The 72,089-nt window shown below is 32.2% G+C and overlaps 3 protein-coding genes and 1 non-coding gene across 12 annotated transcripts; 3 read left to right on the plus strand and 1 right to left on the minus strand.

Annotated features, from left to right (window-relative positions):
• The first annotated feature begins 10,251 nt into the window (after nucleotides 1-10,251).
• Nucleotides 10,252-13,379, plus strand: LOC107893668 (uncharacterized). Of its 4 annotated transcripts, none has more exons than XM_016818723.2 (3): nucleotides 10,252-11,037; nucleotides 11,481-11,602; nucleotides 11,726-13,379. In XM_016818723.2, exons 2-3 carry the CDS (start codon nucleotides 11,488-11,490, stop codon nucleotides 13,138-13,140), a joined length of 1,530 nt encoding a protein of 509 aa, XP_016674212.1. In that variant the 5' UTR covers nucleotides 10,252-11,037; nucleotides 11,481-11,487; the 3' UTR covers nucleotides 13,141-13,379. The 4 variants fall into 4 exon arrangements, with proteins under 4 accessions (XP_016674212.1, XP_016674210.1, XP_016674211.1 ...); XM_016818721.2 differs by having other exon boundaries at nucleotides 10,308-11,037; nucleotides 11,723-13,317; XM_016818722.2 differs by having other exon boundaries at nucleotides 10,322-10,966; nucleotides 11,723-13,317.
• Nucleotides 13,380-21,356: 7,977 nt separating this feature from the next.
• On the plus strand, nucleotides 21,357-21,463 carry LOC121213323 (small nucleolar RNA R71). The gene has a single exon (XR_005908706.1). It is a non-coding gene; the product is annotated as a small nucleolar RNA R71 (small nucleolar RNA).
• A 3,072-nt stretch (nucleotides 21,464-24,535) lies between these two features.
• On the plus strand, nucleotides 24,536-26,787 carry LOC107893669 (uncharacterized). Its single transcript, XM_016818726.2, has one exon. The coding sequence runs from the start codon at nucleotides 25,073-25,075 to the stop codon at nucleotides 26,516-26,518; it is 1,446 nt and encodes a 481-aa protein (XP_016674215.1). The 5' UTR covers nucleotides 24,536-25,072; the 3' UTR covers nucleotides 26,519-26,787.
• Nucleotides 26,788-38,213: 11,426 nt separating this feature from the next.
• On the minus strand, nucleotides 38,214-45,737 carry LOC107893670 (probable WRKY transcription factor 57). Of its 6 annotated transcripts, none has more exons than XR_005908121.1 (5): nucleotides 44,857-45,725; nucleotides 43,575-43,718; nucleotides 42,532-42,911; nucleotides 40,275-40,389; nucleotides 38,214-38,922 (listed from the first exon to the last, which is right to left on the minus strand). XR_005908121.1 is itself a non-coding variant. In XM_041086178.1 (4 exons), the coding sequence occupies exons 1-3, from the start codon at nucleotides 45,276-45,278 to the stop codon at nucleotides 42,545-42,547; spliced, it is 933 nt and encodes a 310-aa protein (XP_040942112.1). In that variant the 5' UTR covers nucleotides 45,279-45,737; the 3' UTR covers nucleotides 40,062-40,376; nucleotides 42,532-42,544. The 6 variants fall into 6 exon arrangements, 2 of the variants coding, with proteins under 2 accessions (XP_040942112.1, XP_040942113.1); XR_005908120.1 differs by having other exon boundaries at nucleotides 38,221-38,922; nucleotides 40,275-40,376; XR_005908122.1 differs by lacking the exon at nucleotides 38,214-38,922 and adding an exon at nucleotides 40,062-40,089 and having other exon boundaries at nucleotides 40,275-40,376.
• Nucleotides 45,738-72,089: the final 26,352 nt, after the last annotated feature.

Below are 72,089 nucleotides of genomic sequence, written 5' to 3' on the forward strand. Positions count from 1 at the left end.
AGAGAATTTTGAAGCAATTAGAATGCACGCCCCAGGAAAGTTTGGTACGTGTTGTTTCTCTGTACAAAAGGAGGCTTATATATGGTGGGAATCAGTGATTCAGAATATACCAGAAGAACAGGTAAACTGGGAATTCTTTCAACGAAAATTTTAGAAGAAATATTTGGGAGAGACATATATAGAAGACCGGAAATAGGAGTTTTTGATGCTAAAACAAAGAGACATGTCCGTGTGGATTATGAACGGGAATTTCTAAGATTGAGCAGATATGCAACTAAATTTGTACCGACTAAAGCTGACAGATGTAAACGATTTCTAATAGAACTGCGAGATGAATTTCAACTGCAATTGATGCCTCTACGGATTACAAAATTTGCAGATTTAGTAGAAAGAGCTAAAATGATTGAGCAAGTACTGGGGAAGAGTAAAAAGTCCGAAACTGTCCGTTCAGCTGGAAAACGTCCTGAAACTGCTAGTTCAAGTTTGCAATTCAAACGATCGAGGGAATCTCGTGGTAGTGGAAGATTCAGTTCAAGATCAGAAAGAGGAGACAGAAGTCGAAAGAGACAAACTACTATATCTACTGGCAGTATCAGAAGCCCAACTCAGAACACTGAAATTCCAGAATGTGAGTATTGTGGAAACAGACATAGAGAAGAATGTAGAAAGTTAACTGGGGGTTGTTTCCGATATGGATCCACTAATCGTTTTGTTAAGGATTGTCCAAAGATTGGTAAGTCAGCACTAATGGTATCACAAAGATCTGAATCTACTTTTAGAGGTCGAGGATCAGGTCGAAGTGGTCCAATTGCTAGAGGAGGCACTAGAATAACTAGTGAAAATGCTACCCAACAATCTGAAGTAGGAGCTCCGACCCGAGCATATGTTGTAAGAACTCGAGACGAGGGGGATGCTCATGATGTAGTGATAGGTATATTCTTATTACATTCAGAACCCGTATATGCTTTAATAGATCCAGGATCGTCACATTCCTATGTTAATACAAAACTAGTTGAGACGGGAAATTTAAAATCTGAATTGTCTAGAATAACGATAGAAGTGTCTAGTCCATTGGGGAAAACTGTGTTAGTAAATCAAATATGTCGAAGATGTCCATTGATGATTCAGGATAGAATCTTTTCTGTTGATCTGTTGATTATGCCATTCGGCGATTTTGACATTATACTGGGTATGGACTGGTTGTCAGAACATGGAGTAATTTTGGACTGTTATAAAAAGAAATTTACTGTCCAAAATGAAGATGGTAAATGGATTGAAGTAAATGGTATAAGGGCTAGTAGTTCAGCTCGAATCATTTCTGCAGTTAAAGCTAGTAAGCTTATTTACCAAGGATGTGCTGCTTTCTTAGCATATGTTAGTAACTCCGATTCAGCTGAGAGTCAGTGCAATAAAATTTAGATTGTATGTAAATTTCTTGATGTGTTTCCTGAAGAATTACCTGGATTACCTCCTGATCAAGAAGTTGAATTTGCAATTGAAGTATACCTGGGTACTATTCTAGTGTCAATACCTCCATATCGAATATCACCTACTGAGTTGAAGGAGTTGAAGGTACAACTACAAGACTTATTGGACCGAGGGTTTATACGACCTAGTACGTCAGCGTGGGGAGCTCCAGTGTTATTCGTTAAAAAGAAAGATTTAAAAAGAAATATAGTTTGATGTGGTTGTGTATTGATTACTGACGGTTGAACAAGGTGACAATTAAGAATAAATACCCGTTACCTCGCATTGATGATTTATTTGATCAATTAAAAGGAGTTTCTATATTTCCAAAAATTGATTTGAGATCGGGATATTATCAACTGAAAATGAGAGTGATGTACCGAAGACAGCATTCCGTACACGGTATGGACATTATGAATTTTTGGTGATGCCATTTGGGTTAACAAATGCTCCAGCTGCTTTTATGGATCTTATGAATCAGATTTTCCAACCGTACTTGGATCAGTTTGTAGTAGTTTTTATTGATGATATTCTAGTATATTCGAAGTCTGAAATTGAACATGAGCAGCATCTACGAATTGTTTTGCAAATATTACAAGAGAAGCAATTATATGAGAAATTGAGTAAGTGTGAGTTTTGGTTAACGGAGGTTGTATTCCTTGGTCATGTAATATCAATAGACGGGATTAAAATAGATCCAAAGAAGATTGAAGCCATACTTCAGTGGAAAGTTCTCAGAAATATGTCAGAGGTACGTAGTTTACTTGGGTTGGCCGGATATTATCGAAGGTTTGTGAATGAATTTTCAAAAATAGCTTTACCAATGACAAAGTTACTACAAAAGAATGTTCTGTTTGTATGGAGTGGGCAGTGCCAGAAAAGTTTTGAAATGTTAAAGCAAATGTTGATAGAGGCACTAGTATTGACTTTGCCAGAGTCGGGAATAGATTTCGTTGTGTACAGTGATGCTTCTTTAAATGGTCTCGGGTGTGTACTGATGCAAAATGGAAAGGTAATTGCTTATGCTTCATGGCAATTAAAACCGCATGAACGCAATTATCCGACACATGATCTAAAATTAGCAACAGTGATATTTTCCTTGAAGATTTGGAGACATTATTTATACGGCAAAAAGTGTTATATTTACATTGATCATAAAAGTCTCAAGTACCTTCTATCACAGAAAGAGTTTGAATTTGAGACAGCGTCGGTGGATAGAACTTTTAAAAGATTATGATTGTGTTATTGACTATCATCCGGGTAAAGCTAACGTGCTAGCTGACGTGTTAAGTAGGAAGGCTACAATTGAGTTAAGAGCAATGTTTGCACAGCTCAGTATTGTTGATGATGGAAGTATTCTGGCTGAATTGAAAGTAAAATCAGTAATGTTTGATTAAATCAGAACAGTACAGTTAGAAGATGAAAAGTTAATGAAAAAGAGGAAGATGGTACAGAATGGTACAACAGGGAACTTTAGTATTGATGAAAATGATTGTATGAGATTTCAGAATCGACTTTGTATCCTAACTACTTCTGAAATTAAGGAATTGATTCTTCGATAAGCTCATAATAGTCAGTTTGCATTACGTCTCGGAGGAATGAAGATGTACCGTGATTTACGGGAACTGTATTGGTGGTCAGGTATGAAAAGAGATATAGTGGAATATGTGGCTAAATATTTAACATGTCAGCGAGTCAAAGATGAACATCAGGTTCCAACTGGTTTACTTCAGCCTATTAATATTCCTGAATGGAAATGGGACCGAATAACAATGGATTTTGTAACTGGGTTGCCACTGTCTACGAGTAAAAAGAATGCTATCTAGGTAATCGTTGATCGACTTACGAAATCAGCTCATTTTATAGCCGTCAGAACTGACTGGTCACTACAGAAACTTGCAGAGGTTTATATTTGAGAAATTGTAAGGTTACATAGTATTCCTGTATCAATAATTTCTGACTGGGATCCACGGTTTACATCAAGGTTCTGGAAACAGTTGCATGAGTCTCTCGGTACTCGACTTCATTTTAGTACAGCTTTTCATCCACAGACTGATGGACAGTCAGAATGAGTTATTCAAATTTTAGAAGACATGCTCCGAGCTTATATCATTGATTTTGAATCAGGTTGGGAACATTATCTATCATTGGCTGAGTTTGTGTATAACAATAGTTTCCAATCAAGTATTCAGATGGCACCGTATGAAGCTTTGTATAGTCGAAGATGCCGAGCACCAGTATGTTGGACAAAACTGAATCAAAGAAAAGTAGTTGGTCCAGAGTTAATTCAAGAAACAGAAAACACTGTTAGAAAGATTCGAGAACGATTGAAAGTAGCTTTCGATAGGCAGAAATCGTACGCAGATCTGAAACGACGGGACATTGAGTACTCAGTTAGAGACAAAGTATTTCTTAGAGTCTCTCCTTGGAAGAAAATTTTGAAATTCGGTCAGAAAGGTAAATTGAGTCCATGATACATTGGACCGTATGAGAATATAGAAAGAATTGGACCAGTGGCATATCGTTTAGCTCTATCTCCTGAATTACTAAAGATTCATCATGTTTTCCATGTTTCTATGTTAAGAAAATACCGATCACATCCTTCTCATGTGATTTCAACTGAAGATATAGAGACGACCAGATTTGTCATATGAAGAAGAACCGGTTAAAAAACTGGCATATGAGGTAAAGGAATTACGTAATAAACGAGTTCCTTTAGTAAAAGTGTTGTGGAGAAGTCACAATATTGAAGAAGCAACATGGGAACCGGAAGATACAATGAGATCACAGTACTCCCATCTTTTTTCAGGTAAATTTCGAGGACAAAATTTATTAAGGGGGAGAAATGTAATACCCAAATTTTAAGGTCATTGGAAAAATTAAAATTTTCAGGTCATTATTTTTGCAAAATGAATTCGTAAATATTTATTAGAAATATTTACGAAGCTAGTAATGTAGTTGATTAGACTTTGATTAAGTGAATTAGCTTGAATTAAGGCTAATTTAGTGAAAGGACTAGATTGAATAAATTGTGAAGATTTAATTATAAACTGTAGGAAAGCCAATGGACTAAATTAGCAATTAGGCCATAAGGTGACAAATGTATGGTAAAAATAAATAAAATGTGTAAAAATATAAATGGTAACATGTAATAAACATGTGTATTTACTTATTTTATAAGAAAATAATAATAATGATTAAAGTATATTCTAATAATATAATATAATAAAGTAATTAAATAAAACAAATAAAATAAAAGAAAGAATGAAAACGAAACAGAGCAGGGAAAGAAAGAAAGAAAAAGAAAAGGAAAATTTAGGGTTTTAGAGTTCCAAGCTTGATTGGTAAGTCAATTTGATCCCTTTTCTTGTAATTTTGATGTCTATGGAATCCTAGGAAAGAATACTACTTGAGTTATGTTGAAATTTAGAAAGTTATTGAATTTTTAGATGTTGATTAAGTTGAATAAATGGAAGAATTAAGTGTTAATTTGATGGAAATTCAAGTTAGAAGTGGGAGAAAGATTAAATTGTGAAAGAAAATATAGGTCTTGCAATAATAGGGATTGAATTGAGAAGATGTTATAATTAGTGTTTTATGCTGTAAATTTAAGAGTTGGAATAGTTTAAAATGATAATTGGATGAAAATATAGGATTTGTTTTGAAGAAAAAGAATGGTTATGGTGGAAGGACTAAATTGGAATTTAAGTAAAAGATACATGGAAATACAAGAGTGTGTTATTAAATAATATATATTGATAATTTTAAATGTTAAATTTTATGTAGCTAACATAGCACCGGAAACGTCATCGAAAAAGGGAAAGGAGAAAGTGAACGAGGATATCGAGTAAACTCGAGAATTTCGGTTTATATTTCTATAAACTATGATTAATGTTTTAATACAATGTAAATGATATTTTTAATAGTTAGAATGTATAATGAATGATATGATGGAAACTGTTATTGTTTTTGTATTATAATGATATGATTTGAATACCTTATTAACAGTGTCGGGCTAGTCGGATATAATTGGCATGCCATAGGATTGGAAGTGTTCAGAGATATTCCGACTGTGTGTCAATGAGACACTATATGTGTCGACTATTGTGATTATTCCGGATTCGTTCCGAAGAGGTACTGTGTACCTGACTATGATTGTACTGCTACTGTTACTGTTACCTTACGGCGTATTTCGGTTTCGGTCGATGAAACACTATACATTATCCCCGGTGTGTGGGTTGGATCCGTGTATCCGTCCAGGTCCGAGTTATGTTAATAGGGGTAATTGAAAGTACTAAAGACAAAGACTGTCTGCTATTGATTATGTGACTGTAACTGTTATACAAGTACTGACTGCTATTGGTTATGTGACTGTGACTGTTATACCAGTATTGAAAGATATTGAACGATATGAAAAGTATAAAAAGAATTGTTTAAACACATTTAAGAGCTATAAGTTAAAGGTAAGTGATGAAGCTAATAAGATTATGAAATAAAAAGTTATGTTACAATGTATATACATAGCTTATTATTGTTTTAAGTATTAGTTTATAGAAATACCACTGAGTGTATACTCAGCGTACAGTATGTTTCCGTGCGCAGGTCTAGGTACGAAAGAAAGTTGAGGACTCAGTATCCAAGCCAATCCCGGACTCAAAGTGGTGAATACTTTTCTTTGGGTAAAATGGCATGTACCTAGGTTGTTAAGGTGTTATTTTGTATATAATAGTGTATAAACATGAAAGTTGTTGAAGCATGGTATGAAATATGCATATTTTGGAAGTTAAACTTACATGAGTTTGACTAGTACGATAATGTTGTATAATTTTGATATGAATTGTGGCATATAATTCTTAAGAGATATTGAATTGAATGAATGAATATTTGCTAGGTTTGAATGGCATAATGAATTATATTTGATTTAAGAACTATTAGTAAATGTTTGGGCATGAAATAGATGTGTTTAGCATGTGAAAATAGCTTAAAAATGGTCAAAAATCATGTTTTCACACGGCCAAGTCACATGGGCGTGTGCCCAGGCCGTGTGAATAAGTCAGAATCTGCCCATGGCCTGGCCCTACGGCCATGTCCCAAGCCACACGGGCATGTCCCAGGCCACACGGGCGTGTGCCCCTATCTTCAAGGAAAAATTTTCAAAGTTGCCAGTTTAGTCTCGAATCGATTCTAAAACATATATTGGGCCCCGTAGGCCCATATTAGGGACTTTATGATGAAGTTTGATGAATATTGATCTGGAATGTAAAGTTTATGACTCGGTTTTATATAAATGTCAATGTATAAGTCCGGTAATACCTCGTAGCCCTATTCCGGTGACGGCTTAGGCTTAGGGGGTGTTACACGCAGAGCTGTAAAATAAATAAAAGGGGGAAATTTAGTTGATAAAAAATAAAATAAACAAATATAAAACAAAATAATAATAGAATTATAATTCCAAAATAAAATTAAGGTAATTAAATCAAATTGGTAAATCAATATGTGAATGCTTAGCCTCAGCCTTAGCCTCAGCCTCGATACACTCTGACATTGAATCGATCCTTGAAAGTAGATTTTCCTTTCCAAACGATAAGTAGGTTAAAGCGATCAAGGACGCCCCAATTGCCAACTTTTCCTTGTGTAGTTGGTTCTAGTATGACCTGCAAATTAACATTTACTGATTACCTAACCACATAAAACGCGTCCGCAATTTAAGATCTCGGTAGCCTTGCGATCTAGAAAAGCCTAACTCGAATTAACAGTCTCAACTACGTGGGTTGTTTAAATTTGATCACTATCTCCCTTGGCGAAATCCAACTAGCTTTTTCCAATTGAACATGCCAATTTATTTGTGGGAATTCGAACTCGACAGACGACCGTCTCGATTTTCCAACTGTACACCAAATAACTCCAACCCAGCGTGCATTTTTTGAATTGAAATTGAATTAACTTTAAGGGACGATTGCGACTATCTCATATACCGGAGAGATAGTGAATACCATATTGAAAGGTTTTTAATGCGGGTTCATATCTCACGATTTTTTTGTTGAAATAATAATCGAGCTAAAGCTAAAAGGAAATTAGTTGAACATGAAATTAATCATACTCAATTGGGACTTAAAAGTGAATTTAAATGAAATGGTGATAGGTGAAAAGGAGAAAGTGCTTACAAAATAGTTAAACCAAAAATAAGAAAAATAAATGAAATGGCAAAATGGTTTGCCTAATTCTGCATACGAATGGAAAAAGGTGTGAGAAAATAAGTTATATTTTATTCAATCTCCAGTGTATTTTCCAAAGCCATCATATAAGGTATTTATATACATTTCATATGCTAATTTTAGCCTGATTTATCTAATAACCAACAACATAAAATCATACCTTATATCATATTTTATATTAGGTTTTTTTTTCTAATTCTAGCTTTTATAAAGTCAAATAGAAAATTTGATTAGCCATAAATTTCTCAAAAATTTCAATCCGCCCCCTTATATTGCTTGTGCGCCAATATAGCCTGATTTACTTGTTAACTCGAATTTTGATACTCTAACTTCGTACTTGATAAAATTAACTAAAAATTACAGACTCAGTAGCAAAAATTATCGAAATTGGATGTGTTAAATATACAAATTCAGCTTGTTACCACGGGTATTTAGAGAGGGAAAAAAGAAAAAATTATATATTTTTAATGGGTGCTGCTTGTCTGTCAAGCGACACACGTTAATTTTTTTTTAAATATTTTTAGGTGTCATCATTGTATGAGTCAGCACCAGTGATATTAAAAATATATATATTGTAGAAAGAGTAGTTTGAAGCTTTGGTCATTATTTTAGAAAATTTGGATTCGGCTACTAGGAAATCTAAACCATTGAAGTCAACGAGAATGAAGAAATCTCTTATTTGGTGTCGAAATTGGCATGAAAAGCCACTGTAAATGGCGACACTGGTCGTTATTAAGTACGGCGACTAGGGTTTTCAATTGAGAAGAATAAGGAAAAGAACAGAAGTAAAATAAAATAAAATAAAAACAAAAAGGGCAACTGAGTACACGAGAGAAAGATAAAGGATGAGAGAGAAAGAAAGATAGAGAGAGGAAAAGTCAAATATGAGAAAGGAAAGATATTAAATTCCCTTTTGATTCTCTATTTTCCATAAAATATTAAATTCACTTTCATATATCTATTTTTCATATTTGTTAATATCTTTCATTTCCCTCTCTCGTCTCTTTTTCTCTCATATCTTTCTCTCGTCCCTCTATTTTTCTCTCACATTTGTTTCTTTCTCACTCTCATCTCATCTAAGACTATTTTTTTGAAATAATATTTCATCCACTAATGGTACCACTAACAAGCCAATAAGACAAGAACCACTAACGAAGCAAGCATGATCACAAGCTTCCCCTTAATTTTTTTTAAATATATATTTTTTAAAAATTTATTGACTAGTGTTGCCTGACAGACTGGCGACACCCATTAATTTTTTTTCTTTCCCTGAATACTTATATTTTGACGGGTATTTTGAAAAATACAGACTGATATTACCTAACACAATGGTGACACTCAATTTTTTTTTTTAAATTGATGATTGAAGGCAATTTCACCGATGTGTCATGCGGCACCGAAGGACACTATAGAGAACAGATCATTTTTATAAATAATTAATTATTTTAAATTAGTTGAATAAAAAACTTATAAATATAAATATTATTTGTTTGGACTTAATTTATATCTCTCATAATACAAACTTTCTAAGTGATTTTACAATAGAAATTTACTTAAAAACATGAAATTTGGAACATTGCAATAAATATTTCTTTATTATTATAAATACTACTATAAACTCTTAATCATAGTACTGTAATTATCAAACATTGCAAACTCTATAAAAAAAATCAACAATAAATATATCCTATTTTAATAAATGTATATGGTCAACTCATGCATTGTTTAAGGTAAGAAAAACTAGTTAATATATATTATCATATCGATCTAAAATACTATCTATATTAATATATATTTAATAGTTTGAAGTAATTTACATAAAATAAATAGTTAAAAAAATTATTTTACTTTAAATTTTGATAGTTAAAATATTTCATATTATTACATAGTTATAAATTTTATTGAGATTATATGTTTTTTTTTGCAAATTACATTTTATTAACATATTTTAAATATACTTTATGTTAATTTTAAGCTAGCATTTAAGTTTAAAATTAATAATTAGATTGACAAAAAGACCTAATTGATATAATATTGATATTTTAAAAATTCAATTAAAATAGTTTGAAGTTTAAAATAATTTAAAATTTGAATAACAATTTAGAGATATTTAATATAATTAACCTTAATATAAAATGTAGTCTAATATAAAAAAATAGGATAAAATATTTTATCAATTCTTGTACTTTGATCAAATTCAATAACAAGCCCTCTTACTTTTTTGTTTTTAAAATTTCAATTCAGTCATTAACTTTGTTAGTATTTTTTGTCAAAATTTGTTGACATATTAGTTAAGTTGTGTTCATATGACGTGATATATGTATAGTTGATGAAAAATAAGCATATTAAATTGAAAATTTATGATGGAAACTATCAGCAGCAATAATGATTGGATTAGGATTCTTAAATTGAAAAAGTAGGGATTGAATTTTTAACTTTTAAAGTATAAGGACTAATATAATTTTTTTTAAAAGTACAGGGACTAACAACATATTTTAACCAAATATATATTCTATGGCTAATAAGGAGCGGGTTCATCATTCATACTCAATTTTGAAATTAGGATCAAAAGTCAAAATGGTTTTTTTTTTTGTGCGTGTGTGTTTAATTAACCCAATCCGGTCCTGTTAGACCGCTTTGTATAAAGAAACGCCCTCGAACCGTGTCGTCTCTTCCCCCTATCTCCTATTTGCCGCCTCTTTCTCGATCCCCAAATTAACCTGAAAATCAATCTCCGATTTTCTCCCAATTTCTTCCTCTAATTTATAAATCACGTAAATATCTTTTCGATTGTTGTTCTTACCTTTCGATCGATCTCTCTTTCTATCCCAGCTGTTGATTTTACGCGTAACTAGGGTTAGGGCTCTTCAATCTCTTAGATCCCTTCGATCGAGCTTTTTTTTTTCCCTCGATCTCTCATGGGTTTTGGGTTTTTCTTCGATACGTGTTGATTTCCCTCCTTGATTTGGTTTAATTTTGTCCGATTGTTCGCGATTCGTTTTCCTTTTAGGGCTTAGATTTGTTCGGTACTTTAGGGTTCGTTTTTATATGGAATTCTTAGAGGGTTTTGGTGTTTTACGCCGCGGTGTTACCTTTTAGAGGGGTTTCTTGTCGTGATTTTGTTGTTTCCTTGGCGAATTCGTATTTTAGGGTTAGGGTTTTCTTGTCAATTTAGGGCTTGCCCCGGTAGTCAAAATTAATTGGGGGAAAACGCTTCTTCCCGTAGTGAAATCAAATTTTGTGCATAATTAAGGGCTGCCCACATCTCAATTGAGGATTCTGAGGTATTAATTGATCCCTGGCTTTTTAGTGCCCTTTCTAGCAGACTAAAGCTTCAATTTAAGAAAATTTAAAGGTAATTGACTTTAATTATTTAAATTTACTCAAGTTTCTGTGTTTAATGTGTTAATTCTTGCTTTCATAAGTGACATTGTCAGTATTTTACCCCTTTCAGCTCACCAAAGTAAGATTAATTATTTTATAAGAGGTAGAATATCTTTGTTTTTAGTTATGCTTCTAGACAGAAATGGCACGTGCATTATAATTAATATTAATAGCACAGTTCTTCCCAGTAAGGTTATATCAAAATTTCTTGGTTAAATGAGTTCCGGCAAATGTTTATTGTTTAAGTTTCCTTGGACATAAACTTATTCTTGAAGTTGAAAGTGTTATGTTATTGTCTTACTATGTTCCCCTGTGCATTGGCTGTTATGTTGCTGACTTGCATCTCTATCTTTATTCTTTGTTAAAACTATTACTATTATACCTTCTGTTTATAATTAATTGTTTGTCACGCAGGTGGTAAATGGGATTTAAGCGGCCTTTTGATGATGAGGACCTGCAGGAACTTCCTTTCAAGAATCGAAGACAGTTTGGCTATGATAACAAGCTGACTCGGTTTGCTGATACTACTCCCCATGGTAATAGTCCTCAAAAGCCTCATATTTCATGTAAAGGGTGACTGTTATTGTTTTTATGTGAATGATTCATTTTCTGCTGTATAGTTTTAATATTGATTTGATCTTTTCTGTTTGATACAGTAGAAGTTGAGGGTGGGTTTCATAAACACCAGTGGTATGAAGAATTTAAAAGTGATGCTCTTAATGATGTTGCTCATTTGGTTGACGAGGATTTTGAGACTAGTGCTCCGTTATCTTTGGTCACTAGCACTTCTAGTGAGGAAGATATAAGCACTGGTGTAACAGCAATTTCACCTGTTTCATCTGAATATTTTGACTTCGATTTCCCCCGAAGAACATTTTCTCCTGTTGAGGATGACTATTATTTACTCTTGGATCGGTCTCCTCGAAAACAAGTTCCACTTGGGCCAAATCATCAAGCCAATGTTCCATCATGGGGTAGGCACATAAAGAATATTAAGTTTGCACAGAATGAAGCATCTAAAGCTGCAGATATTGACAATGAAGATAATAAGATGGGGACATGTATCATTCCATTGCCAGATTTAGATTTGTCTGCTAACAGCAGTGATAAAGTTGGTGCTGGAAGATTCGACTGTAGTTGCCTGGATAGGGGCTCTTTAAGATGTGTGCAACAGCATGTTACGGAGGCACGAAAACTACTACGAAAATCCCTTGGGCATGAAAAATTCGTGAAACTGGGGTTTTATAACATGGGAGAGGATGTAGCATATAAATGGAGTGAAGAAGATGAAGAGATCTTTCGTGAGGTTGTTTACACTAATCCTGTGTCATTGGGTAAGAAGTTTTGGAAGCACTTGTCTGTGGTTTTCCCATCACGATCTAAGAGAGAGCTTGTCAGCTATTATTTCAATGTCTTCATCCTTCAGAGGCGAGCTGTTCAGAACAGATCCAGTAGTCTGGACATCGACAGTGATGATGATGAGTTGTGTGGAAATCAACCGTCTTATAAAGTTCAAGCTTTAGAGGAAGATGAAGACTCTGCGATTGAGTCTCTTGCTGATATGGAAGATCAGGCAAACGATGATGACGACAATGATGTGGATGATGATAGTGGTGACTCTGATGGTGATAATTATGTTGGATATTATAGCAGTGCTGCAACAAGGGAGGATTATGGTATCAACCTTCCGTATAAAGGACCTGTTACAAAGTCATTTGATAAGAGCTGGTTCGATCCTGTTTTTCAACCAATGGACAAGGTTTTTGGAACTGTGGAGGATTTCAATGTACAAGAAGACTCATGTATGTCTTTTGAGTTTCAGCCAAACATGGTTGACTCTCATTGTCTTGTTGACACAAAGGCCAATTTGCATGCTGGTGGAATGAAAACTGAGATTAGTCAGTCTTTGCAGGGTAAACTAGATGATTCTAGTGAGCTGGTGAGCAATGTGTATTTATTGGATAATTATGATGCAAAAATCTGGGACACTAGGTATTCAACGACTTCAACGAAGGGCATCGATCTCCAGCCAACGTGCAACATTATTGAAGAGATTTTTGGACAAGACACCTGAGATAAGTGCAGATAGTTGCTCTTGAAAAGTCCAGAATCTTCTCAGTCAAGAAGGCTATGATTTTGGTTATTTAATTATTTATTTTTCTTTTATTACTCCCTTGTAAATTCATCTACTAAATGTAATTTGCTTCAGCATGTTAAAAAGTGATCTTAATAAGATCTTTTTGCTTTTGTATATTGATAAAGTAGTGTTAAGTTTACTCTAAAAGGCTAGTGATATCTTATATGAATTACCTTGCTCTTGCATTGATGAACTCATAACCAAACTGTATATGTGTATGAGAGGCCTTGTCTGATCTGTTCTGTTCTTTTATCCTTATTTTCTATAAAAGAAAAGTAAAGGCTGAATTTGGTTCATGTATTCATTATGTTCCCATCATGTAGTTTTGGTGACAGCTGGGTTGGGGGGCAAAAGCCTAACTAGCTCTGGTTTCCAGGTCCCTGTAATAGCATTGCGTGCTAAATGAGATGTCATTATGTCAACTAAGGCCGTCAAAGTCATTAGTAGGAAAACAACAAATTTTGACATTTGCTAGTCTTTTGATAATCATCTGGCCAACCAATATAATTATATACTCGTTCTTTTCAACCTGACTTCACTTTATTTGGCCTCATTATCAGTGGAATCATATTTGTCAAATTAGAGTTCGAAATTTAACCTAGTTAATTCATATAATGATTATTAAGAGATGGTATTTATCCAATTCGGAATTCATATAATTTAATCTACAAAATTTGGTCTGTTTCTATAGGCACCAAAGAAAAGATCAGTCTACTCCAAGGAATAAAAACATAAAAGAACCCACTGTATTATGTCATCTTGGAATACAACCCCAACTATTATATCTAATGTCAAAAGAAAAAGCAACTCTTGATATACATATATGAAACTTCCATGACCCACTCTTGTTTTAGTTTCCACCTGTGGAATTCATGGGGCAGTAAATTGACGGATTGGTCTTAGGGTGACTTCTTCCTATCACCAAACTACATACTTGTAGACCTAGTCAAAGTAAATTGCATTGCATTTCACCAAAGGCATGGGGGAAAATAAATGCTAAATACTAAAAATCAAAAGATGAAACATCAGTATAAGAGAGGGCCCTGGACTGAGAAATTGCAGCCTGAATTTCAAGTGGAGACTAAAAATTGTGTTTTAGGGTTTGGTGAAATTTGGCACAGATTTGGATTCATCAATTTTCTTTTTTGGGTACATAGCTTAGATTATCATTTTGATGTCAAATTTTCCTTTTGTTGCAATTACTTTTTTGCTATGAATGGATTTCAGTTTTTGACATTTGGCTGATAATGGAAGCCAATCAGTAGTGGTAGCCATGATTTAATGTCTAATGGCTATCCCCATTATCAAAAAGATTCATCCATTGTTAATCCAAGATATGCCCCAAAATATATGTTAACCTTAAGCTGTTTGATTCTGTGAAAGGTACCATAAAACATAGATTAATATAATAAAAAGAAAGCACCAGGATGTTGTTAAACTATTGTTGAGGTGAGATTTGTCTCTAAACTTCAAAATTTTTTAATTGAATTTTTAAAGAATTGATCGTCTTCGGACGTATTAACATTTACAGTGTGAATACTGCAACTAAAGATGTGAAATTGAGGCGGTGTTCGCAAGTATATTGGTCAAGTTGTAATATAGTTTTACAACGAAGTAGCTGAGTTCTGAGGATCGTACACAAGGGAGGTGAGTACTAAATTAAAGTTAACCTAAACACAAGATAGAATTAGTTAGTAAAAATAAATAAATTATATTACGACAAATCATAAAAAAGAATTTTTTGGGGTTTTATAAATAAGAATCAAAATTACATAAATAAAATAAATTTCAGAAAAGTAATTTCTAAACTTAATCAAATGAAAACAGGGGTGATTAGCTTGCTTTAGTGATCATAACTAATTCCTATTTCAGGTTTTTATTCAATTAACTAGTTGTTACCTTAGCAGGATCTCTCAATCTTTCACTAACTACCGAGTTGACAAGAACTACTTATCTCTCGACTTCATAGTTTAGACTGGTTTGGGGTTAAGGTGTTCACAGATAGACAATGCCAATTTTGAGTTAGTTCCTACCTAAATGACTTCCCAGGGTCGTCAAACCTAAGGTTTAAGTTCTTCCTCTCCCAAACAGCTGATGCTTTAGGAAAATCCTACATAACAATTAGTCAACCACGCCTCCACTCGCTAATCCCCTATAAGAGGATTAGTTTCTCATGGAATCCATAAACATAATAAACTTAATAATCAAGAATAAATCAAGAGTAGATCAAGAATATAGTTTACAAAATCCTATTTATATTCCATTGATGAAGTGCAATAATCCTTAAACGTTTGGTCGCATTTACAAAACAAGTTCTCAAAATAACACTATAGAAAAAAAACTGAAAATAAACCTAAAGCCTAAAGGAAAGGAAAACTGAAATTAAAATTACAGAGAAAAACTTAGAATATGAAAAGTTGTCATCAATAAGTTGGCCGTTGTCCTCAAACCCTAAGTTAGTTGTTGTTTTTATGTTGATTTCCATTGTACAGACCAAAACACCCCTCACTTGTAATTGTTCTCGTACAGGGTCGATGTCGTGACACTAAAGGCAGTATGTCTTGTTCATGTTTGGCTTCAGGGGTATGTCACAAAATTCTATTGTTCTGTTGCGACATTAAAGGTAGACTCGGAATTCCTGTATTTTGCTCCCTATGTTGCGATGTTGAACTTCTCGAATTGCAACACAACGACTAGCCTTGAGTTCCTATGCCTTTGAACGGTACCCTACACATTCACTAAGTATGTTAGCTCACCCTTAGGCCTCATTTGGCCCCTAAGGTTATAAAAAGACTTAAAATACAATTTTTATTAAATTCAAAATAAATATGGAAAAATTAACTAAAACATAATAAAAATGCTTGTATTTGAGTTTCTTAAGTACGAGAACTAGTTTAATCTACTACATCGTATTATGGCAGATCAAACTCCCCCACACTTAAGTCATTGTTTGTCCTCAAGCAAGGAAAAATAGAAACAAAAAGTAGAAGATGACCTTTTAGCAAGTATAGTACAAAGATTGGTTCCGGAGCACATAACTAGGCATATTCATATCTACACATAATCCTGACATGATATATGAATGACTTACCACTTTCAATATCAAACACCTAAATTTAGTATATTACAAAGTATATAGACATTAAGGTTTTCAAATATATGAATCCATCAATAAACCATACAAGTAATTCGATTATCCTAGCAAAATACAAACAGTCATTATTGTGATTGCTCAAAATAATGTCAACTCATGAATAAGTTTACCTAGGCCACATAGAGCTTTTTGGCTTGTAATGTTTTGAGGCTTATGATAGGTATGAAATTCAAGAACATGAAGCATCAAAATAGTTTCAAGCACGAAAATAGTTTGGCACATCGTATTGTTCCCTAGTCCCCCCTCTTAATAGCCCTTATATGCTTATCGCCTTTTTTTTCCATATAGGAAGTCAAAGTATAATACAACAACTATGGCTAGCTTACGAGTTTTTGTGCACAAATGATTGAGTTTTTCTACGTTCATGACTTTGTCACATTTTTCTTTTTCACATATTTCACTCACAATGCTTTTGATTTTTACATACTTTTTCTACTCATTTTGACTTACTTTCTAAATTTTTTCTTTTGTTTTGCACATGTTAACTAAGATATCACACCGCTTATTCCTATTTCACTCTTATTTTTACAAAATCCATCGTGATGTATCTACTTAACCTTCAATACGTATGACCAGATGCCTATATTTGTGCAATTCGGGACCAAAGAAAAAGGGTAAGTACAAATTAATGTTTTGGCTTGGGTTTTGCATGAAGGTTCATCAAGAAGAGTTTTCTGGCTCAAAAATAGGTAATAGGGGTTGACAAATAGGGTTAGCTTCTTGGCTCTGGGTGTATACCAAACAACGCCTTAGGTCATCCTTAAATATCTCAATATTCACAAATTTAATCACTCAAGCAATCACAAATTCAACTATTCATCATACATACTAGCATGCTTGTTTCCCTATATTTTTTAGATCATTTGGTATATTCAATTACTCAATACCTATTTACAGTTTAATATATAGAACTTGGTAGTCTAATAGTTGAAAATTTAAAATCAATCACTATCATGCCAAATTTTCAGTAAACACAATCGACCTATATACATGCTCCTAACTAATCACTTGTATTTCTACAAGCTTAAGCATACATTTGACGATAAAAATTAAAGGAAGAACATAAAAATTAAAAAAAAATTCCTATGTTACCCCCTCCATACTTTAGGAAGTACATTATCCCTAATGTGTAGCCTTGAATAAATAATGAGAGAAGTTATTCGATTGATCGTGTTAGTACTATTTTCTAATGGTGGGTGCTTCCTTCCTCGTTCGTTATAAACTCAAAATTACTGCCTTTTTTCATGTGGGGTTCCTACACTGAAAACTTGAAACAGAAAACAAGTAAAAACCTACTGTTAATCGTACTCTTAAATCGATAAAAATTAAAATTATCCAAAATTAATTACAATCCAATAATAAAAATTAAAAATTTAGTTTAATCATCCTCCTCTTCCTCAAAATCCATGTCATCTCATTCTTTATCCTTGCTCCCTTACTCTTCTTCTCCATGATGGGTTTGTATCGACCCAAACATGTCTGGCAGATAATTAAGTACTCTCGTGTTGTTCCATCGTGCAAATTCTTGAAGGATTGAGCATGTTTCTTGCATAATCTTATCACTCCATCTATTTTTGTACTGCTACTCTCGCTCATTTCTTGTCTAAGTGTTGATTTTTCTTTATGTTTCAGTAAAGTCGGGACAGTCATCTTTTCTTTTCTCCTCTGGTTTCAATCTATAATCTACTTTTTCTGGAGTTCTATGTACTGAGTGTACATAGAGTCACCTATTAAGCTCTTTTTTGGATGCATAAACTGTTCGTTTTCTTCTATTGGAACCACTGCGCTCTTACAAAGTGCCATCACGAGGTAGGGAAATAAAATCCCGACCTTCTAGCCACTCACACAACACTTTATACTTTGATGGATCCATTCCCTAATTCATATTTGTTTCTTCTATAAAATTCTATATAACAAAGTAGATGTAATCCTAGTGCAAATAATTACTTCCACATTTTAGTGATCGGAAACATTATAGCTTGACTGAAATTAGTCGGACGTCTGGTATCTAGTCGGAGGTTGCATTCACCTCAATTTTTAATTAAATATTGGATGGTGCTTTCCATACCGATATCTTTAAATCTCGTTAAATCAATATTTTTTAAAAATAAAATTTATAGTATGGGGCATCTTAATATTTACGAATCTTTTTCAGGGAGAATAACACATCCTTACCTCGTACGGTTACCGTTTTCCACATGACATCATGTGGTCTTCCGGTTTTATCATCCCTAAGAATAGCGTCAAATTTTTTCACAAGTGGGATAACAACATTTTCTTTTGGGATTGTGTAGAAGCACTCCCATTTATGGTACCAGACTAAAGACCAAATTTCATTACACAGAACCATCGATGGTTCGATTCCTCTTTCCAGAATAAATGTTCTACCTTGAAGTTCGTGAAAATATTTTTTAGCATTAGGATTCAAAATTTTAAAGGATTTGAAATCGATTATGGTTCTTGTGTATTCGTTTTTCTAAAATTGGTGACATATTATGCTAGAAATAGAAAAAATATCAAGCAATGTATTCAATGGAACAGTAATAATGAGTTAAAAACCCTTAACCTAATATTAGATTTAGGACATCCTCATAGAGCTTTTGTTATGGTTACTTTGTTACTATATACTTCTAGTTCCTGCACCAAATGGAATAAAAAAGAAAGAAATTGTTGCACTAGAATAGGGAAAAGAGAGAAAAAGGATTTAGGATTTAAGGAAGGTTGGGGAAATATGAAGTTTAGAGGTGATTTAAAGTTATGTTGAAAGTGTTTTTAGGTTTAAAATTAGGGTGTTTTAAAGTTAAAACCAGGTTAAAACAAGTTTTTAGCTGGTAGGTTGCGCAACAGATCGAGTCGACCCTACAGAATATTTTAGTGATTTCGCGACACCCTAGCAGGATGCCAATGTCGTGACATCGGGGTTCAATGTCGCGACACGCCTTGAAATTTTTGAGTCTAGGGTATACTGGTGGCTGTGTTGCAACACCGAGGTGCTGTGTCATGACACCGAGATGGATTTCTTGAGTTTAGAAGCGGTGTAGCAACATAGAGGTTCGGTGCTACGACACCAACTTTGTTTTAGCCCCTTTTCTCATTTTTCAAAGTGTTCGGTAAAAATTTTTGATCATTTTGAGCAAAAATAAATTTTACGCTACTTGTTAGTATAGAACACACTAATCTACACAAAAATTTCAGTTTAGTTTAAAAAGGTTTGCTTTTGCTATCAGATTCATCCGTCAGCTTTGTTACAATAGACGTAGATGCTTTGCCAGTTCTGTTTCTATCAGTGTTCGTCCAGCATCTATTGTGCCACTCCACCTTCCTTCGCTTGTCTCGTTCTTTAAATTTGCTCTTTCGACCTGCACTGATAACAGAAAACACCTTTTCTGGCTCAAGGTAGTTAAGGATTTTTACAAATATCTCAAAACATTATTTTTCCTTATTTACCTCATACTGTTGGTAACCACATTTGAAAATTTTGATCTTACCATTAATCTTCATTGTTAACTCATTCTTTTCTAGGTCAATTGTGGACCTCGATGTCGCTAAAAATGGTCTACCCAGCAGAATGGATACTTCATGGTCTTCCTCAAAATCTAAAATTACAAAGTCGGCTAGGATGATAAATTTTCGCACATTAACCAACACATCTTCAAATACCCCTTTTAGTTGTACTGAATATCTGTTGGCTAATTGTAGTGTAATTTTTGTATTTCTAAGCTCCTCTAACCTGAGTTTTTTTGTATATAGACAAGGGCATCAAATTAATACTGGCTCCTAAATCACATAGAGCCTTATTGAAATGAATGTCCCCTATCTCAATTGGTATTGTAAAACTCTTCGGGTCTTTTAATTTTGGGGGCATCTGTTTGGATATAATTGCACTATGTGAGGCACTTACATTGACTTGTTGTCTTATTTTTATTTTCTTACGCCTAGACATAATTTATATTAAATAATTGGCACATTTAGGAACTTTTTCAATTAAATCAATTAGAGGCAAGTTAACGTTAAAAGATTTAAATAAGTTTAAGAAACTTATAAAATTTTCCTCATCCCGTCTTTGTTTTTCTTCTAACCATAAAGGGAATGGTACCATTGTTAGTACAGGTTCCTTGATTGGCTCTTCCTCTGACTTAGTTGTCGGCTTGGCTATTTCCTCTGATTTTGGTTCATTCTCAACTTTTTGAGGGTCCTTTTGAAGATTTTCGATATCCTGTTTGTTCTCCTCTTGAGTCAGGTTCTCTAAGCTACTCAGTACTTTGCCCAAATGGAGCAGAATGGGTTTTACATGCTCTTTCCCTTCCTTCCGAGGATTATTCTCGATGTTGCTTAGAATGTCAGTGCTAATTTGCCTATTGATATCTTCTATCATACTAATTAATTGGCTCATCTGATCCTCTAGCTTAGTCAGTGTTTTAATAGTATTGGTGCACTTAGACTACACCTGTTTTACTTCGGTCCTCATTGACTGCATTTCCCTCTCGATCTGATCTAAACGTTGACCACTTACAGTATGGTCATTCGAGTTAGCCCTTTCCTGAGGTTTCTATAAATAAGGAGGTTGGTAAGTATTATTTTTAACAGAATTAGAGTTAATACCTCATCCCTAGCCAAGATTATACGTATTTGAATAAGGATTTCTACCCCTATTCCCTATATAATTCATGTCCTCGGTTGGATTATTGAGATAATAAAATAGAGGTCTGTTTTTTTTAATGTTGACGACACATTAGATGATGACTTTATATAGTAAAGTTTGTCTAAAATTTGTTAATATCTACCATCTTTTTGGACAACTTTTACCGTAGATGGTCTCTGGCCCTATGTCAGTAATTTGGTTGGCCACAAACAGGAATTCATTACCTTATTTTCAATTAGGTCATATGCATCATCATATGTCCTATTCATCAGGGCTCCTCCTACAGCTCCATCTAGTTCTGAGCGTGTGTGTGCCTCTAACCTATTATAAAACATCTGCAGTCTCAGCCATTCAAGTAAATCACGGTGTGGGCATTTTTGGATTAACATCTTGAAACGCTTCCAAGCTTCATGAAAACTCTCTCATTCTAGTTGCTTAAATGTAGCAATTTCTCTTTTTAGTTGAACTATTTTGCTAATAGGAAGAACTTTTGTAGAAATTTCTCTGCAAGTTCATTCCATATCATGATAGATCCCAATGTCTGCGAGTCTAACCAAGTAAAGGCGTTATCGATCAAAGAGAAAGAGAATAGTTGAAGACGTGTAATGTCGTCGGTAACCCAGTTGTATAAAAATGTAACAAAAAGCTAAATGAATCATTTTAAATGCTGGTTTGGGTCCTCTTTCATTGTGTCTCTGAATTGCAAATTGTTTTGGATCATCTGGATGATGGTCAATTTGATTTCGAAGTTATTTTCCGTGATAGTTGACCTTGTGATGCTTCTTTCAACCACCTCTAGATTAGGTAGGGCATAATCCCTTAAGGTTCTTTCTGCTTATGTCATAGGTGGATTTACTAGTAGTTATGGTGGTGGTGGTGGTAAATCTTGGATGTTAGCATTGTTAACCTTGTCGAATAGAGGGTTCTCACGCAATGGATTACTTGCAATAAGTGGTTGATTTTGCATCTATTGTTGCTGTTGTTACTATCGACATTTATGCGAATTATTCTTTTTGGACCAGTGGTCGGCCCTATAGGTGTTCCCCTACTACGAGTCATACAATGACCCAAAAAAAATTAGTAAAAATAAAAAATAAAAAATAAAAATAAAAATAAAAATCATATTTATAATTTAAATATTTCCTAATTATTCTATTAAACACAAAGATTAAAATCAACTCAGTAGCGTTGCCTCCCCGGCAATGACGCCAACAACTTGGCCGCCTCCGGACGTACTAATGTCCAGAGTGTGAATACTACAATTATAGATGTCGAATTGAGGCTGTGTTTGCAAGTATACGGGTCAGGTTGCAATATAGTTTTACAATGAAGTATGTGAGTACTCCAAGGATCGTATCTAAGGGAGGCGAGTAGTAAATTAAAGTTAACCTAAACAAAAATAAAATTAATTAGTAAAACAAATAAATTATATTAGGACAAATCATAAAGAAGAATTTTTTTGGTTTTTATAAGTAAGAATGAAAATTGCATAAATAAAATAGATTTTAAAAAACTAAATTATAAACTTAATCAAATGTAAAATGGGTGATTAGCTCGCTTTGGTGATCATAACTAATTCCTATCTCGGGTTTCTATTCAATCAACTAGTTGCTTCCTTAGTAGGATCGCTCAATCTTCCATTAAACTAATAAGTCGACAATAACTACTTATCTCTCGACCTCACAGTCCAGACCAGTTCGGGGTTAAGGTGTTTACGAATAAGCTATACTAATTTTGGGTTAATTCTCACCTAAATGACTTTTTAGGTTCGTCAAACCTAGTGTTTAAATTCTTTTTCTCCCAAATAGCTTATCTGCTAAGAAAACCCTATATAGCAATCAGTCAATCCACACCTCCACTCACTAATCCCCCATAAGAAGATTAGTTTCTCATAGAATCCATAAACATGATAAACTTGATAATAAAGATATGTATAAAGAGTAAATCAAGAATAGAGTTTAGAAAATCTTGTTTGTATTCGATTGATGAAATGCAATAATCCTAAAATGTTTGATTGCGTTTACAAAGCAAGTTTTTTGAAGAGCACGACAAAAAAAAATTAAAAATAAACCTAAAACCTAAAGGAAAGGAAAACTGAAACTAAAATTATAGAGAAAAACTTAGAATATGAAAATATGTCCTCAACAAGTGTTTGAAGAGCCTATTTATAGAGTTAGGGTTGACCATCGTCTTCAACCCTAGGTTAGCTAATGTTTTCGTGTTAATTTCCATTATGTGGACCAAAGCGCCCCTCACTCGTAACTGTTCCCATACAGGGCCGGTGTCGTGACACCCTAGTGCCGTGTCGTGATATTGAAGGCAGTATGCCTGGTTCAGGTTTTGCTACAAGGGTATGTCATGACATCCTATGGCTATGTTGCGACATCAAAGGCAAACTTGAAATTCTTGTATTTTGATCCCTATGTTGCGACATTGAACTTCTCGTGTTGCAACACAACAACCAGCCTTAAGTTTCTATGCCTTTGAATGGTGTCCTGCACACTCACTAAGTACATACATTAGCTCACCTTTAGGCCTCATTCGACCCTTAAGGTCATAAAAAAACTCAAAATACATGTTTTATTAAATTCAAACCAAATATGGAAAACTTAACTAAAACATAATAAAAATGCTTGTATTCAAGCTCTTTAAGTACGAAAACTAGTTTAATCTGCTACATGGTATTATGGCAAATCAAGAACCAATATTATATTAATGAGATCATTCTGCTAGACTAATTGTCAATTTAAGCATTGCATGCCACATTGAATATGATGTAAAGTATATTTAAAATATATGAATCAAGTTATAAATATTTGTGACTTGTTGTATGAACAGTTTGAATCTAATGTGTTAAAAAAAAGATAGCGTTAATAAGATTCATGGAAAACTTAGAGTCATATGATATAGCTTGGGTCCAAGTTGCTTATGCAATATGTATACATATGTTTAGAATAAAATTCATGTGTTTTAAATATGATTTAAGTCAGATTTGAGTTGACACTTAATGGCTAGGCAAATGAAAAACTTGATTGATATGATACTAGTACTTTAAAAACTCAATTAGAACGTTTTGATGTTTGAAAATTAATTTAGAGTTTGAGTCATAGTTTGAGGACTTCAAGTGCAAATAATTAAAAAAAGAGGAGTGAGAAAATTGAGGAGGACTTAATGCCTAAACTAATGGATAAATTTGAACCATATTATGAATAGGGGATGAAATTTCTTAAAAAAAAAAGGAAAAAGAAGAAGAAAAGGGGGCCCAACCACAATGTAACATGTTGGCATATTGTACAATGAAATGTATGTATGTGTTATAGTGGAGGGTAAGGGAAGAAACTGAAAAGCAAACAATGGTTGGAGATTCTGCCCCTTTTGTGTGAGTGAGCTTTACAACAAGCAAGACAAAGTTAAGGCATCGTTTGGATGTTGTAGCCATAAGAAAAACTCCTCACTCATTGGGATCCTTAAAAAAATCTTGACCGTTCAATCCTCCCTTTTACCTGATGCTTCTCACTTCAATACACGTGCTCTCTCTCTCTTTTTCTTCCCTTTTAAATCCTTTTGCTACCATGCATGGAATTCTCCTCCAACTACAACACACACACACACACACACCAAAAGGGTATCTAGAGAGAGAGAAACAGAAACAGTCTTGGGGTATTTTATTTTATTTCTTTTGTTCCTCTTGTAAGCCTCTTCATCGCCATCATTAGCGACCCTTCTTTATAAAATGTTTGATTTTTTTTTCTGGGTTTAAACAATTTTGAGATGAGCAAAAGAAATGGGATTTTTAAAAAGGGTCTCTTTTTGTTGTGGGTCGGATCTCTTTGTTGTACTTGAAACAGAGAACCTGTCACATCTCAGCTGCTGATTCTCGTTTTTTTATCATCTTCACTGAAACTAAAGCAAGCAACTTTTTTGTGATCTGTTTTTTTTCTCTCTCTGTTCCTTGATCTGTGTTCTTGGTTTCTCACAACAAAGATGGATGAAAGGAAATGCAAGAAATGAGTCACGGTTCCGGTTTGGTTCACTGGGTATTTTCAGTTTTTAAGTGATCAAAATATTTTTTAATGGAGCAAAATCAAGGAAAGAAGTTTGTTTGCAAGTTTTGCAACAAAGGGTATCCATGTGGGAAGTCCTTAGGAGGTCACATAAGGACTCACATGAATACTGAGAATCTTGGTGAAGCAGAGGAAAAGGCTGAAATCTCCATAAACAACCAGCAGCTTTTCTGTTCTAGGAACATAAAGAGAGCTGCTGAGGCTGAAGCTGGTGGTGGCCAATCTGCAACTTATGATCTAAGGGAGAACCCCAAGAAAAGCAAGAGATTTTCTGATTTAGGCAATGGTTCTGTACTCAAAGAGATGATTTGTAAAGAATGTGGTAAGGGTTTCCAATCATTGAAAGCTCTTTGTGGTCACATGGCTTGTCACTCAGACAAAGAAAGGGTCTTTCAGAAACTTGAGGATCATTGGGGTAACACTGAGAAACAGAAGCTGGTTGTGGATAGTCAATCAGATACTGAAATATCAACTCCAAGTAGGAGGAGGAGATCCAAGAGGATAAGGTGCAAAATAGGAGGTGTTTACTCTAATAATTCAGTCTCTTTGGCAAATGGTTCGTCATCTGTATCAGAGATTGAAGAACAAGAACAGGAAGAGGTTGCTATGTGTTTAATGATGCTGTCAAGGGATTCTGGTTGTAAGAAAGGGCTGAATTCAGTTGCTGATTCTTCAGACAACAACTCTGTCGTTCTGGAGGCTAAGTCATCCTCCATAGATTTGAGGATTACTGTTAAGAATGCTAACAATGGTGGTGAGCTTTTGAAGATGAAAAAACAAGGAGTCATCAAGCTGAAATCTTCTGGGTCTGGTCCTTGTTCTGAAAATTCTGATTCTGGGTATTTTAGGAATGGGCCCAAGAAGGTGGAACCAGATGTTTCAAGCAATGGGGTTACCAACAATGTTGAATGTAAGAAACTCAAGGTAAAGTCTAGATCTGGATTTGAAGACTTTGATGCAACACTTGGTAAAAATAGGAGTAAATTCAAGTACGTGAAAACTGAATTCCCAAAGGATTTGGTTAGTGAAGTAGGGGATAATCAAGATGATAGAGCTTTGACTAAGTATGGTTTAAGAAGTGGGAAGAAAGATTATTCCAGTTCTCCAAAGGGAACCAAACTTGAGTCAATACATGATAGAGGTGAAGACAGCTTAGCAAATGGTTCTTTTCATGCTCCAATGGCTGCTACCAAGTTGTCAAATGGCAATGCTGAGAAAAGATTGGGGTCAAAGAAAAACAAAGGGCATGTATGCCCTTTCTGCTTCAGGGTTTTCAAGTCAGGCCAAGCTTTAGGAGGTCACAAAAGGTCCCATTTTGCTGGGGGTTCAGAGGAGACAACATTGGTCATCAAACAAGACTCACCAGATATGCCATTACCAGCTCTCATTGACCTTAACCTTCCAGCTTCTCTTGAAGAAGATGCAATGGAGAATTCTGGGTTCATCCCATGGTAGCTGTTTAGAAAGCACCACAACCATGATCTCTTTGCTAAGATGAGGAACATGCAAGAGAATTTACAGTGTACAAATGAACAATTTACTCTTTTGGTGTTTCTCTTTGGCTTCTGATTCAATATGGTTTTTTTTGCTAAGGTAAATGTTCCCCTTTTTCTCCTTTTTAAAATTTTATCTATGTTCTTGAACATGTATCTTCATGCTTACACAACTTTTCAATTCATTGTCCATCTTTTTTGTAACATTCTCAACTATGGTTTTTTTTTTTTTCAGTACTCTTTCAAATCTGTCAAATATAGAGTCTTGTAGGAAGCAAAAAACAGCAGCTTCTGATTTTAACTTGTATGATAAAAGCATTTGATAAATAGGTAGGCTATCATATGTTATCCTTTGATACAACCAATCTCACTGTTGAAGTGTTGTTTTTAAAGAAGAGCCAAGGACCACCTGCTTTTTGGGGAAAACATTAAAGAAAGCTTCATTCTAAGGAGTGGAAATGAAGTTTCCCCTAAATTCACATGCCCCAAGAACTGTACACGCCATTTATTTGCTACTTTCTACACATATTTAGACACTCCAATAGGTTGCATTTTTAAGCACATACACACACCCCCACACATATATGTACTGTTTGGGAAATGACATAAGATCAATTTTAATGCTCTCCTTTTTGTTAATAACAAAAGATTAAGTTTCTCCATCTTAACAGACCTTGTCTGTCAATGAACAAAAGAACGGAGAAAGGAGCTTTGTTTCTCACATTATTCTCTTTCCTTTAAATATAGTTCAAGAATTTAGGTCAACCCCCCAATGCTAGGCATGTAAAAGTAGGTAGAAATGAAAAATCTTTGAGCTATTTGAGATGGCATTGAAAGAGGTGAAGATATTATTGAGTAGTTGGACTATTTTATTTATTTGAAGGAATTTTTTTTTATTCAACACTCTGCATCCGAATTCAAATAACTTGGAAGAGTACTCATATTGACAGAATGCAATTAAACAAAACAAACCCAATCTCATTTTTTATACCATTTAATTGGACAGAGCAGCATATTTCTTTATAACAGCACACCATGACCCTTTTGTTGGTTGCTCATTATTATATTCTCTTATCTATTGATTGTGTGTCTACTTGAGAAAGAGACTATGTGTAAATTAGTTAAAGGTTTTTCATGTTGATTATAGTGATTTAGGCCATTGAATTTAGGGTTTTTTTAATGGCCCAATCATAGATGAGCCCACTACAAAATGATGGAAAATTCCAAATTGGGCTCAAATGTCCATTTTTATCTTCTTTCAAACTTGGTGCTTGGAATACTGAAAAATTTGCAAATTTTTTATTTTGGGATAAAGCAATTTTAGGCCCCTGGACTTTGTGCCTTTTCTTAAGTTGGTACTTTAGTTTTCCTTTTTCTTGTCAGGTCGGTACTTGAACATTGATTCCGTCGTACACCATTAATTTTTGCTTGTTTGACTTTCCAATAACTAATTACAACCCAACACATTTCAAAATTGTCAAATCAAATGCTCAGCGAGGGACCAAATAAAAAACTACATGTGACAGCCTAGAGTTGGATGGCTAGCTGGACTCTATTTCTCAATAACCATAGTCCAAAGGCAAATATACTAAATAAACCCTTAAACTTTTATCACTTTTTTTTTTAAAAAAAATTTATGTTACTCACGATGTTGGGTGAAATAAAATATACTTATAAAAAAAATTATAATGGAATTTTAATTAAAATATGTTCAAGATATCATGAAATTCCATCATAATAATATTTTATAAAAAAAGGAATATATTTAAGTTATAAAAATAATTTTTAATTAATTTGTGACACTAATTCAATAAAAAAATTTAAATAACAACAAAGATAAGCTATTTGAAATTTTATTACATTCAAATAATCCTCAAAGTAACTTATACCTAAAAATAGCTATTAATTTTTTACTTGTATCCAACTAAGCTATAATTGACTTGAATTTAAGTAAACCCTTATAATTCTATTACATCCAAGTAAGCCTTAAACTTTAATTGATTAGCTTAATACACTTTTAATCTTTGACTTTTATTCAGTCAAGCCATTCAATATTGTTTGAACTAGACCGAATCAGTTGGATTAAAAATAGGTTGATATTAGTTTGAACATAATAATTGAACCGATTTTTTAGCAAACCGTTTAAAACTTACAAATAAAAATAAAAAGTTGGGATAAAAAATCGACAATTGAATTAGTTTTTATAAAACTTTTAATATATATTTAATTATTGTTAAATTGGTGTTAAACCAATGAAACTAAAAACTAATGGTTTGATCAATTCAATCACCGATCCAGTTATTAAAATGTTAAAAGCCATTATTTGGTAAAGTTATACTATTATTCTTTATACTGTATTTTAAGAAACCAACATCAATAAGTAGTTAATCGGTAAAAGTACCTTGGAGGCCCCTATACTTGGGGTCAGATTATATTTTGCCGCCTCTACTCAAAAAATGGATAAATTAGTCCTTGTATATTAGATCAAAGAGAAAAATGGTCCTTTTGTTAAAAATTTCATCCATTTCTACTATTTAAGATCGATTCATGTAAGTCAACATGAAGTGCACGTGGCATGACACTTGTTACTATCTGGTTATTTCGTCAACTACGACAGTCTTTAACAGTACAAATGAATGAAAATTTTTAACAGAAATGATCAATACAAATGAATGAAAATTTTTAACAGAAATGATCAATTTACTCTTTGATCTAACGTAAAAGGATTAATTTGCCCTTTTTTTGAGTAGAAGGGGCAAAAAACGATCTGAGTCCTAGTACAGGGGTCTCTATAGTACTTTTATTGCAATTAATCGTTTTTATAGCAACAACTAAAAATTATTTAGGAGGTTAACAAAAAAGTTTGTCATTTTGGCACGTTTTCTTTTTCTTTCGTATGCTCTGAGTAGTACACCTTTATTGGTTTTCTAGGGTTTGATTTCTTTTGTTTTCTACCTAAAATTTCTCACAATGGAGAATGAACTAGCGGGATTGAGTATTTCAAATGGTGAAGATGAGGCATGGCATGTAACAACATGTTTTTAGTAGTATCGAAAATAGTGGTTTCGGGACTACAATTCTGACAAGTGAGTCATTATTTTATTAATTATTTAATTGTTATAGGGTTATATGAAGATCATATTAAATTTTTGTTAAGAAATTTTAAAGTTTAAATAGTTAATTAAGTAAAAATGACTAAATTAAAAAATGTGTAAAAGTTGATTTCTATTAGCTAATAGGGTCAAATAGCTTTGAAAAGGTAAATTAATGGACTTGGATGGTAATTATACCATATTCTAAGTTAGTGGATGTTTATGGATAGGTTTTAGTGTAATTATAATAGTTTTTAAAGGTTAATCTTGTAATTTAATAATTAAAGGATATGTTAAACAAAACAAAAGGTAAAAAGTTGTATCATCTTCCCCATTTACTAATGAAAATCGATTCCACCATATTTGAGGAGTAAAAGTTTCGGTGAAGTTTTGCTTTGGATGCATAGTATGTATTTGATGCTTATTTTTAATGATTTTTACGTTTTTAAGCTCGTATTAGCTTAATCTAGCTAGTCCGGGGGTTAATTTGTAAAATTATTAAAATTTTAGAGATTTTCCATGAATGAGTTTGTAGTGTTAGTGAATTTAATTGATAGATTATTAAGCTTGGTTGTTAAATAGGCACATTTTGTTAAGTGATTTTTAATGAATTTGAACTTAATGACTTATTTGAGAAAATGGTAAAATTCAATGATAATTTTATGAAATAATGAAAGAAATGGTCTGTAAAGGACCTTAGAGAGAATCAGCTATCACGATATTTCATTAATTATGGTTAATTGTGAGTTTGGGATTTAGGGACTAATTTGTATAAAGTTAAAATGTTAGGGGTAAATTCATAATTTTACATTAAAATGGGTTATAAGTTAGAATCTATGAAGTTAAGCTATTTGAATTGTTTAATTGAGTTAAATTACTATTTAGATTAAGAAACAAGTCATCTGGACTTAAACCAAGGAAAAGCTAAAGTGTTGGAGTAGTCATCGGCTTTGTTTTTGTATTTCATTTTAAAATATTAAATTTGAATTTATAAGATTAATTGATATCTTTATATATGTATTTATATACTGATGATGAAGATTGTTTTGATTTGAGAAAAGGAAAGGACCGTGATTGAAATACATTATGGTATTATACTAGGCCGTGTGGTAGGCCATGTGAGCCATACCACCGTGTGTCAAGCCTTGTGGTAAGTTGTGTAACTTATTGTTTGCGAATTAGAGGCACACGGGCTAGGGACACGAGCATGTGTCCAGGCTGTATAACTCATTGTTTGTACTTTAAGTCACAAGGGCTAAGGGCACGGCTTGTGTCCAAGGTGTGTAACTTACTATTTGGTATTTAGGGTCACACGGGTCAGGGACACAACCATGTGTCCAGGACGTGTGAGGGGTTATAGGTCACATGGGTGTGTGCGTGGCCATGTGCCAGACCGTGTAACTCACTATTTTAAGCCACACAAGTGTGTGGGCCAAATTACTAAAATTTTCCCTACGGCTGTAAGCATTGTTTGAATCGAACGTAGGCCTTCCGTAGGGTCCGTATGATTTAAATTAGACTGTATAACTTGATATCTAATATTTTGATGCTGAATAATCAATTATATGTACATATAATTGATGTGATAACTGTTAAATAATAATGATCTGTATTACATGATTATGAATTGTAATTGAATATTGTATGTACATCCCTGATATCTGATATCTGTAATCTGTATCTACATTGGGTGCGAACGATATAAAGAAGGAAGTGCTGGCAGTTTAATGATCTACTGAACTGAGTGGCTAAGCCACAACACTGTATCTAAATTTGGCGATTTATCGAATATTAATCTGGTAGCTAGTCTATAATCACTCTAAAATGTGTCATACTGACACTAACTGGTGTGTAGGGTTGGATGGGTACTTGATACCCTATATGGTGTGTTAGGATGATCAGAGATGGTGTGTAATATATACGGTTAGGAAAATGTATTTGATTTTGATCTATTCTGCATCTATATCTGATCTATTTGCATCTTATCTGAACTGTTACATTATTACCAAGAATCATCTGTTTCTGATTATGTATATAAATTTGGCCAATTGCTGTTATATCTATATTGATGTTTGCCTATATATCGGTTACACAGGTTGAGTTGTAAGCTCATTCTATTTTTTGACTGCGTCGCAGGTAACCCATAGACTTAGGAGGCTTGATGTGTCAAAAGCTCGATCATATCTTTTTATTAGATATTTTACTGTTTGTTTAAATTTAAACTAACATATGTTTTATTTCAGACTATGGTTGTAAGCTTAGATTTCCACATTGGTTTGACTGGTTAGGTGTTTTCTAAATGACAAACTTTAAATTACTTTAAGGTTGGTTTTCCTTAAACGTTTTGGTGTAACCTCCAGACTTGGTTTTAACATCTAGGTTGGGTATGGGGTGTTAAATTCACATTGTGAAAAAGACAACTTACTTCAATAAATAATCTAAACAAATTTGTATTCTCGTAAAAGTATCAAAGTAAATATTTGATTCAAATACTTAGAAGGATTATTATATCGTCTATAATTCCAATTGGGGAGATGACTAGCCTTAGCTATTGGAACTGTTGGCTCCACAAGTAGAGACATAGATATACTCATTGGAAGAATGATATATTGGACTAGACCCAATATTAATTAATATTGAATTTGTTTGTGAATTAATTCACCTGTGATGTTTATAGTATGATTTACCTAAATTTTGAGTTAATCACTGACCATGCATATATAACTCATGTGCTTTGGTATAAGTGGGGGCTTATGGTCTAAAGATGATCGAGCCCGTAGCTAGTATGTTAGGTACATGACTTGTGTATAGCATGACTTTATTAGCAACAATGGAATTCATAGCTTGATTAAAGAGTTAACAATATCCTCTCATTGGCATTGTGTGGATTAATAAATATGGAATGTGGCAACGAGTTGCTTGTTCTCAAACAAATAATTTATCACAGTCATTTGTCGACAGTGATCATACTAATCATTTAGAAGACACAATGGTGATAATGAGATAAAATAAGATTGTATTAAGTGAGCAGATTTAACTTAAATGAATCAATGATATCATATAAGGGTAACACACACATGATGAGGTAATTGGACAAAGCAGTTGGATAAATTGCTTTCGTAAAGAATATACAATAAGGAGTTTTCAATCATGGTACTGAGTGTGGATTGACTCTATGATTAAGTAAATTGCGAATTATCGGAACGATACTTCTGGACATAATTGCAATTACTCAAGCATAATTATATATGTCTGATTAGCCCATCTGTTAGCTCAACAAAAACTAGATCGACTGCATTTGAATTAGAAAAAAATTCTACGACTTTGGAAATAATTTAATTGAGTTGATTTATTCGATATGGAATTAAATTAGGCGGTCGTGAGAATTGTTCAACTAGAGAATTTGATTAAAGAATTTTATTTAAAAATTAATTTGAAAAATCTCAGTGATTTTTAAAAAAAAATTAATTTTGATAAAGAAAAATTAAACTAATTAAATTAACTAAAACAAATATGATTTTTTGAAAATTAATTTTGAAGTCAAATAATTGACCCAATAGGTAATTAAACTTGAAAATTAGACCTGAGATCGAAAATTAGGCCTGAGAACCCAAAACTAGTCGATAACAAGCTTGGGGTGCCATAAGGGTGTTGCACCTACAATGACACCACTGAACACAACAATGTCAGCGATGACGACAGTGATGATGACATTCTAGTGGCCGTCGGGTGATCCTTTGGCGATTGAGCAATGAAAGAATTATACTTCTATTGGGACTCTACCAAATAATTTGATTTTAGATTAACTATTTCAAAAATAATATAATATTAAATTTAATTTAATATTTATCTTAATAATATTTTATTAATTTAAAATTAAAGTGATTATCTTAAAATTAAATTAATTTAATATTTATCTTGTAAATAAATACTATATTAATTTAATATATTTAATCTAATATTTATCTTAATAAATATTATATTAACTTATATTAAAATAATTAAATTTAATTATAGTTAAACTCTCTAAATTTTCCTATATAAATAGAATCATGATTCATTATTTTTCACAGAGGAGAAAATTTTATCTTCTATCTGGGTTTTCTAACATGAGAGTTGCCGCTTACCAGTGGCATTGGGGGAACTATAAAATGGGGTCTGTCCTTTGAGTGCTTTTGCAATTTGCCCCTCTGGTTGTTGTGGACCCTACAAATCCACCCCTAATCAATCATTATGATTGTTTCACTTTCTCATTTTTTATGGTTTTCTTTTTCTATTTGGATTTGGACACTAAAGAAATCCTTTTGACGTGGGTCCTTAGTATTTCTAACTAGTTTTAGTATTTCATGCACACCTACTCATATATTTTGGCTATCCTCAAGATTCGGGAAAAAAAAATGAAATTTAAAAAATAAATTTGGGTAAAAATTTTTGACCCGAGCCTAACCCAAATATTATTTTATATAAAATAAACATTATATTAATTATATATGTTAAATAATAATTATATATATTTATATTTATATTTAAAATCATTAATCTAATAAGAGTTAAACCAATTACCTAAAACTTAAAAAATATTTATTCAACTAAATAATTTAACTCAAAATATTTTTAAAAATTATATTTAATAAAATAAAATATTTATTATATTTATTTGTGTTTTTTTAATATACAACATTTATTATATGATAATATTTTTTTAATATAAATACTTTTTAATGTTTAAGATTTTTATTTTTAATTATTTTTAGTAAATTTAGTGTATTATATATATTTTTTAAAATTTTAATTTTAAATAAATAATAATCTAAAAAATCAAATATGGACGGGTCAAGTCAGGCTTGAGTTTACTTTTCTTAAATTGGGCCTGACTTGAACAAAAAAGTAAGATCATTTTTTTAGTTGAGTCGGGCCCAAATTTAAAAAATTGATCTAGATACATTGCATGTGCTTGACCCATGAGCACATCTAATTTCATAGGATAAAATATAATTAATTGATATAATGACAGTAATAATGGGTGTTTTTATTTCCACAAATGAATTGTAACAGCCTATTTTTCAGTGATGTCGGAAACAATGGTTTTGAGATCACAATTTTGACGAGTGAGTCCGTAAATATTATTAATTAGTATTTACGAGTCAAATCTAATGATATGGTGAATTTTGATTTGACAGTTTATATTAATTGGTTAGTTAGTCACAGCACAAGTGGTTTGAACCTAAAGTTAGTGATTTTAAAAAAAGAGGTATCAAGACATCGTTTTTGTAAACCGAGCTTGTAAATATTTATATTGAATATTCACGGAGCTATTATTTAGGTGAATTGAAGTTTAGTCCAAAAATTGTAGTGATTAGATAATTAATTAAGAAAAAATGATTAAATCATAAAACCGTAAAAATTAATTGCTATTGAATTTTAACAATTAAATGAATTAAAAAGTAATGTTATAAAGATTTGAATGACAATTAAGCCATTATATTTTGTAATAGATGGTAGTGCTTGCTTTCTTTAATCATGTTAAAATTAGTTTAAAACTTTAAAACATAAATGTCATCATCTTCATTTTTGTATTCCACCGAAAATAAAACCTCAAAACTCCACTTTTTGAGAAACCAAGGTTCGGCCAAGCTTAGGTTCTTTTCATGGAAAAGTTTTTCGTAATTTTTATGTTTTTGAAATTGTTGTATTTTAATTTAGTTAGCCTAAGTGTTAAATCGTAAAACTATTAAAAGTTTTAAAAATTTTCATTGATGTTATTTGAAGTTTTTGAATGTTAATGGTAGATTTTAAAGTTTGGAAGTGAAATAAAATTAATTTGTAAAGTGAATTTTGTTAGTTTTAAGTTTAAGGACTAAAATATAATAATGTAAAGTTTGATATGAAATTTCTAAAATTTATGTACTTAGAGGGCTGTACATGGATGGAATTGAAATTGAATTGTAAAATAAAACTTGAAATTGAAAGATATAATTGTTTCGATTTTAGGTGTAAATTGAATAAAATGTAAAACTTGAGGGATTATTCGATAGATGAAATTAAATTGTCATATAACTTTAGTATGCTGTTAAATGACTGTTGCAATTGATAATTTAATTAAATTATGCTTTAGATCGAGATTTTCAACAATCGGAGGATAGACACAGAAAATGAAAAATTGTTGAATAGTCATTGACACCTTATTCGTTGTTGTTTTTGTCAGCAAAGTTCATATATGACTTACTTTTTAAATTCAAATATAGTTGTAATACTTTGATTTACATTTTGGATCGAATTGTTAGGTATATATATTATCTTAGTATCAAATGGATTAATTCGATAAGACTTGAAATGTATGATAAATATAGGAAGATACATAACATCAAAAGGATGTAAATTGTTATATGAATGAATTAATTTGTAAGAAATGTTGATAAATGAATTGATAGTTGTTTATGATTAATCAAATCATATTGGTGTGAATTTGATTAATTATTAGATAGATGACTTAAATAAATTAGATGTGTATAAGATAATTAAACTCTGTGTAGAGTATTGCACGATATTGAGATGAATTTGATACATGCTTTAGTTATTGGAAGTGTTGTGATAACATGAATGTATTGAATCTTGAATAAGTGTTCTTGATAGCACTAGGGTGCTCCTGACAGTACTTTCGTACTCTTGATAGCACTATAGTGCTTCTAATAGTACTTCATACTCCTGTTAGTACTACGGTGCTCCTGATAGCATATTCATGTTTTTGTTTGCACTACGGTGCCTTGATTGTACTTTTATGCCCTTGATTGCACTTTTGTTCCCCTGATTTTTCTTCGGTGCCTCCATAAGCACTTCGATGCCTTTATTTGCATTTGTTGTGTCTCTGTTCAGCACTATGACATTCCCTGGTGAGATATAATTACCCAAGTATTCGAATCGAATTACTAATATTCATCGGGATATTTGATTAATAGAGAAAGGGAAATGTATGTTAAATTATCATGAGAAAACATTCAAATGATATATGATGATTAAATGATATGAATGATACTGAATTGATATAACGTATGTGGTTGGTAATGTCTTGAATGATACATACATATACATATACTACTTGATATAATGTTATATATATTGAATTATATGTGGGATTTACCTTATTACTATGGAATGCTATATCAGGTTAATGATAACACGTATTCTAAATGGATACGTACATTGTGTGGATGAAATGATATTAATGGTATATTGTTGACAACTCCGTTGTATGGTACTATATTGACATAACAAGTAAATGTTGGATTGATACATGAATGGAATGATTGATGAACTCACCTTGATAATGTGAAACGTTGTAATAGGTAGTTGAGTTTAATTAATTATTTCAATATGTTTAATAATGATTTGCGGTAAGTTTACTCTTTTAAATCCTATGAACTTACTAAGCATTTGAAATGCTTACTTTGTTTCGTTTTTTTTCCTGTAATTGACGTTTACGGAATTTGTCAGATCAGATCACTCAAGAGCTCACACTTTCCAGCTTTTGTCTTGGTAGATTTTTAATTTTTTCTAGACCCGATTATGTTAGGCTTGCACTTATGTTGTCTTGAATGTTTATAAGTTTGGTATATTGATAATGATGAATATTGATGTTATGCTATGACAAGATGTATATAAATGTGCAAATTAGTAACATGGTGAATGTGTTTGTGGCAAATGAATGACCCATGTTGGTAATTTGGTATGATTGGCTTGATTGTATAAACTTGGGTATATGTAATCATGAAGATATTTCATGTTTATTTGAAATAATCGATGTGAATTGAATGTGTTCTGTTTCGAACTTAGTTGTAGCACTTCGTAGCTCAAGTCTGACGACTGGATCGGGTAAGAGGTGTTACATGAATTAAGAAACCATCATATGTTCTTAATTGATATTCAAAAAATAAAAAATCAATAAAATAAGACACATGATGATTTTTTTAATCCTACTTGTGAAGTTAAAAAAAGAACTCACCACTAATGATCAAATTATAATCCTTAAATAAATTAGTTAATTGTTATGTCTTTTAATTATAAATGTATAAAAAGGAAATAAGACCAAATGAATAATTTTTTTACAATTTTTTCAAAAATATTAATTGCGATAGACATCCTCAAATTATGACCTAAATTTTAAATTGATTCATAAATTTTAAAACATTTTAATTGAGTCCTTAAAATATTGATATCGTATCCATTGGTCCCTTCCATAAGCCTAGTAGTTAGCTTAGACATTATTGCCTCATTTGATTAACATGAGGAAGGAAAAAGCTTATTTATTACATATGTATTACAATAGTTAGACATAAAATAAAGAATAGTTAGTACAAATTTAAACTTAAAATTGTCGATTGAGTCTTAGCTCGATTGGCATGGACATTGTTGCCAATGTAGGAGGACATGGATTCGAGTGCGTTGAAGCGCATTTATCCTCCTATTTATGGGTTGGGGAGGGCTATGGCTAGTTCTAGGTATTGTGTTAAAAAAAGAGCAATATGATTAAAACTTATAATGAGATTGTTCAAAAAATTTTAAATTTAAAATTAGAAAGATGAGTAATAAATCTTGTAAAAAAAAGATTTCTTTAAAATAAGCAAAAATTTTCCTTCTCTTTGGTAATCATAAGCCATGGGAATGGCTAAATATTACCAATTGAATTAACTTATTGGTACTGACCAATATACTAAAACATGTGTAAGAAACAATGCTCCTACCAAACATAGCATAAATGTTAAATTGGATATGAAATGGAGCTTAAATTATGTGATCAAAATTTACAAATATATATATTTTGATACATCATATCTAAGTTATCCATGCAATAAGTATAAAAGTGTTTAAAATTTAATTTAAGTGTTTTAAACATACTCCATGTTAGATCCAATTTAACATTGAATATTTAAGCTAATTATTAGGTTGATTGAATGAACAAAATAATACAATATTGATAATGGGGATTCAATTAGAAAACAATTGAAATTTAAGGACTAATTTAGAAATTTAGATAACAGTTTAGGGATATTAAGTGTAAGTAATCATAAAACAAAAGAGAATTAGGAGAAACCTCACAGTCACAGCAAGTGGGGAAGACTGAAGAGGGAGGTCCACCGCATAAAAGTCCAACTGCACCGATTGACGTATAACAAACTTTACCTAACTGCCTAACTGCCACACGAGGAATTCGCCGAGGAAAAAGGGATCGCCGAGGAAATGGAAAAGTCGGAATAAAGCAGAAAGCAAGCGGTTGTTTCTGTTACGGCCATACCGGATAATCGTACGTCGATCAGTTGTTCTTCAGTCTACGGCTTTGAAGATATTATTTATTAACCGCATTTAATTGATTTATACCCTCTTCCTTGAAGTGTAAACCCTAAAATGAAAATCTAACTATGCTTATAGTCTATGTGCTTTTTTATTTAATAATATCAAATTAGATTATTTAATATTTTTAAAATAAAATTGCTTGCATGACCAACTTAAAGTCCAATTTAACATATTTTTTTATTTGTTTCGTATGTGTAATATTGGTTACATAAGTCTTTCAAAGGTGTCAATTAAATTTCAAAAGTAAATGGCATAATTAAACCTAAATATTTGATTAAGAAAGAGAACAAGGCAGAAAAAGGTTTTAATTAAAAAAATGATAGGTAAGGAAGGGTTTAAAAGCAATGTCGGCTGACTGCCTAACTCTGAAGCAGCATTGAAAACCACGCAACTAAGCCATAAAAACAAGTGGCCCAATTTACAGCTACTTTCTTTTTCCCATTCCTTTATTTTTGTTTTTCTATATATTATTTCCTGCATTTCACGTACGAAACCATGAAGAGCTCTCCAAAGCCACCCAACACTCTCCTAAAATGATTATTACAGCATAATAGATCCATGATATGGTTCATATATATATATATGTATTATACACATATAAATATATGATATTATATTTAATACAATATATGATTTTAAAGAATTAAAATTATCGATCACACATTATAAAAAAATATATATATCTGAAAAAACAATATTAGTAATTCAATTTAATTACTTTTATGTATTAAATATAAATATAATGGGTTTAGAAACCACCTCTTAAAAAATTAGAAACCTTTAAAAATAAAAACCCTCTACTGTCTATGTACCGGATTATAATCCTCTATATTTTGATGTGAATTAAAAGAATCTTATTCTTTAAAAGTTTTTTATAATAATTTTATTTTAACGATATTATTGTTACGGTGTGAGCATATAAAAACTAAACACATATTTCAAGAATACAAAAAAAAAATCCAAATAATATAGATATTATATACTTCTAAAGAGAGAGTAGGGCTAGTCAGAAACTAGTGGCTCTAAATTAACTTGTTTTGGAGCTGAAGGAATACCATGAACTGCTGGGATATAATCTCCTCATCATTTAAACCTAATAATTAAACAGGAATTTCACCATATATTCACATGCATATATTAGAAATGGAGGGCTGAGGTTAGATAAATCTGCCCTTAATTAAGAGAATGAACTTATCATGTGAGCAATACCTGATTTGTGTAAAGTAAATATTATGATAGTAATAACTAAGGAATTGTATTTTCTGGTAAAGGACTCACTCATTGATGAAAAATAATAATTGCCTTGGTTTGGCACTTGGCAGGTTGGTCCTTGGGGCAAAGATCAGTAACCTTCACTTCATCTACCAATCACTGACTAGCCTGTATTTACAAACTAAGAAAAGGGTTACTGTTTCAATATACATATATATATATATAAATAAACGAACAGAAAACCCTAGCTATACTCTAAATTCTTAAGGCATATTGCTATATTACTATATAGTTGGACTGATATTCTCCATTTGATTTTATGCTTTTGTTCCAAAACCAGATTTTAAGTATTCCTTGACGTGTCCAGAGAAGAGTTATCATTTTGCTTTTTCTTCATCTTTTCATCACCTCCACAAGTGTTGAACAAAGACCTAAAACTCACTTTTTGTCTTTTTGCTTTTTCTTTTCTAGATCTGATAAACAGGCACGTGTTGTATATATTGTTTTTCCAAATGGTATAAACCGAAAGTAGTTCTAGTTCTTCCCATAATGATCGAATATCATAATCATGTTGATAGGGATGGTATATATAAAAATAACACCCTCTCTTTCCAAATAACTAGACTGGTGCAATCTAGAAAAACACTGAATCAAGCAACCTTTACATAACCCTTTTTCCTGTGAGTGACAATGAAATTCAACTAAATTTAAAATCGAGTTAAATTAAAATTTAAATGAAAATTAAACTTTTCTTATATTATTTTCTTTAGTCATAAAATTTAAATCTAAAGCTTATTTAAATGACATCAAATTTCTTACCACTCGATTTAACATTGGTACCTTAAAAATTAAATTTAGATCGCATATACAAAGCATCTATATATCACATCACAGTAATTAAAACTAAATTTTTAATCTAACTTCACTAACTACTTAATGTTATGTTTGAGAACATGAAATAAGAAATTTATGAAATAAGAAATTTAAATTTTGATATCATTTGTTGTTATAAATTATAAGAATAAAATGCATACAAATAAATAAAATTATTGTATTTTACTATTAAATAGACATCTAACAAAAATATACTAATAATCATGAATACTATGTTTCCAATTGTGTTAACACTCAAACAATATTTTTAAAACCCAAATTCTCAGATGTTATCTAAAAATTTTTTTATCCAAACTAAAAACCCCTACATCTCTTGCCAATGCACATAGATAGTGACTTGTGAGGTGTATTTAGTAGTTTATTAAATGTACTTTACGGATGACCCTTTGGGTTCAAACTTGAGAACCACATGTTAAACATCAATCCAGAAGATTCTATTGGTTATTAATTGTCTTTTCACTATTCGTAAAGATATAATCTCAATTGATCCAGTGTCTTGAAAGGCCTTTCAGGATCCTTGATTAAGCGTAATAAAAAGGGTAACATCAAAGATATAATAGGGCAGTCCACAAAAACTAGTACCCAATAAAAACTATGCAACAGACGCTAGTCATCATGTATTGCTGCGAGGGAACAAGTAAATAAATCACAAAGATGAACGTGACCTACCATATCATTGTTTATATATACATCAATGATTAAGGTCGTGGTCGGTTAGTTCTCCAATACAATTTATCGTTCCAAGGTAGATTAGGACTGGTCTACAAATGTCAAAAAAGGGTTCTATATCTCATTCTTGTGGGGTTAAATAGCCAAATATTAATCACAGTGGTCCATTAGCTATACTAGCTAAGAAGCTCCAGTCCTGTGAAGGCCTCGTGACCATAGGAGGCTGAATCTTATCAGTAACTAAGCTGAAGCCCTAACTAGTAAAATACTCGGTACTTAATCCCATATTCATCCACCATACCCTTTCTTTCCTAAGTCAAGATTGTAATTTTATTGACCCAGAAGCGGAACTACAACATTTCAATCCTAGAGGTTCTTCCAGGTTCTAACCATAGAACATCAGCCCAGGGCCAAGCCACCGTTCATCAAGTTATAACCTAACAGAAACTATAAACTAATACTTTCCAAAAAGTAATCCCCCTAACTTCAAGAGGAAAGAAGTTTTATCTTCTTGACGCCTTCATACTGGTTGTTCCTCTTGAGTTAAATATATAAAAAAAGTTTGATACTATAGTCCTCTCCCTCAACCCTTTCACTCAACAACAGTCAACTTACAAGAAGCATATGTATACATTCTAGAAATAAGCACACAAACAAGTGAACAGAAACAGTACAAGAAATTCAGGCAGATTAAGCGTGTCAGAGTTATAATATGGCAGCGTGACAATTTGTGAACTCAAGTGAAGGAAGCTATGCATACCATATTTTCTTTCTCACGTCCTACGCATGCCAGGAGGCACAATATCTCCAAGTAACCCTTCATCTTTTGGCAGCTGTGAGGTGGGTTCTGGCAGCGCACGAGATTCTCTTACCTCAATGGGCAGTTGCTGTGACTGCGTTGTGCTTGGAGAAATTCCCCTATGTAACTGTACCCCTTGTGAATAATAAAATTGAGAGACTCCAGGAGTAAACTGACCGGCAAAGGCAGCTTCATGGCTGATGAGTCCACCACGGGGGAAACCGACACTATGATGACAGTGTTGACCTTCATATGTAGTAATGACGATGGTGGGATCTTCAGAGGATCGTTCCACCCTCTTCTTCACTGTACATTTGCTGTTTGTGCAGCGATAGTAACTCCTGTAAAATTAAATAACTGGCTCAGCTTTTGCGCAAGATTCTGAAAATTTTCTTTCCATCAATTAATAATTTGCCTGAAGCCATAATTGATTTTTGTTACTCTACATGTGCTTCATAAATTTGATCTCACTTTAGGTAATGCATAGAGATGGTGCATTCTCACATAAAATATGGCTGAATTAAGAAAAAAAGTATTTATGCAGTTGAAAAATAAGATTAGTCAAATTAATAATTAAAAGGATCGTGGACCTAAGATTTAGAGAAGGTTTTAATCTGCATAGACACGTCTTATCAATCATATAATGAACTGATGGAATCTCATCCTATGACACAATAGTGGTTTAATAATCAACGTATTGGACTTTTGTTAAAGAAAGATATCATTAACTCTAGTTTATAACCCTTTGATTTCGGAGCATCTTTTGTCAATGAACTGATGGAATCTCCTATAATAAAGAGCAAAGAAGGTAGAATTCATCAAAACACAAACTTCTGAAAAGAAAAATTTTTATTATAATATTGGAAAGTGAAAATATGGTTTACAATGTTTCACTTTGAAGTTTATTTTGTTGAACAGAAAACAGGCATTGAATCAAGATTGAAAAGTGGATAATATGTCAGTTTTCTCTCAATCATATTCATAATAGAGAAATAGCAACAGACCTAGGAAATGGACTATTTTTAACAGCTTTTTGTCCATATTTTCGCCATCGGTAGCCATCTTCAAGATGATCAACTTCACTCTTGGTCATAAAAGCAAAACGTGGCTGCCTAATTCGCTTTTGCCCCTTCTTCCTCACCTTACTCCTACAAAAATATTCCACCTACAAATGATCAAAATGGAAAGAAAAAAAACCTAAAACAAAAGATTTTTTCTTTAAAAAAGGTTGATGCATATGTTTTAATCTACTTGCTAAATATTAAATCAGTGGTTCATTACTTGTTATTCTCCCATGCATCAGTGTGTTAATCTTTAACAAAAGATAACTATAATCAAAATGTCCGGGACCTGTCTAAGCAATTTCAAGCTATGTAATTGAAAGAAATATGAAACTTGCAACTACTAAGGTAAATATCTCCAATGTAATCAAGAAAATAACTGAAAAATATTTATATACTTTATATACTGCAATGTGATGAAAATCAAGTTTCTAAGTAAGACAATGAACTTTCTAATACCATGAAAGGCATCAATATGGGAGAAACCCATGATTTTATGAGATGTCTGATCAATGCCCATTTACAGCAAAGAACATTTTATGAATCTAAATGCTACTAAATGTCAATAAATAAAGTTATAGTTTTTCTATTTCTTTTTCAAGAATGCATTTAAAAAACAGGCAGTAAGTAAAACTATAAACCGCATTTCCCGATTCCTGAAACAATGAAAACACATCTCGGTATATATTGCTTGAGAGAGGGGATGAATTCAGAACAAAAGACAGACTTCATACCAAAAAAAGGAACATGTTCCTAAATTATTCTAATTTGCAGTATCTAAGATTAAAGAGGATTTTCCCAGCTATACTTCCGCTTTTTACCTAAAAAAAAAAAAGATTTCTCAAAGCAAAGCACGCCATTCCCGCCGCAATAACGGCGGTGTTGAAGGCCACTTCGTTAATAGGCAAAAAGTCGCTGTTATTTTTCGCCCTCTCTATTTGCCTTAATTGGACCAATTATTTCCCTAAATTTACGAAACTGCCTCAACCCTTCTTCCCCAACTTGCATGAAACAAGGTTGTTATATTTTTTTTATACAGTTTCGCTGTACGGACACCGAAATTTGCATGACTTTTGATACGGTGGCTTTTATTACCATCTGTCATTTTTGCCCACCGAAATCGTACTTAATTACAACTCAGTCTCATAAAGTAGCACAAAACAACAAAAGATAAAGGTTTTTAAAATTATTTTTTAACTTTCATCATTGGTTCACTAGTACTCACGGTATCTCAGGCGGTTTCCCGCCGAAGCCCGTAGATTTCTCCGGCGGATCCTCGCTGGAGCTCGACGACACTGACGGATTCGATGTCGGCACTTCAGCTGACCCGACCGGATTCGACGCTGCCCCTGAACACGAATCACCAACGCCACCAGCTGCACCACAGCTTTGCGATTGCGAGCCGCTACAATTTCCCGCCAAACCACGACTGGCGTCGGTTCGGTCTAGTTCACCGAACCTTTCAATCTCATCGGCATGGTCCGGTTGTAGAATATTCCAACCAAACTCACTCAGTATACTGCTTTCCCTATCGAAGAAGTAATTGATGCTATCGGAGACTGAGTCAGGTCCAGCAAGTGTCCAGCTCGAGCTCGAATCGGATTTAAACTCAGTCCCAGCTGGATCAAGCCCCTCTTTATCTTCCATCCTCTAAACCTTCATCCAAAAAAAGAATAGAACATACAAAGAAAATAACAGGATTCAAAGCACGTCCAAATGAAATCTAAAAGAAAACGTAGAGAGAAAATAAAACAAAAAAAAGGAATGAAGGAGAGAGAGCTAGGGTTTTTGGCTAGTTTTTTTTTCCCGTCGTCCAAACAGAAAAAGAAAAAGAAAAAGAAAAAAAAGGAAACTGAAAAGTACGCGCGAGTAAGAGAGATTGGGGGAGAATAGACAAAAGATAAGTTCAGAAAAATCGGCGTCAACTGAAAATAGTGACGGGAGTTTGATATTTAAGCAAAGGAGGTGAAAGAAGATGAAGAGCAAGGGAAGCGGGTGTGCGTGGGCCCACGCGCATGAATGAAGAGAAAAATAGAAAGAGATACTTTCCGACATAAGCATGTTTTTTTCCCTCTCTTGGCAATGCTTTTTTTAATGTTAATTTTTTCCTCAAGCGTTCGGGTATTTGAGATATACCTTGAATTTTATTTAAATTTGAATTAATTCTAATTTTAAATAAAATAAAAATAAACTTTCTCAATATTATTTTATCTATACATGATATTCGTGGGATATTTTTTTTTGAAGGACATCCAGTTTATTCCATTCAATAGATGTTGAATGTTAATTTATTTTATTTTTGAAGTTGCAAGTAACTATATCAATTATTTTAATGAGAATTAATCATTTTAGGATAAAATAATTTTAATTCAAATTTAAATTAATTAATTAAACTCAACTATCGAAAATAATTTTCACAAACCTGATACTCAAAAGTCCTAATCAATTATTTTAGGGTAAATTACATTTAAGTTCACTAAACTATTAGTAAGTTTATGTTTTAGTCACTCAATTTCAAAAATTTACAAAATGATCGTTGAAATATTCTAAACTTTTCATTTAAGTCACTGATGTAATAACCCAATTTTCAATGGTGTTGAAAAATGGTAGTTTCAGAACCCCATTTCCAATGAGTGATAATAATATTTACTAGTTTATTTTGAATTATATTGAATTTTGGTTTAGAAATTCTATTGAATTGATAATTAATTAAAGTACAGATGCAATGACCCTAAAGTTAGTGGTGTAGAAAAAAGAGGTATCACGACCTCATTTCTGCAAACCAAGCATGTAAATATTTACGGACTTATTATATAGGTGAATTGAATTTTGAATAAATAATTTTTTCGAATTAGTAACTAATTAAGGTACAAATACTAAATTGTAAAAGAGATAAAATTTAATTACTATGAAATTATAATTAATTGAAGGACCGATTGAGGAATTGGACCCTTCCAGTAATGTCAAACGGTAGTGGACGTTGTTTGTCACCCGCTTAATTGATTACTTAAGATTTATTAAATCCAATTAGATTAATTAAATATAAAACTAGACATATAAGTAAAAATTAAAAAGAAAACACATTATATTTACCAAAAGAAAAGGAAACACATTATTTCTTCCTTTTCCTTCTCCACGAAAACAAGAAGGAAAAATTGGGGTTTTGAGTTTGAACTTCAGTCCTTCAAAATAGGTAAGTATACAAGTTCATTTCTTGTAATTTTTATGTTTTCAAGGTTGTGGTAGTTTGATTTAGTTAATCTGTATTTTATTTTTCGAAATTGCCAAAGTTTCAAAATATTTCCATTGATGAATGCTTGAAGTTATTGGTGTTATTTGGTTAGATTTTAAGCTTAGATATGAAAAAGGACTAATTTGTAAGGTTTAATTGTTAATTTTTAACATAGGGACTAAAGTGTAAATATTTAAAATTGAGGATAAATTTATGTAATTATGGATAATAGAGGGCTGTAGAAAGAAGTAATTGAAATCGGATTGTAAATCAAATCTTAAATTTGAAAGATATAGCTATTTTGGTTTTAAGGACTAAATTAAATAAAATGCAAAAATTTAGGGAAAATTTTAAAAAGTGAAATTGAACTGGTTTATGCTTATAATAGAATGGTATAAGGTAATTGGAATTGATAAATTATAAGAATTATTATAGACCGGGAATTGAGTCAATCTGAAGATTATCGAGGAAAATGAGAAATTGCATATCAATCCCTAACTCTTTATTGTTGTTGTTGTTGTGTTGTTGTTTTTCCTAAGTAAGTTCATACAGTTTATAATCATTATAAATGTTGATTAACTGTGTTATAAATACTTGTATATATACTTAATAAATCTCGAATGAAATGTCAATGATATAAAAGTTGAATTGGGCTTAAATGAAAGGTATTTAGATATTATATAATTTGGAAGGAAAAAAAAAAGATACAACAAATGCCAATTGTTGACTATAAAGGAAAAATTTTGTCAATATAAACAAAGGCTTCAGCCTCAATAAGAAGAGAACATTATAACATGTTGGCAACCAACTTTACTATAACTCAAGCACAATATATCTAGGGTGACTATAAGCATCTGACACGATAAGCGAACTGGCCCTGTAGGATCCAAAGTAGCGAGTAAAACAACAAGAAAACTGACATCCACGAAATTAAAGAGGACGACGACAAATCTATCCCTAAAAACACTTGCATAAGCAAGACTACTTACAAAAACAAGACTAAGACTTGTATAGGACAAGACAAAATCTTTCATCAATTTCATAAGAGAAAGGAAGAATTATTAAATAAAGGAAAACAATACAAAACACATAAACTTAAAGCAACATGGGTCCAAATCGACTTGTGAAATCACTTATTATACTGAAATACCATCAAAATAAAAATAGATCAAGGAACTGGCGAAGAGCCACCTTTTGAGTATCTATAGCCAGTCTATTTTCCTAGTGGAATTGTTGATGATTGGTGGAGGTTCAACGATGGAAAACATTGATGTCTGTCGATCACAGCCTATGAAGAAAGCAAAGATATCCAAAAAAAATGTCAATTGAAGAGAGAAAATAAATAAAGTGAAAGAGGAGAAAGAATACGAGATCAAAGATGATGGAGGGCAAGTAGCGTTGGCTAACAGCCTAACAGCTACTCATTAAGAGATTTTCCCTTTAGAGTAGCAGTAAATGGGTCGAGATGCAATATATAGGTAAAACCCTAAAAAAGAAATTTATTAAAACTTAAATTACACGTTGTTTCCATATTAAGTTATACTTTTACTATGATTTAAATTATTAAATTTCTAGTTACACTTTTTTTTTGGATGAATGATGAAATTCATTGATCCAAGAATGCAGTTAAACTATTACAAAAGAAAAAAAAACTATACAATAGCTTTAAGTTATGCAAATAAATTAACCAATAATACCTCAAGAAGCACAAAGTGAAGCATTTATAGGATCAGTTCTATTGATTGGTCTTCCTCCTAAGCGAGCCTGCACAATCTCTTTAATCTGCACTAAGACAACATCTTCAGTCAAGAAAGATACACCAAAATACCTCTTGTTCCTTTATCTCTATATCACATACAAATATGCACACCAAGCAAGCTTGAGTATAGAAACAAGCAAGGACTTTCCTTTAAGTTTCAATATCGCCTAAGCTAACTTTTGTTCTAAGTTCCTATAGCCCTATGGATGGAGAAAATGTGTAAAACTGGCTGCCACTCCTTCCTTGAAAAGCTACACTAAAAGAAAATGTGATCACATCTCTCTAAAACATCCATATAGAAAAAACAACAAGTACTAATCAAAATCCCAAAAGCAAACAAACGATCTTGCGTTGGGAGTTTATTAAGAATGACCATCCAAGCAATAAGAGAATGTTTGGGAATATACAAAGGGAACCGTAGCAAACAGTTCCATTCCACCTTTATACAACGAGTTCTAATTGCCTTCCACAATCGCAAAGTACTCACTTTAGCATTAGCAAACTGTTGAGAAGTGACAGCAACCAAAGGCTTCAACTTAAGCTTCCTTCGCCAATTCCAGCTACTCTTCGAAGTAGGAGCCACATCTAGAAAAATCCTACCCTTTAACACATATTCACTAACCCAAGTGATCTAAAGAGACCCCTCTCCTGCAAGCAAGGCACGGATAAGCTGCAGAATACAAGCTTGATTCAATTCTACCACATTTTTTAGTCTCAGGCTCCCTCATATTTAGGTAAACAAATCGCCTGTAACACCTTTAACCCGTACCCATCGTCGAAATAGGGTTTCAGAATATTACCGAAACATTCAGAACATTTTACAGATAATTCTTTTAAATTGCTATTTATTTACTGAGATAATTCAAAACGTCCCTTAATTGGATCTTCGAGGTCCAATACGAGCATTAGAATCAAGTCGGGACTTAATCGAAAACTCATAAAATTTTTCGCGACATTTCAAAAATTTTCCAAGGTGCAAGGCTAACACGCCAGTGTGGCCTAGGGGCACACCAGTGTGGTCAGACCATGTACTACACATGCCTGTGTCCCTAACCCGTGTAACTCTTTGACTTTTAAGGCATGAAGAAATTGAAGTCACACGGCCAAGTCACATGCCCGTGTGCTAGGCCGTGTGACGAATTTTATTTTTGAAATTTAAGTGCAGTTTTCACATGGCCGTGTAACACGCCCGTGTTCGAGGCTATGTCAACCACACGGCTAAGACACACACTCGTGTCTCTGCTCATGTGCCCAATTCTGAGCATTCTGTTCCTCATTTTTAAGTTGCAGGGGACATACGGCCGGACCACATGCCCATGGGACAAGCCATGTGTCACACACAGCCAAGACACACGCCCGTGTGTATGCCCGTGTGGACAAAATAAGACCATTTCCTAGCCTCATTTGTTACCCAAGACTTACCATTTTCCTGCACCAATCACAAGCATATATCCACCAATCCAACATCATATTCACATAAAATTTGCCATCAACCATGTGGTATTATCTCATGCATCAAAAGATATAAACTTACTCTTAACATAAACTTATATGCTAACATAATTCCAACAACCTAACACATAATAAACACTTATGTGATTACCAAAATATTACTTCAAAAATAGCCAAACTTAGACCATTACTAACCACTTCAATGATTAGATTACAAAACAACAATTACAAGCCATCATTTGGCCAAATAAGCGTATACATGCCATTATATCAAAATGAGATTTCTACTTGTACCAAAATGAGATAGTGGATAGTGTGATTACTGCTCCGATCGACTTCCAACCTTCACGACGTTTGAGCATTATAAAACAAGAAAATTAACCGGAGTAAGCATTTTATGCTTAGTAAGTTCGTATAACGAAAAATAAACTTATCGATCATGTTTAATAATACAAGCATAGATAAATTTACATTCCCTCGATTTTGGGTAAGCTACCTAAACACACATACACTTATTCAACAAGTTAGTCACTTAATCACATATGATATCAAGTAGACATAGATGAGCTCATCACATTCACCTTTCCACACTTCGAGGGTCCTTTCCGTCGAACTATTGAAATCTCGATGGATGTTCGGGTGATATACACATGTGCAAAAGTACCTATTAGGGTACATAATATAAAGACACACTTTTGAGCTGTACATTTTACAGTAGGATTACTAATCCAGGCTAAAATCCTATCTGTGGCATGTGCTCTAAAGAGCTTAATATGGATTATCCGTCCGGGCTAAATCCAATTTATAATATAAGCTCAAGAGGGCTTACATTAGAATTACCCATCCGAGCTGAATTCTATCTGCAACATATGCACTGTTATTCTTAACCCATCGAAATTCAACATTCAACTAGATCATGACAATTTGTCCATTTTTCACAACTTATGACTATTTCATAATGTGTATCATCTCATACATATCAACACAATCATACAATTCAATTCAAATATATTAACATACATATTTAATTTATACGAACTTACCTTGAAAATGATTCGTATTTGAATGTTAACTAATCTGAAATCTTTTGCTTTCCTCAATCTAGTTCCGTAGTTGGTCTTTCTGGATCTATATGGATAAATTTAACTACTAATCTATCACATCTCATTTACATTTGCATTTTATTACATCCTAAGTAAAATTATCATTTTGCCCCTATCCTTTTCAAAAATTTTGATTTCGTCTCTAAGCCCGGAAAATGAAATTCATGCAATTTACTCCCTATTCTAAGCCTAACTGAAATTTCAACTTAAAATTTACAACACTTATTTTCTATAAATTTCATATTTTTTCATGAGTTTTTACCACTTTTCATTTTAGTCCCTAAATCAAGTTTTCATAAAAAATTACTTTGTAAAAGTTATTTATCTATGAATAACTTTTCATTTTCTACCATAAATTTCTAGTTTTCAGCATATTCATCCATGACCCAAATTTCATACCTTGATAACTTTTCAAATAAATCCCCTAAATAAAAAGATTAGACTATTTCGATTCAAAAAATATAGAAATTACTAAAAAAGGGACTTGATTTCACACCTTATTAAGCTTGAAAAGTTTTCTTCCTCTCTTCTAGGGTTTCCATAGAAAAATTGGGGAAGATGATAACAAATTAGATGGTTTTTTTCTTTTAAATTAATTATCATTTAATAATTTTATTAATTTCCAATTTAGTCCCTACCCTTTTCTAATTATTCCATGGATGAGTCATTAAAATATCTACTAACTACTCTTCAATGGTCTAATTATCATATAAAGACATTAAGTTTTGAATTCCATAGCTATTTGATACCAATAGCTACTAGAACTCAACTTTTACATTTTATGCAATTTAGTCCTTTCCTTAATTAAACACACAATCGATAAAATTTTCGCACCAAAATTTTCATGTGACTTCCCTATCATAATTCCAACTATAAATAAAATAAAATATTATTTTTGGCCCGAATTTGTGGTCCCGAAACCATTGTTCCGATCTCACCGAAAATGGGCTGTTACATCGCCTTTCAACAAACATGAGCCTCTCGACCCGAGCCAACCTTCCCTTTCCAAAAGAAGCTAAGACAATATTGATAAACCTTCTTAAGAACACTCTTAGGCATTAGAAATTGACGACTCCAATAGGCTTGCACACTAAAAATCACAGCCTTAATGAGTTGTAGTCTACCAGCATAACTCAAGTGCTTATTAGACCACCCTTAAATCTTGTCCAGAATCCTATTGGTTAAAGCAACACAATCAAACTGATACATCTTTCAAGAAACAAAAGGAACACTAAGGTACCTCATTGGTGGCCAACCAACTTTAAACCCTGTGCAAGTAGTCATGAGAGCCAACTCTTTTTGATGCACCACAACAACAAACAATTCACTTTTGGAGGCATTGAGTTGCAACCCAGAAAGTAAGTAAAACTACTGAAAAACACACTAAACTTCAGCCACCGAATCAGCAGTACCCTTAGAAAAAATAAGAAGATCATCGACAAACATTGGATGGGTCAACTGTACTTGAAGACTCTTAGGATGATACTTGAAGAGAGTATTTATGGCATCAACATCCAATAACCTGGATAACACATCCATTGCAAGCATAAAGAGGTAAAGAGGGAGAGGATATCCCTGCCTAATACCTTTCCTTATTCAAAAAAACCTCACAAGGCTTCCATTAAGGGAGACAAAGAACTGAGGAGTAGTTAAACAACCTTTAATCCAATTCAAGAACTTTTCAGGGAACCCTTGAGCTCTAAGTATTGAAAGCAAAAAGCCCCAGTGCAAAGAGTCAAATGCCTTTTAAAGATCAACCTTCAAGGCACATTTAGGAGAAATATGTTTTCTACCATACCCTCGCATTAGCTCATGAGCCAACATGGTATTACCAGTGATACTATGCCCTCTAACAAAGGCACTCTAACTATTAAAAATTAAAGAAGGCAAAAAATGAGTAATTCTATTAACCAAAACCTTAGTTATGCAATTATAAACTCACTGCAATAAGAAATAGGCTAAAAATCCTTTATATAGCTAGGATTATCACATTTGAGAACCAAGAAAATTGAAGTAGCATTAAAGGCAGCCAAGAGAGTGGAGGATACAAAAAAAAAAAATACTGAACAACCTTAAGAAAATCAAGTCCCACTTTACCCCATGCAGATTTGAAGAAGAAAGCTATGAAACCGTTAGGATTAGGGGCTTTCTCATTCCCCTGCCCAAAAATAGTTGCCTTTATCTCATCATTGGTAATAGGGCTAGTCAACACACAATGAGCATCGTTAAACAATTTAGGCAGTAACTCCTGAAGCAAATAATCTAGGCACTCAACAACATTGGAATCAACTATGCCAAGAAGATTTTGATAAAAACCCAAAATCTCTGTAGAAATTTGATTAAAAGATTCCAACTAGTTACAGTTTTACTAATAGTTCAATAATATAAAATTGAGATGTAACACCCCTAACCCATATCTGTCGCCAAAATAGGGTTACGAGGCATTACCGATCAAAGCACAACATATAATATACATTTCTTATACATGATTCAATTTCACATAAATATCAATCTAACATAATCATATTGTCCCTTATAAGGTTCTACAAGACCTTGAAACATGCTTAAACGAGGTTCGGGACTAAACTGATAACATTTACAAACTTTGGGAAACTTATAAAATTTTCATGCATACAGGTTCATACGCTTGTGTGAACAGGCCGTGTGAAAACATGGCATACATATTGACGTGCACCACACGACCGGAGACACGCTCGTGTGCCACGGCCGTGGAAAAACTGGAGGGGTTACTGACTTGGGTCACACGGCTAGCCACACACCCATGTGGCAATCCATGTGCCACACACGACTAGTAGACACGCTCGTGTGTCTAGACCGTGTCAAACCTATAGGGTATACTGACTTAAATTTGAAAGGTACCCCAGGGGACATACGGCCGTGTAGCATGACTGTGTGTCGCACATGGCTAAGGCACACGTCCATGTGGACAAAAATAGGATATTTGCAAAGCCAATTTGCCACCCTTTTCTCATGCACACCTAGCAGCCAAAATGGTACCATTTTAATACATTCATAGGCAGCCCAAAACATGCCAAATTGTATACAATTCATGCTATTTTATCATCAACCATTTCACTACTCAATTCATAACCAAAAGATATCACATTAATGTATCATAATCAACATTTTTCACCTAACTTCCAAATGCATAATCTTACCATCTTTTATCTATTTCATACTTTAAAACATACCATTTCATCATCAATAAGCCAATCCACAACATGCCATTTTCTGAACAATAATACACCAATTGACAATTATCTAATTGAGCAAACTTATATCCGTCACAACAACCATACAAAACATGCCAAAACTCAAGGCCATAAATTTATTATATAATACTTACCAAACTCATAAATTAAGCCAACTTAAATGGCCAAATGTACACCGACATTTACATCAAAAGCAAGCCAAATCTCATGGCTAAATCATTTCTCAAAACATATCATCAACTCACTAGCCTATACATGCCATATACCATATTTACAAATCATCCAAAAATACCAACAAGTTGATCGATAGTGTGATGGCGTTTCCCGAAAATCCTCGAGTCTAAGCTAGCTTCGATAATCTATAAAACAGGGAAAGAACACACAAAGTAAGCTTTAAAAGCTTAGTAAGCCATATACAAATAAATTATCACATGAATCAATATCATTTGCATAAATAGGCAACTATGAGTAAACATTTATAAGATCACAAATCTTTCTCATTGTAAACATATTCAATATCATAATTGAATTCATCAAATACTTCCCTTTCATTAATTGTATGAATCTCGTACGTACCTGAGCCATTTAACTGATTCATACATTTTTTCTCGACTTGACTTTGCCCGTTGAACCATTCGGAATCTTTAAGGATACTAAAAAATAACATAAAGCTCGTACAATGCCATATCCCAAATATGGCTTTACATGTTATCACATATCGATGCCGCTGTCCCAGATAGGGTCTTACACGAAATCGAATAACGATGCTAATGTCCCAGACATGGTTTTACACGTAATCGAATAACGATGCCAATGTCCCAGACATGGTCTTAAACGTAATCACAATACAATGCCAATGTCCTAGACACAGTCTTACATGTAATCACATTTCAATAACCTAATGTCATGGCAATTGTATCCTATACTATTCGTAAAGTTCGTACGGGACTATCGGATGTCGTAACTCTGTCGATTCTTACTCGTACTTGCTCGTTCAACATTCATAATAATTCAATGACAATTAAACATGTATAATTAAATTTAAAGACATTTATTTGCATATAAACTTACCTCGTAGTCGGAATAGAGGGACTGAATTGACTGTTCGATAACTTTTGATTTTTCTCGATCTAAATCCGATTTTTTTCTTTCTTGATCTATATACATTCAAAATTAACTCTTTGATTCATCAATTCATTCAATTTCATCCAAAATACACAATTTGGGGCATTTTACACATTAACCCATATAATTTCATATTTTCTCAATTTAGTCATTATTTCATAAAAACACAAAATTCATGAAATTCAATTTAATCCATGCTTGAACGAATTTCATAGAGACCTCTAGCAGCCCAAAACTTTCATTTATTCACATTTTTAACCACTCAATTTGCATATTTCACAATTTAATCTCTTTTTGACATTTTTGTCAAAAATCACTTTATAAAACATTAAAATCTATTATCAAGCTTCCATAATTCATCATCAAACATTCAAAAAAAAATTAATCAATGACAACTTTCAAAACATTAAGCGGTTTTGCAAATTAGTCCTTGGGCTAGCTAGTCCTCGATACAACGATCACAAAAACGTAAAAATCATAAAAAACCGAGCTCAAAACATATCTCAATCAAGCTATGCAAGTGTCGAAATTTCAAACCCTATTTTAGATTTCTTCTTTGCTTTATTCGGCCATAAAAGATGAACATAAAGATGGCTTAATGTTTTGTTTTATTAAAAATAAGTTAATTACTAATTTACCAATTTGACCTTGGTTTAAAACATTAATAAACATATAATGGATAGCTATTCATGTCAATTCCCACTATCCATGGTCTATTCACAACATAAGGACTTCACGTTTGATTATTCATAGCAATTAAGCAGTTAAATAATTAGAATGCAACTTTTGTATTTTACGCGATTGAGTCCTTTTGTCAAATTAATCATCCGATTGATAAAATTATTTTACGAAACTTTCACACATATATAATCACATGCTATTAACACCAAAAATAATATTAAAATAAATTTTCGACCTTAGATTTGTGGTCCCAAAACCACTGTTCCTATTTAGCTAAAATCGGGCTGTTACATTAGACTTACAAAAGATTCATGTATTTCCGCTAAAAAAATATTAAAAAGTTTGAATTTCATTATTATTTTCATTTATTTTTTTATTATAGTTTGAAGATGTTTTATTGTTGCAATATTTTAGGGATGAATATTTGATATATTAGCAATATACTTTTTTTTTATTTTACAAATAGTCTTAAAAAATCATCATTTCTCTTTTTTAAATACTTTATCATACAGGGCACTTGTCAACTCCAATTATCTTACTGGTAGAGTTTAAAAATTCTATCATACTATTTTTTCATATATTAATTATTGTAATCATGTTCATCAACTTAAACAATATTACCTACTTTACATTAATTATATAAACTAAAAATATATTATTTAATAAAATAAAAAATACATAAAATCATATAAAAACAACAACTAATGACGACTTTGAATATTGACCGGAAAGTAGAAACCGAGCAAAATTTGTTCACAAATTTGTAAACATTCTTGAGCACATGCCTTAGGGGCCATGACCAAGCTCCTTCAAATCTTTTTCAAAAAATAATATAATTATTTTCTTGATGAGACTAAAATTTTTGAAGTGAATTAATTCTAAAAATAATCAAAATTTATTAATATAGTACTTAAATATAAGATAAATTTTTTGTAATAAAAATCTAATACTTAATCAAATTTTAAAATAATTACTTAATATTCATTTTCAAGAAATAAGGCATAGAATTTTGAAAACTTTGAATAAAATTAACTAAAAATTAGTAGGCTGGAGCAGCTTTCTCAGACCACAGAAATTGGATGTGCATAATTAAATATAGGATGAATTTTATTTATTGCAAAATATATTAAGTTAAGAAAAGGAAAAAAAAAAGGAAACGAAGCTCTAATCGTATTGTAAAATGAGTTCGTTTTAATACACGGATGTCTTCTTTTTATTATTTTAAAAATAGTATGTTTCATCTTTTTTTTAATTTTTGGGTTAATTGTACCTTTAGCCATTCAATTATAGGTATATTTTCATTTTAATCACTTAACTAAAACAAGTTATAATTTACTTACTAAATTATTTGAAAGTTTTCATTTAAGTCACTAAACTATTTAAAGTTTTTTTTAATTTTTTTATTTAAGTCACTTAGTTGTTACATTTTTTTAGAAGTTTCACTAGCGAGCTCCAAGCGCGATTTAATGATCAATATAGTGGATCAATACCTATTGGCGAATAGAAGAATATACCTTAGACTCAAGTCAATCTGATGGTCTGTGTTAGAGATCGAAGAAAAAAGCTGTTTGAATTTTGATTCATAGATTTGTGACATCTAAAGTTGTTTAATGAGAGGAAAAAAAACTAAATTGTAGAAGAGAATCAGAAAGAGAACTTTCGATTGGTATAGGCAATGTGAATAGAGAAAGGCATATAGTATCAATTTCAACACTCCGATGACTTAAATAATTTGAATACTTAAATGACCAAATTGTAATTTTTTTTATTTGAATAACTAAAACGAAAATTTACTCATAATTTAGAAACTAATGGTGCAATTTACCTTTAATTTTTTTTATTATACCCTAAAGAGTAGGAACAAAACTAGAGGAGCAAGGGTTTTCGCTTTCTTTATTAAACAATTTATTGTGCTTTTTTTTGTGAAAAAGATAACCAATTGATTGTACTTTCAATCCCTCTTAACATTTAACAATTTAGTTTATGTTATAAAATAAAGAGAGATGGAGAGAATAAATAATAAAGAAAATATGAAAGTTATAGAGAATGTACTTTATTGATCAAATGGATGATTACAATACTTTATCAGAGTCTATATTTATAGGCATAAGAAGTATAAAAGAAGTAGAGATCTAATTCTAATAACTATTAGAATGTAAAGTATATTAAAACTTTATTTTGATCATGATGGACATCCACTTAATAAGATATTCATAACACTCCCCCTTCTATGTCCATTGGTAGATAATGTGCCTCGTTAAAACCTTATTAGGAAAAACCCTATGGGATAAAAACCTAATGAAGGAAAAAGAGTACACAATCTATAATACGCATAATATGCTGCCTCATTAAAAACCTTACCAGGAAAACTCAATGGGACAAAACCTCGATTAAGGGAAAAAAGAGTACAACGCGTATTTACTCCCCCTTATGAAAACATCACATATTTTCTCATATTTTACGTACTCAATCTTGAATACTAGTTTTTCAAATGACTATTTGAATGTATTTGCTAAATATTTGTATTACCATTCTTTTAAAAGTCATGAGTGAGGGAAATTTAGGGAAATATATTTTGACCTCTTCAGGAGATTTAACAATAATCATAACAAATTTTAATCACGATTCTTTTATAAAAACACAAATAGGTATTTTGGATCACTTTATAATCCTTCTTCAACTACTATTCACTAAGTCAAATTTACCACATATGTTCAAATTATTTCAATTCATATAAATGAACAATTTCTCGAGAATTTTAATATGCTTCTAGCATTAAACTTTACTATATAGTGATTCATAAAAGTTTGTAACAATAACCATTAGACACAAGTTAAATCTTTTATGAATTGTTAGTTAATAATATATCTAAAGGTTATTGCATCCACCACAAAAGAAAATTATATCTTTTCATAATCAATGCCAGGACTTATCGAAAAACTTCATATTCCGCTTTTGCAAAACTACTTCAATTTCACCTTCACCTGCTTTATATCTTTAGATATTTAGACTACTAGTCCAAAAACTCCACGAATTCAATTGTACTTGAGTTGCGTCTTTCTATTTTGATCAATTTATTCCATATTTATATTTCTAAATAAATTTATTCAATATCCTTATTTTATTTCATTATTTCAATAATGATATTGAAAATCATGAAGGATAAATTTGATCGTCGATAAAAGGAACTATCACTTTGAACAAGATCGTGCTGATAACGTGTTATAAAAAAAAGAGAGATGGGGAAAATAAATAACAAAGAAAATATGAAAGTAATAGGAATGTACTTTATTGATCAAATGGATGATTACAATGCTTCATCAGAGTCTCTATTTATAGGCATAAGAAGTATAAAAGAAGTAGATATCTAATTCTAATAACTATTAGAATGTAAAGTATATTAAAACTTTATCTTAATCATGATAGACATCCACTTAATAAGATATTCATAATAGTTTAATCTTTTTTAAATAGAAGTGTTTATGGACCAAGTTTATATAGGATATTAGTGTACTTTTTTTTTGTCTAAGTTTGACCACGCTAGAAATATTGACTTGCAATTTTAGTTAAGTCCATATATATTTGTAATTGACTAACTTAAGCATATTTTAGGCTTGAACGGATTTAAAATATGTGCTTTGAATGCTAAAGCCCAGGCTTGACCTATATTTTAAGTAGACTAATTTTTTTTTGCATAAGCCCATTTTTTGGGCGTCATACTTTCAAACTCTTCTATATTTCGCATAGGTCTTAGAGCTTGGGTGGATAGCTTAGTTTATGAACAGACCTATTTTTAACTTGGCTTAATGCAAAAAGTCTCCGAAGTATATCATTTTTCCCACTTTCATCCAAAAGGTTTTTTATCCACTTTAATCCCTAATGTCATTTGACTTTCCTAGTTTAGTCCTTTAGAGTTAAAAATTGACTACCGTGATATTCAGTCTATTATGCGTTGCCATGTGTCATACGATGATGTTATCATCCAAAAAACCTCAAAAAAATCTTTAAAAAGGAAAAAATATAAAAAACTTACAATAAAATTATTTAAAAATTTCAAAAAATATCTAAAAATTAAAAAAAATTTAAAAAATATAAAAATATAAACAATTACTAAAAACTTTAAAAAATTTAGAAATTTTAATATTTTTAAAATTTATAAATCACGTATCCTTAAGCTTGAACATGAGAGCATTGCCTCTTAAAAGTATAGTAACACTCGATGATTTCTTTTATAACTCAACCAATAGGAATTTATAATTGGTAGATTTTTTAAGTGATAAATTTAGATAAGTTTTTTTTTCAAATTATTTAAGTGATTAAAAATTAGATTATTTATTATTTAAATTATTATTTTGAAATAAAATTATTTCTCATTATTTAAATAATTTGAAAAAAAATTATCCAAATTTATCACCTAAAAAATGTACCCATTATAAATTCTAATTGACTGAATTATAAAGGCTAATATGTATATATAACCTTTAAACTACTATATTATGATTTCACAAACTCTTATACTTATTTTGTAGCTAAATAAGTCCCTCGTCTATTATTTTTACTTATTAATGACCTTAATTTTTAATTTAGGTAATTTTTTATCTTTTATTTTTTTTACACATGTGATAAGTTTATTAGTTACAAAGATTTATTTATTAGAAACTCAAATGTATGGGATTAAATCTCTTTTAATCTACTAAAAAGCAATTATATATATTTAAAAATTTTGATAGATTAAAAAATTTATTCATTCACAACCTTTTCCTCCTATCCTTTGCTCGATGTCTTCCTCAACTCTCTTGATTTTCACATTGATTTGAATATTAGACTTGGTTTTCGTTCCATTTCGCAACAATTTGGACAAATTAATTCTCTTCCTTTGATTTTTTTTCACACCCAATAGATCTTTTTAACTAAGAAAAAAAATAAAGTTTTAACATTCCATTCGAACTTATTTATTTGAATTAATTAAACAAACAAGTTTAAAACAACAAAGGTGTTATTTCTTTATATATTGTTGATCGCCTCTCCCCTACTCTCGTGAATGGGGGAGAGAAATCAACAATAAAAAGACAATCGAATAACCAAAAACTACGTTCGGTGTCTGCAAGTGTAATATGTCAGTTGTAATATTTGTAGTATTACAATGAAACACTGGAGTATTCTGAGGATCGAATCCAAAAGAGTCAGCGATTTAGTGATTTCTATTAAAAAATGCATGTAAGAAAGGAGTCTAACTAGTTATTCACTAAGCACTATATTATGGTAGACCATAAATGAGATTGATTTAAATTAATTAACTAACTATAATAGAAAAAGACTAAATTGTAAATAGAGAAAAATATAAAACTACCAAATACGATAACAAGGAGTAGTTGGTTGATCTAACCTCCCTAATCCAACCTCGATTTTAGACATGAATTCGGAAGATTACATTAGTCACTGAAGTGACATGTAGAGCTATCAGAGATTTGAAAACAATCATGTTTAAATCATTTGTTTAATTTAATAGAAAACATAGTTTAAATGTCAATTTATTGTTCCTAACTTTTTAATTATAACTTAGCAACGAAAAAAGACGTTTTTATTTATGTTTTTAATAAAAACTGAGTTTATGCACAGCTAATTATTAAAACAAAATTTGATATCCTAAATTGCAAATTGAATTTCATGCAATATGAAAACAAACCCAAATCCTAAGTCCCCAGCCACAGTTTGGAGTAAAATAATAATACAAATTTTGAATAATAATAATAAATCAAATAACAAGCCTAAAATAATTTTATAAAATAAAAACCGAGTCAAGACTCGCTGAATACCATGCCCGCATCCTAACCTGGTGGGTTATCTAAAAAGTTGGAAAATAAAAGGGAGTGAGCTATGAAGCTCAATGTGAGTTCCATCACAAGAAAATCAGTGCAACCGAAAACATATAGAATCTTAGCACAAATTATAATTGACATTAGAAAATTCAATATATCAGAATAATATAATAGTTTAAAAATGTATAAACAAATATACATATATCATATCATAACGGAGATTTCAGAATTTCAAGCACATGCTTTACGGATGCATTCATATTCAATTTAACAGATAAGATCCTACCCCACCGTTACACATCATAAGAATTCCCCAGAACTCGTCCATCCCTACGACTTGTGGATAAACCACAAAGTTGTAGGTTAATACGTTACCAGATGGTTGTGAATACACAACATAAATATAGATAAAAGCTGCAGATAATGGGTGGATGAACTACCAATTTTGCAGTTTAATACGCCGCCAGATGGTTGTGAATACACAACATAATTGCAGATAATAGCTAACAGATAATATGTGGATGAACCAGTAGATTTGAAGATTAATATTCTACTAGAACGTCCTCCTTACAAAATGTCTCATCCTTTCCAATAAGGTTTAGCATGCTTATAACAAAACAAAACAAAAAATACAGATATCATGCTTATAACAGATCGAGAATAACATTAATAAATATATTCTCAACTAATCGATACAGTAGCCAAAACATGTTCTTTTCAAGGATTCAATTTAACGGTATCATACGACATGTTGTGCCGATAATTCATTGATACAAATACAATAGACATGTTTATTCACAATTCATGCAATCATATTTATTCACAATTCATGCAATCATATAAATATAATATTAATTTGACCAATTAGATCATGGATTTTAGCATAATTCATATTATCAGTGACTCAATTGTATAAAATAAAACATTAAAACCAGTTTGGGATACATTCAGAGACTAATCTACATAAAACATAATTTTTTGGGTAAAACTGTAAAATTTGTGAAATAAGGGATACAAGGTCTTGTGACTGGACCGTGTGGGAAGCCTTGGTTCGTGTGGAGGGGGTACACAACTGTGTAACAGACTGAGGCCATGTGGAATTTAGAAAATCAAGGTCTAGAGAAGACACGACAGGTCGTGTATGAATTGAACTCCTAGGTTTTCAGGGTGGACATGGTCGTGTGGTCCACACGCCTGTGTGGCTGGCTGTATGGCCTTTTTCTGAGGCTTAGTTTTTCCCGATTCGTTTGTAAAGAAACACACACTTGTTACCAGGAGACCTAGCGTCGTCCCTTCTGTTCAGATCTGATCTGAGATACCTAAATCAGGTTCTTCAAACGATATTTACGCAAGAATTAATAACGAATTTCAAGAAAAAAATAATATTTTAAAAGATTTCGTAAAATATTCATAATTGAATTAGAATATTAGCAAGAAATGTTGTTATTTTAGAATTTACGGGTTCTACTAATTGAAACTAGAGTACTTACCAAATTTTGATAAGAATTCGGAGGTTAGCAATGATAATTTCGACCATTGGTGGAAAACGATTTACGCTCGGGATTGATTTAGATTTGAGAAAGCAAGAAACTAATGTCAACAATGGGGAGCAAATATTGTGTAAGGAAAAAAATGATGAAAAGAAATATGAAAGAAATAGGGGAAAGGGGCAAAGAAAATATGTTTTAATCTGGAAAGAAAATTATAGTTCTTTTGTGATTAGGAGAAGAGATTAAATACATAGGGTTTATTGAATTTGAGGGGCTATTTGGGTAATGAACCCATTCAACCAAAAATAAAAAGAAATATGGTAGAGAGAATGACATGTTTCGAACTTGGGTAATAAGGGGAATAAACATTTAGGCTATTGCCCCTTCTTGTTATATTTTTACCAAAACTAATATATATTCTAGTTTGATTTTGTTCCTTGGTTGCTGAAAAAAATTTAGAAAGAAAATGAGAATAGTATGGCTTGAACCTTGAATTTCTTAAGAGTATACTAAGCTTTTAACCACCTAGACTCTGACTTATTTATTGGTTAATTATTAATTCTAACCTGAGAATAATTAATTGGTGCTCAACAAGATCATCTATCAGTCTCACTTATCTAGATTTTCCCTCAGGGGTGTCATTCCTAAGTTTTGATGTTTATTCAATTTAGTCTAGTTTTATGATTTAATACCTAAAACCTAAAATCAACTACCCAACATTTCCATCAACCAACCACCTAGGGTTTAGCTACCCATTATCAAATTAAAGTTAACAAACATGAAATAATCAATCATGGAACCCATTAACATAAACTTGAGCAAAAAGATGAAAGCTTTGGTTTTTAACTTAATAAACTTAAATAAAAGGCAACTAACACAAAGATAAAGAAACAAGAATAACAAAGATGAGATCTTTAATAGATGAAAAGAAAGAAAACTAAAATAACATTAACCTAAAGATAAAATTGGCATTACAAATAAAGTAAAGGTCCTAAACATGAAAATAAGACTTAGCTACAGTTATAACTAAATTAACTAACTACCATTAATACTAGGAAAAACAAAAAAAAAATTGTGTAGAAAGAGTAAACCCTACACTATGGAGAAGAAAACTGCTCTATTTCTAAGCTAAAAGATGAAAGAAAACCTAAATTAAAAATCTTTTTAACCTTAAAACTACAGCCTCCCTTTTCTTTAACCAATTTTTGGCTTTTTAAAGATGATTATGACCCCAAAATGTTGCCTAAAATTCTCCTCTCTGTCTTTTATTTGATTGGTGCTTCGGCTGGACAAAGACTTCCCCTAATGTCATTTTCCCCATACGATAGGGATATCACAATACCAAGAGGAAGGTATTGTGATATCCTCATCGTCTACTCAAGGGGTGTCCTTAGGGGTGGATATCGCAATACCATTGTAGATGGCTTATTTTCTTTTTCATTTTGGGTCCGACGGAGGTGTTGCAATATCCAAGCTCTGATGTTGTAATACCTTTGCTTGTGGAATGGTTTTCACTCAAATTTGGGCCACCAACATGCTCCTACTACACCCAATCACTCATTAGGGTCTAAATGGCACCTTTGGCCAAATTGGGTCCCAAAATAGCACAAAATAAGCACAGAATGCATAAAGAGCTTATTAAAGCTAAATAACGAAAATTAAACAAAAACTATGAAAAACATTAAAATTGCTCGAGAACAAGCTTATTAAGTATAATGATGATCCTAGTTTAATGTATCAAAATACGACAACTCAATTGTAAACTAACAATATTCAAAATTCATTTATTTCAATATGAATCTTAGATGGAAATCGTCTCAAAAAATAATAATGAATAATTAAAATACTAATATTTTGCATGGAAATTCAAACTTTTTGTTGAAAAATATGAAAGTCATTGATACTTAAAAAATAGTTTTTTTAGTATAGTAAAATAGTTTTAACCCCATATATTTGAGTGCTTAAAAAATGAATAATTTTAACTAATAAAAGTATATCATGTGTGAAAATAAAAGTAAAAATAAAAAAAATATCGAAATTAAAATTAAGGGCTTTAAAGGGTAAAAAATAATAAATTATGGGCTTATTTAACTATAAAATAAGTATAAGGGTTTGTTTAAATGTAACATAGTAGTTTGAGGTTTTTTGATATATTAGTCAATTATACAAGAATTATTATAGGTGGTATCCTTCCAATAAAAAAGGATCTCATAGTAATTTTTTTTATAACTTTAATATTTTGATAACTTCAATATTTTTTTTACTTTTTTTATTTTAAAAGATTTTTAAGGTTTTCTTTTTCGAATAATGATGTCATAGTGATGTCATTATATGATATATGGTAAGATATGATTGGCTGGATATCCCAGCTAGTTTTTTTAATATCCAAATGATTGAATGAGGGAATTTTTGATAAAGTTAGGGACTAAATTGGGAATGTTTGATAACGTTAGGGATAGAAGTGGGCTAAAAAAACTTTAAAGACTAAAGTGAGAAAAGTGGTATACTTGAGGGACTAAAATGTGTATTAAGCGTTTTAGCTTTGACCAAATGGGGAAAATTACAGTTATGGCCCTCCAAAGAAATAATTATTCAATTTAAACTATTTTGCCATGATTTATTAGCTTTCATACCCTCAAATTTTTTTAATTTTAATTTGGCCCGTAATGAAAAATTATTGGATTCGACCCAACTAAAGAGCATGCAATATAATATATTAATTTTACTTATGACATCTAATAAGTCTACTATTCGTAATAACATAATAATGTTCTTTAAAATTTTATATCTACACTCATAAGTGAAATTACAATTATAAATAATACATTTAAAAAAGTTCATAATCAAAATCAGATATTATAATATATGAAGCAATAAAAAACTAGAATATATGAATAGCTAGAGAAAATTAAAAAGCTTAGATAGAGATATAAATTGGGATACTATTCCCCCCTACTAAAAGAAAAAAAAGAAAAAGAAAAGTCACCTAACCAATGGACCTAAATTAATTATAATATTTAGTACTTCATAATTGGTGATATCTTTGATTATGACATTATTCTTATGATAAAAAGAAGAAGAAGAAGTATTGATCAATAATTTAATGTTGTAGTCCAAGAGATGCTTGAAACTTTTTTTTTTATAAAAGGAAAATACAAATATGAGATAAATTAATAGATCGTATCATGGTCCAAATTCCAAATAATAATTGAGGTTTAGCATAATATAGGCAGCATTATAATCTTGTAATTACCTAATCATAGTATAAAATAATGTAAACATTCACACTTAAAAGATGAAGTTTTATAATTACTGCACTTGGTTTTATGGTTTAAAATTAATCTTTATTCAAATTAGAGTAGATAAATGTCCTCATCCGTTTTACGATTTACGATTTAGGACCAATTCTGTTTGGGCCGAATGGTATTAAAGTAAAGTTCTCTCAACAATAACAATTTCAGGATTCAAACTTGATTCAAATGCTTAAGAGGTCCATTTCCCCTCCTAACCACTTGTTGGTACAAATGGCACATATTTATATTAACATATATCTAAATAATTCATCTTATGCATGGGTATCAAATGTTATTATATTTATATAAACAAGAGGGATCTCTTTACACCAGTGTAAAATCACTTTAATTTTACACAATTTCATAATTTTTAATATTATTAATATTTTAAATGATTATGTGTTTATATAAACGAGAGGGACCCACTTACACTGTAATATCCCGAATTAGGGCCTAATCGGAATAGTGGTTTCGTGACCATAAATCCGAGATAGAAATAATTATTTTATAATTATTTTGAGGTTTATGATATGATTGCATGATTGTGTGAAAATTTCGTGATGAAATTCTATGCCTAAAGTGCTTAAATTGAACGTAGGGACTAAATCGAATAAGTTGCAAAGTTTGCATTCTAGAAATTTTTAGTATGAAATTGCTTTGAAATATTTATTAGGAGGTCTTAAATAGCAATTTTACCAATTTTAAGTTCATGGAAAAATTTAGGACATGGAAGGAATTTTTGGAAAGTTTAGTAGTAAGGGTATTTTGGGTCATTTTGATATTAAATGAAATAAAATGGGAAAAATAACACAAAATAGTCATCTTCCCCATTTAGTTGCTGCCGAAACTTCACTCTCACCATAGCTAGGGTTTCTTCAACTTTCAAGCTCCATAGTAAGTGATTCTAAGCCCCGTTTTTAATGATTTTTACGTTTTTGAGATCCCGGTAACTCGATAAAGCTTATGTTAGCAATAATTTAACCTAGGGTTTATATTTGGAAAAATACCCATAGGTGAAATTTGTGTATTTTGATGTTTTATGATAGAATATGAAGTTTTAAATTATGTTAGACAACTTGTACTACTCGATTTTAAGCAAAAACGAGTAAAAGGGCTTAATCGGTAAAAATACCTAATAGTCACAAGTACATGTTAGAGTGAGAATTTGATGTTGCCATAGAAGAGAAAAGTGATCAGCATGTTGTAAAACATAAGAATAAGAAATAAAGTTTAATCCCGAGCCTAGGGGCAAAAATGTAAATATGCAAAAGTTTAGGGGTAAAATTATAATTTTGCCAAAATTTGAGTTAAGGATTAATTTGATAATGTGAGTATTAAATAAGCTAAATGTGTTATTTTAGATCAAGAAAGACGTGGAATCGACCTCAATCGAGGAAAAGAAAAGATTGTGGACTAAATTGCAAAATCTTTGTATTTTGGTACCAAGGTAAGTTCATGTGTAAATAATGTAGCATAATTGTTATTTTTAAGTTATTGATATTAATTATATGTTATGCTGAATTTCATTATGAAATGTATGCTTTGTGGTTAATTTCAAATAATATGTAAATTATGTGAGTTACTTGTTAAATATAATTGTTACCGAGTATTGATTTTGGCATTCTACGGAAGACGGCAAGGATAAGTGTTCGAGAAAAATCCCGTTTGAACCTTAGGAATAGATTAGGATACAAGTGACATGTCACTAGGATGGTTGAGCATCCGAACTCGTTGAGTTGAGTCCGAGTTCACTTATGGATGCGAATGTCCGAACTCGTTGAGTTGAGTCCGAGTTCGTGAAATGTAACTAGGCATCCGAGCTCGTTGAGTTGAGTCCGAGTTCACTTATGGATGCGAACGCCCGAGCTCGTTGAGTTGAGTCCGAGTTCGCTTATGGGCGGGTTACATGATTGCTTGATTGTATATATGGCACTTATGTGCAAGTTATCCATGTATCCGAATTATATTCCGATGTGTTCAACGGGTAAAGTTCTACTCAAATGGAGGAATATTCGAGATGTAAAGAGACGTATTGGTAAGTGATGTGAAATGGATATTTTGGACAGGTATGTATTTAACCCTCGGGTTGAGTATTGATACAACCACGATAAGGTAATAAGATGATGAAAAATGATTAAAAATGTGATATGTGTTTTAGTGATACATGCTAATGTTGATTGGTATGACTGTTTGTTATGTTACTTATTATTTGCATATGAACTTACTAAGCATTTATGCTTACTCCCTCCTTCTTACTCATTGTAGTTTTGGACAAGCCAGCTCAGGAGTCGGGATAGGTCGAAGGCTCAGTCACACTATCCGGAAGACTTTTGGTAAATGGCTTATAAATTTAAGTATGGCATGTATAGCAATATACCTATTTTGTGTAAATGATCTTATGGTATGGTTGTGAAATGGTTGAGGAAATGCTTGATAATGATAAATTATGAAAATGGTTAGTTTAGATTATGTTTGATGTTAAGGAAAACTATTAAGATACTTAGTGCATAAAAACTCATAAAAAGGATGAAATTTACCATAAACAGAATACCGCAGCAACACTAACGCGAGTTTGAAAATTTACTAAAAATCATATAAATTGAATTTTGTGATGACCTACATATCAAATTGAATCTTATTATGTCTAGTTTCACATTAAACAAATGAAACAAGTAAAGGAATTATATGTTAGAAGATATTTGAATTTTAGTGAAACAGAGTCATAGCAGTTTCTGAATCCCCTGTTCCTACTTTAGCAATTCACCATAAATTATAAAGATATAATTAGGTGGTTTATTTTATATCCTCAGAATCCTTATTGAGTCTAGTTTTAGTAGAAACAAATATCATAGTCATATGAATTTTGTACAGAGATAAATGTGGTTCGTAGTAAACAGAGGTCAGACCAGTCGAGTCCTGAAACAGGGGGTAAGTTTAACTAATAAACTGTACTAATTGGCCCAACCAAAAATTCTAGAAAAAAATTAGTAGATAGGTATATGAGTATAGATTCAGGGAAAATTTATGGATCTTGTTTTCGAGTTTCGTAACTCGAGATATGATTTTTCTTGTGACTGTGATGCAAGTAGCTTAAAAGCTGTGAATGTAGAAATAAATAATCCAAAGTTCTAAATATGTTAAATTAAGCTTAGTAACACCTCATACTCGACTCCGGCGACGGTCTCGGGCGTGGGGGCATTACATTTAGTGGTATCAGAGCAGGTTTAGTCGATTCTCGGACTACGCGTTGTATGTACGGATTTTGCTATACATGCCATATGTATGAATTGTGATAGTGTGACGACTTCTGACCTTTTTAAATGAATTTTTTTTATAGTAAATGGATCTCGATCCAACTGTGGCAGATGAAGTAGAGAGTAATGCGCCAGCTCCGGCTGAAGGAGCAGCGCCGACTGAAAATCCACCTCCTACTGTTGGTCAGGGAGGAGGAGAAAGGGGTCAGGAAGCCTTTCTCCAAATGATGAGTGCATGGTACACTGAGTTCGTTCGTACGAACCCAAATGTACAACCTCCCCCACCTCCCCCAATTCCTCAACCTGTACCCCCGATGCCTCAAGGTATGGATATGATAAAATTTCACAGAACCCCCGTTGACAGAATTCGTAAACAAGGGGCTGAAGAATTTAGAGCAAATATTGAGGATGATGCAGAGAAAGCAGAGTTCTGGCTTGAAAATTCTATCCGGGTATTTGATGAATTATCTTGTACACCTTAAGAATGTTTGAAATGTGCTAAATCTTTGTTGAGAGATTCAGCCTATAATTGGTGGAAGACTTTGATTTCGGTGGTACCGAAAGAGAGGGTAACCTGGGAATTCTTTCAAGAAGAGTTTCGGAAGAAATATATTAGTGAAAGGTTTATTGATCAGAAATGTAAAGAGTTTCTTGAGCTGAAGCAAGGTAATATGACAGTCTCAGAATATGAAAGAGAGTTTGTTCGATTGAGTAAGTATGCCAGGGAATATGTTCCTACAGAAGCCAAGATGTGCCGACGATTTGAAGACGGGCTCAACGAAGACATTAAAGTATTTGTCGGGATACTTGGACTAAAAGAAACGGTAGTACTGGTTGATCGAGCTTGCAAGGCTGAAGAACTACTTAAAGAAAAGAAAAAGGTAGAGGCCGAGACTAGAAATTGGAAGAAAAGACCGATGAGTAGTTCATTTTCACAGCAACCTAGAAAGTCAAGGAATATGAATCCTCGTTCCCAAGCTTCAGCTGGACAATCATATGGGAATTATAAGAAGCAAAATGTGGGTCCTAAATCTCAGAATACTTCTGCAGCCAGTGTAGGGAACTCGAGATTTGTTAAACCCGAGTGCCAGCGGTGTGGTAGAAATCATTTTGGTCCGTGCAGAGCAAATGAATGTTTTCGATGTGGTTCTCCGGATCATTTTATTAGAGACTGCCCAGAGAGAGCTGAGAAAGAAAAATTTCAGAATGTAAAAGCTAGTGGTGCAGACTCGAGGGGAAGGTATCCGAGAAAAGCTGGAAGTGAAACAAGCAGTAAGAATGTAGCCAGGGATGCACCGGAGACTTGAAGGAAGGGCTCCGGCTAGAACTTATGCTATTAAAGCGCGTGAAGATGCTTCCTCACCTGATGTGATTACCGGTACATTTTCTCTCTATAATGTTAATGTTATTGCTTTGATTGATCCCGGTTCTACTCATTCATATGTGTGCATGAAATTGGTGTCTAGTATGAATATACCTGTTGAGAACACATAATTTATGATTAGAGTGTCGAACCCGTTAGGCAAATGTGTGATAGTTGATAAAGTAAGCAAGAAATGCCCTTTAATGATTCGGGATCATTACTTTCCGGCCGACTTGATGTTGTTACCGTTTGATGAATTTGATGTTATTTTGGGTATGGATTGGTTGACATTGCATGATGCTATAGTAAATTACAAAGAAAAGGTTATAGAATTAAAGTGTGGAAATGGTGAAACTCTGCGGGTTGAATCAGATAAATCAGAGGCATTGCCTAGTGTGATTTCTTCAATGTCGGCTCAAAGATATCTGAGAAAGGGTTATGAAGCTTATTTGGCGTATGTAATTAATACAAAAGAAGTTGAAAAGAAAGTTGAATCAGTGCCGGTTGTGTGTGAATTTGCGGACGTATTTCCAGAAGATTTGCCGGGTTTGCCTCCAGTCAGGGAAGTAGAATTTGGTATTGATTTGATACCGGGAACAACTCCGATTTCGATTACTCCGTATAGAATGGCACCAGCAGAGTTGAAGGAATTAA

Source organism: Gossypium hirsutum, chromosome A13, assembly GCF_007990345.1.
Source record: "Gossypium hirsutum isolate 1008001.06 chromosome A13, Gossypium_hirsutum_v2.1, whole genome shotgun sequence".
In the NCBI taxonomy this organism is placed as follows: Eukaryota; Viridiplantae; Streptophyta; class Magnoliopsida; order Malvales; family Malvaceae; genus Gossypium; species Gossypium hirsutum.

Excerpts from the sequence above, each read along its gene's own strand:
- LOC107893668 (XM_016818721.2), top strand. The coding sequence starts at position 11,488 with ATGGGATTTAAGCGGCCTTTTGATGATGAGGACCTGCAGGAACTTCCT. Across the intron at positions 11,603-11,722 it reads TGCTGATACTACTCCCCATG|TAGAAGTTGAGGGTGGGTTT; the intron begins GTAATAGTCCTC and ends TGTTTGATACAG.
- LOC107893670 (XM_041086178.1), bottom strand. The coding sequence starts at position 45,278 with ATGGAAGATAAAGAGGGGCTTGATCCAGCTGGGACTGAGTTTAAATCC. Across the intron at positions 43,719-44,856 it reads GGGAAACCGCCTGAGATACC|GAGTAAGGTGAGGAAGAAGG; the intron begins GTGAGTACTAGT and ends ATATTTTTGTAG. Across the intron at positions 42,912-43,574 it reads AAAAATAGTCCATTTCCTAG|GAGTTACTATCGCTGCACAA; the intron begins GTCTGTTGCTAT and ends TTAATTTTACAG.
- LOC107893669 (XM_016818726.2), top strand. The coding sequence starts at position 25,073 with ATGGAGCAAAATCAAGGAAAGAAGTTTGTTTGCAAGTTTTGCAACAAA.